At 40.3% G+C, this 72,089-nt stretch overlaps 1 protein-coding gene and 1 long non-coding RNA gene across 4 annotated transcripts; one reads left to right on the top strand and one right to left on the bottom strand.

The window, feature by feature from the left end:
* The first annotated feature begins 17,468 nt into the window (after positions 1–17,468).
* KLHL31 (kelch like family member 31) lies at positions 17,469–64,491 on the top strand. Of its 3 annotated transcripts, none has more exons than XM_009451460.4 (4): positions 17,469–17,636; positions 44,505–44,576; positions 54,876–56,080; positions 57,844–64,491. In XM_009451460.4, exons 3-4 carry the CDS (start codon positions 54,909–54,911, stop codon positions 58,574–58,576), a joined length of 1,905 nt encoding a protein of 634 aa, XP_009449735.1. In that variant the 5' UTR covers positions 17,469–17,636; positions 44,505–44,576; positions 54,876–54,908; the 3' UTR covers positions 58,577–64,491. The 3 variants fall into 3 exon arrangements, with proteins under 3 accessions (XP_009449735.1, XP_009449736.1, XP_009449737.1); XM_009451461.5 differs by lacking the exon at positions 17,469–17,636 and adding an exon at positions 45,797–45,890 and having other exon boundaries at positions 44,317–44,576; XM_009451462.5 differs by lacking the exon at positions 17,469–17,636 and having other exon boundaries at positions 44,317–44,625.
* LOC107975169 (uncharacterized) lies at positions 21,966–43,687 on the bottom strand. The gene is made up of 4 exons (XR_001718474.3): positions 43,497–43,687; positions 42,904–42,998; positions 24,576–24,710; positions 21,966–22,170 (listed from the first exon to the last, which is right to left on the bottom strand). It is a non-coding gene; the product is annotated as an uncharacterized LOC107975169 (long non-coding RNA).
* Positions 64,492–72,089: the final 7,598 nt, after the last annotated feature.

Below are 72,089 nucleotides of genomic sequence, written 5' to 3'. Positions count from 1 at the left end.
ACTATTATTATCCAGTATTTTGGTTTCATATTTTTAGTTGGAAAATTGCTATTTTAAAAGTTGATATGTAAAAATATGTAACACCTCTGTAAGTATGTGTTTGTAGATAATCATTCTGTGTTCTGTGTCTGATAATTTCAATATCTGACATTCTGTGGGGATCTAGAACCGCTTTTTGTGGTTTCTGCTACTATTAATAAGTCTCACTCATGATAACATGTTTCTTAAAGCATTTTGGAATCTTTTCATTATAAGCTCATATTTTGGTAACCTGTGGGACCTTGATTGAAGATAGTTCTCTCCAGGGAGGATACACATGTGTACCACGGGTGCCACTCTCTTGGGGTCATTTCCACTCCAGATGTGGCCGTATCCCTGACTGAGTTGGTGCTGTGAAGTAGAATCCCAGGTCCTTGAAAGAGCATGCCTACAATTATAGATTCTTAGGGAGGAAATTATTATTATTGTTAACATCATTTTTTTTCTATGAATAGTTTTCTCTTTTGGTGCCTTTAGCTGAAGGCAGATTTTCCCCAGCCTTTTTACTGAGACTGTGACCTCTGCAAATAACCTGTTTGTGGGGTAGGGGGTGGAGGGGGTTTCAGGTTTAGCTCCTCCTCCATTTTGTGTAGACCCAAGGCTTACCCTTCCCGTTCCCCTCCCCATGGTCCTTAATCCCCATTGTTCTAATTCTGGGCCAGTGTGTTCACCCAAACTTGAAATACACATATATTCCCCGAAATAAACACCTTATATTCTGTTGTTTTACTCATACATGAAAAAAAAAATGACTTATGGGGGCAGGGGAGGGGAGTTGGGGGAAGAGACAGGCAATTCAATCAACGCAACTCCATACGCTGGGAATTAGTAAAATTCTAATTCTTACAAAAATATTAGCAATTAGAACCACATATTATATGCCCAGCAAATAAATACTACAGTAAATACAGGGCTTTACCTGAAGCAAAGGTGTAAGTAGCTTGATGGAAGAAGATAAGAAGGACTTGTGGATAAGAAAGGCTGAGTCTACAGTGCAAGGAGAGAGGACAGGGACATTCTCAGAGGTTGCCAGTGGAGAGCAGGTGCAGGCTCTGTGTGAAATGCATTGGTACCAGAGTTGGATGCTCTGGTTTTATTTTGCACAAAGATTAAGGAGACTCATGCAGTTAGGATTTTTAGACAGAACAAACAACCAGACTGAGCTCAGAGTGTAAATTTGGGGTTGAACGCATTTCATGTACACTATGATGTTCCTCCATAGCTGTTCCAGTGGAAACTGCTAATGCATGCAGCACAAAGCAGTCACTTTCTGGAGGGGAAACTGTGTATGAGCCAATGAGATTTCTATATTTTACTGACACTTTTCTGTTGATAGACATTGAGATGACTCAAAGGCAGGAAACATGCACTATAGCCCAACAGACCAGCCTTGCATCGGCTCTCAGGACAGCCCTGGCTTCCGTGCTAGCTTCTGATTTGTTTTTTATCCGAAATTTGTTGTCCTTAGGGATTGCCTTAATACCTTGGAAGTTCAGCAATGCATTGAAATATATGTTTGCTGGAATTTATCCTTCATGTGGCTGTTTTTAGCGGAATGGCATTTTCAGGACATCTGGTCCTTTCATCCTGTTTTCTGGCTTCTCCAGCCTGTTCTACACTCAGCCCTCTGTTTTCTGGGAGGTCTCTGGGCCTGGGAGATGTGAGGCTTGGTTAGTTCACTGAAAAGCATTCAGACAGCAGTGGCCTTAAAATAACCACAGAACCAAAGCAATGATGATAAGGAACACTGGGAAACAAAGGAATTTGTTTTGAAGGCAAGAACTCCCCAGCATAAAGGGCCAACATCCCTTCTCTGAGAAAAGGTAAGACTGAAATGACATGTCACATGTTTCAAAGACAATTTCATAGATTGCAGTACAGCATCATATTGCAGCAGGAAGTCATGGAACATGGTATTGGCTATATTATGGATTGCCTCCATATTGAGCAGAAGCTAAGATCAGAACCAAATGGAACACTCACTTGCATTAATTAATTAATGAAAGTAATACCAGGAGGTACAAGGAGGCCTCAGCAAAGCCATGAGACTCCAAGACGGCCACTGGAGTCTGGATTGAGCCTGCCCCACTCAGGTCACATCAGCACTTCACCCTCATTCACTTTACTGTCCTCAAGGAAAAAATAATCATCTCTGCCTCCAGTGACAGGACAGTCAACACACACCTGACCTTTTCTGGTAAAGTAAATTCTTGCCAGTGACTTGCTGTGGCTTTAATGATAGTTTGCTTCCTAAAAACGGTTAACTATTTCCCTGATTCCAGTTTTCAGGTTTACAGAGTAGATAGAAAACCACGAGATGGCAGTTCACATTTATTGTGATCAATATAATATTGACCCTACTCCAAGAGGTGGAAATTGTGGTTTTGTATCATATTACTTAAAGTCCAAACAATTAAATCTTGTTGGACTTTCTGGATCATAAATGAGAGCCTGTGTAGGAGGAATTTATTGTGAAAACAAACATTCCCTGCAACTCCAAATGTCTCTCTCTCTTTTTAAGATTAGTGAACTATAACAACACTATTTCCAGTGAAGATTTCACCAAAAGCAACCAGTTAGATGAGAATCATGTGTTACTCACATGGCATGTCAAGATGATAAACTACATTATATAACTTTAAAAAAAGAATGAATTATAAAGTTGTCTTCCTGATAAGAGCTGCACAGCATTCTGGAGAACACTTTGGCTGTACTTAGAAAAAGTCTGTGGATCCCACGCTCATCAGTATCATTGGCATCAGGGTGGGATGAGCTGCTTTGACAGTGGGCCTGGTCAAGAGATGGTGAGACAGACACCAGAGAGGCGACCGGTGCCTGGCCGTGGCCTCGGGAAGCCGAATAGCCCTAGCTACTCTCTGGGGGTCAGCACGCTGACTAGGGCAGCCACAGGAGGTGTTCTCAGTCGTGGGGCGGCCTGAGGATGGCACAGACTTCTGGAGAGACCATGTACATCCCTTCAAGTGTTCTGCCTGTCTCTCTCTAGGATACATCTGGACTTTTGGTGAAATCTAGGAACATCTGAAGCCCAACCTAAATAACACTTAAGCTGGAACCCAAACTACTGTCTTTCCAATGCACAAATAAAACACACACACACACACACACACACACACACAGTTTTTTATTGTAGAAATATCACAAGGGAAATATAACTCAGGTATCAACTGAGATCTCCCCACTTGCAAACATGGGGAAATTTCCTAGAACCTCCACTTTCAGAGCTTATGGAAGTCCCAATTCTGGTGCTGGTTGCTTTTCATTTGCTTTTCCTTCTCCATCCTTCCCTGCCTTGCTCTGCACCCAGAGGATGACTTTGCAGGTTGCATCAGTTGAGCTCCTTTGCCTTCTGGCTTCTGAGTTGGGTTTGGCTAATGGAAGCACCTGCAGGGTATCAGATGCTGGACAGGGAAATAGGAAGAGATATTTATTTCCTGTACTTCCTCACTGCCTTGCCATGGCTCCAGCAGAAGCACATTCTGCAGTCATGGCTCTTGGCAGGCAGCCTCGCTTCCAAGATTCCAAGCTCTCTATGGACTTGGGTAACACAGTTATTGCCCCTTACCCCTCAAGGGCTAGGATTGTAAAGGCTTCTCTCTATTGCTATTTGCTGGATGCTTCACCTTCCCTCACTGTTTCCCTTAATGCCCCACCCTACCTCCATCTTCTTCATTAAACACTTCTTGGTTAAACACTCTGAGGGTGTCAACTTTTCCTCTTGGTATCCTGATGAATATATACACCTTCCCATAGATTTCTTTGGACTCCTAAAAGTCTTATTGTCATATGTTCATTGTTACCCAGGCATTCCTGCTCCCTCACTTATAGATCTAAAGAATAAGCAGCTTCTCTACTAGTTTCTAAGTGAAGCAAAATTTTAAGAAATCATTCATGAGTTACATTTGCATTCACTGGAAAGCTGAGACAATATGAAGTGGTCACGTTACATACTACACAGTCAACAACTTAAAAATCCACATAGATACATCTAGCCTAGTGTATGGGCCATAGATTCTGGAGTTAACTCCATGGACCAAGCTTTACCACTCCCTTGCCACTATGTGATCTTGTGTCAAATTATATATTTTCCTTGGGCCTCAGTTCTCCTCTCCCTTCTTCCCTCCCTTCCTCCTTCCTTCCTTCATTTTTTTCTTCCTTCTTCTCTCCCACCTTTCCTCACTCCCCTATTTCTCTCTCTTTCTTATGTAAACTGAGGTGGTCATAGCTCTTATCTAGGATTGTGAGGATTAAACAGGTTAGTGATGCACAGTTCTTAAGTGCCTGGCCGTATTAAGGACGCTGTGTAAAGTATCAGCTATCATTTATTGTATTATTATTATTAGACATTCTCCAAAATCCTTCGCAGCTGGATTTCTTGGTTTCCCTTAGGGCCTATATCAACTTGCAACTTTTGTTTCCCAGCTTTCTCATTCCTTTCTCCTTCTTCTCACTTGTTTTCTTTTGAGCGGCCCCTGGGATGGGTGGAAGAGCAGCAAATGTTCTTTGCCATGGTCCTATCTCTGTAAACAATTTGAGTCAATCAAAATCAGTGTGTCAGCCTCATATTGGCTGCTCAATCTCATGCAATTCCACAAAGGATATTTCCTTTGTGCTGGACAGCAAGGATGATCCACTTTCCAAGCCTCCCTCCTGGAACTGGGGCCTGGTCCCAGCGACCCTGGAGACTCTGTAAGCACAGTCCTCTGAGCTCCTCAGAGCATCTAGTCAACCCCACAGGTGTAGAGTGTGGGAGAGACAGTCAGAGAGTGACCCCAAAGAAGAGAAACAGAGACCAGGGCCCAGAGGAAAGAGCCTGGGGCCTCATGCACCTCCTGGTCTGGCCTCAGTGCAGCCCACCGAGAAGTCTCTGCCAACCCATCAATCAGAGACACCAAAGGATGACTTAGAAGATTTTCAAGGAAATCACCAAAGCTTGGGCTCCTATGAGGTGCAGGGCTGGTCTCCTTGCCCACTTCCTTTTTGACTGCCCCAGGGAGTCTTCTCCCTCTAGAAAGGAGAGTAAGCTAATGTTCTAGTTCCCACTCCCAGGCTTCCTGAGAAAATCAGGTTACTCCACAGACAAAGGTGCCTGCCATTTAGAAGGATCTAATCTCTTTATGAGGCACTTGCAATGATAAATTTTGGACAGAGTCAAATGAGAAAAAATAAGAAGATGAAGTTGCCTTTAATTCTACTACCAAGAGCTATCAGCTGGCAACATTCGGGCACGTGGAGTGTTCTGCGGCTTGAGCAAACAGGTAGGTCAAGATGTGCAGATATAAAAACTTGTTTGAAGTACATAAGACAGGACACCCAGTTATATTTGAACTTCAGATAAACAACAAATCATTTTTTATATGAGTATGTCTCACGCAATATTTGGGACATATTTACACTAAAAAACATTAGTTATTTGAAATCCAGATTTAACCAGGTAGCCTGTATTTTTATTTTCTAAATATGACAACCCACATTATTACGTGAAAAAAAAGCAAATTGCCAAATCTTATGCTTATATTGATTCTATTTATGTAAAGAAAAAACTATTCTATACATAAACATGCTTATGCACATGCACGCACACTCCCATTGATAAAAAGCCCTGGAAGAATATACACAAAAGTCATGCTTCTTAAGTGTTGAATATAGAAAGGAAAGAAGCTTTCACTTTTCACTTTACACACTTTTTAAATTTTAAGATACTGGGTCTCACTCTTCATCCAGGCTGAAGTGCAGTGGCATGATCATAGCTCACTACAGCCTCAAACTCCTGGGTTCAAGGGTTGCTCCTGCCTTAGCTTCTGGAGTAGCTGGGATTACAGGCATGTGTCACCATACCCCGCTAATTTTTTTCTATTTTATTAGATACCAAGGTCTCACTATATTTTTCAGGCTGGTCTTGAACTCCTGGGCTTAAGGGATCCTCCTACCTCAGCCTCTTGAGTAGCTGGGATTATAGGCAAGACACTACTCAGCTACTTTACATACTTCTATGTTATTTACATTTTAAAATTAAGCAGATTTTGTGACAAAGCATTTTAAAAGATGTGATGGATGTAATATGGGAGAATATACTTGTAAAATAAGGAAAAAGCAAAAGGTAAAACTATATACAGTATAATTACATCCATAATTATTAAATATCCTATGTAAGAACATACACTAAAAAAAATTAACTGATTCTTGACATGGTGCTAGGGGCTTCCATATATAATGTCAGTCCACTCAAATGGTACGTATTTGATTCTGCTGTTTGACTTACTTACTGCTCGTTTAGGTTATCTCCAATTTACTGAGAGAAGGGAAGATTGAAAGCCCACAGAAAAGATAGGAACTCCTAAGTAAGGCCTTAGGCTGTGAGCTCATGGATCAAGTCCAGGCTGGCATTATGCATTGGGCTAATGCTCAGTTTTTACCATGGTAATACCAAGAGTCCCCAGGAGGTAAATGTCCCCAGAAGAGTTGGAAAAATTGAAGACTCCTGACACTATTTTAAAGGTCTGTGGTTTATTCTGAAAACTTAAAATTGTGTCTCTAAGGTACTGAGGACTTTGCTATATGTGTAATCTAGTGTTGAGAACACGCTATTGGTATTTCTCACCTTTGCTTCTAAGGCTTATTATGACGGGTTTACATTTACCCAATTCATGGCTGGGTGTCACCTTTAGAGATTAAATTAAATGCATACAATTGTCATGGCCTTTTGGTAAACATCACACCCCAAAACTTCTCCAAATTTTATGTTTCTATCCCACTTGATAACATACTTTCATTTTTGAATCCTCCAATCTCCTGCACCTCAAAATAGTCTATCAGGCAAACCATTTGTTCCCTTCAATTCTATTTTTAAAATGGCTTTCCTTTGGACAGGGCCATTAGAGCAGCTGCAAGAGCTGATGTTCGTTCATGCATGACAAAAAGTCCTCACATGTGAGGGACACCAAGGCCCTCCCTGAGCCACTCTGAATGCATCCCTAAGCTGGTGAGCCCTGCTGGTAGAGAGATGGAGGATCCCCTCTCCACCAACTGGTGCCAGATTTAGAAATATTTACAATAAATTTGTGGGTATAAAAAAGGAAGAAGAATAATTTACAGCAGTTAATATTAAAAATTACCTTTTAATGACATATTATATGAGAATATTAAAGACTTAATAGAAGGGAAGAATTTGTTTATGCTTGTGTTAGGTTTTAATTAAAAGGGATTCAAATATGGATCCCACTCTTAGGAAGTTGATAGGCTGAGGCACAGAGCAAGTGATACATGTTATGTGTAATACTTAATATTTTTGCATGCTATGTACTCTCACTCTACTAAGCACATTCATCTACTTTATCACATCCTCTCAACCACCCAATGACATAGGTTGCTGGGAAAACAAACAAGGACAGCAAGAATTGGTTACCAGTAGATTAAGTGACATTAAAAAATGTGAAATGTCATTTCATAATTTCCTAGTCCTAGGCTTTGTGATCTAATTTTAAACACTAGTTAAAAGGAAGCTCAGGGCAAAGGAGGACGTGTACTCCCCTTGCTGGGTGTTTGGTAACCCAACCTGCACTTCTCTCTTGCCAGCAGCAGCCACAGCAGGCCGCCTGTGCCTCTGAAGTCTATCCACAAGATCCACGACTCTTCTGGGCACTTCCCCCAAATGGCCACAACCAGCAGTGCCAGTTTGAGTTTACAAGGTGAAGGACAGAGGTAAAGGCCGATCTGGAGTTAGGAAAGCAGCTAGTCACCAAAGCTTGCCTCAGAAGAGATCCAACGTTTGGCCCCACTCTCAAGCCTATGGTAAGCAATTTTTTAGCCCCAGCTCCATGAAATGAACCATATTTCTTCTTCCCAGAGAGTAACTCAGGCATGGAGGATCTGGCTCACAATATTGTGACCTCAAATTATATTAAAATACATTAGACTCTTGAAGGGCTTTGGAGCAGTGATGCAGCCATCCATATGTCTCCTCGTTTTGATGGTAGTGTTTAGATCTTGCTTCCTACATAAACTTGAGAAATAAATTAGGACCAGAGACCCTGCCTTAAGTCCCTGGTGCCTCCCCAAACACATGGCAGTGCTGGGACACAGTGCAAGTTCAATACAGCTTGGCTGAGTCAACCTTAATTGTTAATTCATCGTGGTGCATTCTAATGTTAAGACAGAATTAGAAGACATCCGTGTAGAGAATGTGTTCTATTTATTCTGCCTGGCAGGCAGAGAGTGAAAATTTCCTTTTACACTTTCCCTTCACACTTTCCCCTCCCCCAGAGCCTGCCATCTGTTCTGGAATATCAACATTCATGCAGGGTTACCCCTAGTGAGCCTTTTTAGACAATGTTTTGTCATGAACTATACGTAGCAATGATCCAGGAGAGAGATTAAAGATGAATTTACTGATTCTCCTCCCTACCCCACCTGAGCAGTACAGTACAGAAATGCAACATTTAGTCATAAAGCTAAGAACCACCCCCCCCAAAGAAGTTCTTGTGAAAAAGTGCAGTGTGTAAATTCATAATGCCAGTTTGCATCATTCTTTCAACTACCTGATGATCTTCACCCACCAACAGAATCCACATACATCATACAGGAAGTGTTTACTGAGCAGCCTCTATGGGCAGGTATGGTGGGGAACCACAGGATGAGTAAAACACTGACATCCTCCACAGACCTTACAAAAGGCATGGAAGATGAAACATATAATTACAATATAAGCAGGAAGTGATAAAGTACAGAAAGAAAGATACACATGCAGTGGTATAGGAATTCTTGCAAGAGACCAATTCCTAAGTTTGGGAGCCAGGGAGGATATTTTCGAGGCATTGGAGCTAGGCCTTGAGCAATGGGTAGAATTTCATTATGTACAGTCAGGACCTGGTAGGGAATAGCAGAAGCAGAAGTATGAAGGTAAGAAATTGCATGAATATTGGCAGGAAATAGTGAATGAGTTATCTGGTTTCCTCAGCATGAGGGTACATCAGGAGGAACAAGAGGAGATAAAGGTGAGACTCCTGTTAGATCAGGAGTCAGATTCTGTTCAATTACAGGCTATACATTTAGACACTATTCCTTGGGCATCTTTGTGCACAGTAGTAACATTAGAGCTTTGTTTGAAGAAGTCTGAAGCAAGCCAGGCATGGTTGTGCATGCGTCAAATCCCAGCTACTTGGGAGATTGAGGTGGGAGGATTGCTTCAGCCCAGGAGTTTGAGGCCAGCCTGGGCAACATAGTGAGTTCCTGCCTCAAAAAAAAAAAAAAAAAAAAATCCGAACCAGTATGTGAGCTGATCTCCAGGTATAACTCCATATGGGAGCCAGATGACAAGGAAGCCTTTTGATGCCTTGAGGAGCACCGAACAGGGTGAAGTATAAAGCAATATCTGGAAGAGCGCATGCAAGATGTTTGGCACAGTAGATAGTAGAGCCCAATTTGATAAATGAGCAAACTGAGGCCGAGAGATACTAAGTTGTCTAAAGCTATGTTACTGTCAAATACCAGAGTTAGGGTTTGAACCCAGGGCCATCTGACTCCAAAGCTGTTACTCTCAACCAATATTAGCTTCAGCATCATTGCAGAAATGTTGATGTCTTGTTTGACAACATAGAAATGCAGTTTAATTCTCATGGCCTCCACTCCATGTCAGCAACCAATGTTTAGGTCATGGTGGTAGAGGATCCAGAGTGTTGGAGGCTGTTTCTATAAAATGACAGATTGGGTTCCAGGATAGGTAAGGAGAAAAAAAATAGGTGCTGACCATCAACAAATATAGTGAGGGCCAGGCACAGTGTCTTACACATGCAATCTCAGCTATTTGGGAGGCTGAGGCGGGAGGCTCAGTTGAGCCCAGGAGTTCAAAGTTGCAGTAAGCTATAATTACTGCACTCCAGCCTGGGTGACAGAGTGAGATTCAGATCTCTAAAAAATGAATGAATGAATAAATAAATAAATAGTGAGGGGTTTCGGTACTGGAGGATAAATAAGAAATAACAGTACTACTAATAATAGCATTTTGGTAATGGTTTATATAGATTGTCTCAATTTTTATAGAAGCTAAGTGAAATATATGTAATAATGACTATCTAGAGATGACTTCTTCCAAGGTAACATGTATCCATTATGTTGAGTCAGAGTTTGCTTCCTTTCATTTGGCCTCCACGAACTCTCCCCCATGGCCTCCCCACCAGGACAATAGTGTTAGCCCCGACCCCTTCCCCATCTTAGACCCCTACAGCTACCTTCTTCCTCTAGTATCTGGAAACCAGCAGTTCTGATTCTATTTTTTGGCTAGCAACAAAAAGATTAGGTTGCTTGAAGCCAGAAGTTTAAGGGCAGACTTAGACATGTCTCTTTTTCCCTCCCAATAACTGCATTTTTCTCCCAGTGGGTTTAAATGCTTGTTTTAATTTGGAAAATTTCCATCTCTCATAGCACCTCTCTATTGTGAATAGGGATCATTGGTGTTGTTTGAGGTTTATGGTGAGCCAGGCATGGCTTTTAGTTCCTGATCTCTGTATAAGCTCATTTAATCCTCTTAAATAACTTCATGGGATGGTATTATTGCCTGCAGTGGAGATTGGGAAACAGGTTCAGAGAAATTAATTTATCACTTATTTCCTAGTTAGGTGAATGTTAGAAGCAGCCAAAACATGTGTTCTTAAATCTTAGGGTTGAGTTAGGGCTCGTTTATGAACCCTGTTGAGTTCCACAATACAGAATATTAATTTCATGGTTGTATCTACTCTAGTGTTTGATAACATTCCAAAATTCATGGAAACACACTTAAGCCACTTTCAAAAGTCAGATTTGCAGAGCTGCAGGCTTATAATCTCTCTGACAGGAGCATCATCTCACATGTGACATATTATATGACCCATATTACTTGCAGGCATAAGCAGCACAGTGTCCAAGCTACGATTTTGCAAAATCATATTACTTAAAACAGTTGCCTCAGCCAGGCAGTGATTTGTGACTGCCAAATAGCATTTTAAATAACAAGGTCCTCTGAGACATTTGGTTTAATTGGATTCATTTAATTTTTAAATATTTTTAAAATATTTCAACATTCTCAAAAAATGGCCTTATCATATTTTGAATCAATTCAGATATTGGTCAAACTAACAATGATTTATGTGTAGTAAGGTGTAAGTTCATCAAACCACAGCTCCCCAAGGAAGCCAAATGACTTAGCATTGCCTTTCTATGTGCATTAAATTATGTGATTCTTTTGATGAAATGAAGGCACTATGATCCGAATGTTTGTGTTCCCAAAAATTCATATTTTGAAACCCAAATCTCCAAGGCAATGGTATTAGAAGGTTGATCCTTTTGGGAGGTAATTAGGTCATGAAGCCTTAGGGCAGTCACAAAATAGGCTCAAGGAAGCTCGTTCACCTCTTGCACCATGTGAGGACACAATGAACCAGGAAGTGGGGCTCAGCACACATTGAATCTTCCAGCACCTTGATCTTGGACTTCCCAGCCTTAAGAACCATGAGAACCATGTTTCTGTTGTGTATAAGCCATCCAGTCTATGGTAGTTTAAAGGGAATGGGCACCACCCCCCCCCCCCCCCACACACACACACACACATACACACACATCTGAGATTATAGTACTTTGTTTTAGACATGGGCCAAAAAAAAAAAAATCTATTCAGGTAAATAAATTTATTTGCATACTAAGAAAGACAAATTAAGAGGAATTCTTTCACTAATGGGGGAAAAAGTAACAACTTCCCTTTTGTGAAATTCTCTTTCACATAAAGTCTAAATGACATTATCCTAGTGCTTTCTTCTGACTTTTTTTACTATAAGTTCCTAGCAGTGGAACTGTTGTGCCAAAGAGTATTATTGGAAGGCTTATAATACACATTCCCAAATTGTCCTCCAGAAAGGTGTGCCTCAGCTTTCTATAGGAGCACTGGTTTCTGATATTCTCACCCTGGCTGGTATTGTCCAAATGCTTTTAATTTTACCAGTGGGAAGTGTGCTTAAATTCTGCTTGATGGTGGAAGGATAAAATTCATGCTGAGGGGTAAAATTCATGCTAATAATGTAGGATTTCATTTTTCTTTACTGAGAAAGGTATAAAATAACATAAAAACACCATGACAAGAAGAGAGAGATCATGGAAGAAAGGATAAGCTTTATCTGAACCTTTCATGGCACTTTTTCCTTTGAGCAATGGGCCCTGCATTCTCATTTTGCTCTGGGCCCCACAGATTATGAAGCCGGTCCTGTCTCTGCCTCTTCCTCTCCATCCTCACTGCTACTTCCATAGTTCAGGCTGAAATCTACCTCCAGGACAGGCTCAATAGCCTCCTTACCATCTCTCTGCCTCCCATCTTAGCACCCTTCCACCACAACACAGTCTCCAGTTTGCAAAAGGAATCTTTAAAAATGCAAAGTCTCCTAATGTCTTCTCTGCCGTGTGTAAACTACATAATACCGTTTTAGTGACCTGCCCTCCAGCCTAGAAAGTCCTTGTAAGATCTAGCTTCTGCCCTGCTCCAGCCCTATTATTTTCCAGTGACTCCTGTGCCCACCCACAGAAGATTTTTCTCACTGCCTGTGCGTTCCACGCTCTCCCGAAGCTGGGTCCCAGCACTGCTCCTTTCTCTGCCTTAAGTGCTCACTCCATGGCACTGGCTCCATATTAGGAGCTCACCCTTCACGTCTCAGCTCAGGTGATCTTACCTGAATTGTCTTCTCAGATGGGCAGCATGCAACGTGCAATTTAAACTGTGCAAATGCCAGTTTTAAATACAATTATGAGCATTCGACTCGTGTGTAGAATCACCAAAATCACACAATTCGTATTTTGTGTCTTATCCTGGTGGGTGCCTGGAGCTGGCCAGAGAGACAACTGTAGGTCAGATTCAGGAAGGCTGGAAGAAAGAGAAGAGGGTCCCAAGGCACAGAGCTGGCTGAGAGAGCACTCCTGGGCACCACAACACTCGTGGGGCCAGTGCAGATTCCCGCAGCTGCCCAGGGGCCTCATCCCACAATGTGTAGCGTGAGTGCGTTTGCTCTGTCAGTTGGCTTCTGTGCTCCTCCTCCCACCAGCCACTGAGTCAATGTGTTACCCCCATCAGGGGTGGGATCTGGAGAAGTCAAACCAGGTGGCTCCCTTCCCACTAGCCTAGAGCCTCAAACCCTGGCAGACAGGTAACTCCCAAGGATCTTCAACCTCTGTGTCAGTATGGGCTGGGTACTGGATGGGGTAGTAGGGGAGCTTGTTCCCACCAAGAGACAACTTCCAGCAGCCCCCCATGGACCTGCTAGCCTAGACCTGCTAGTCTGGGACAGGGACAGCAGCCACAGCTCGTGCCTGACCCATCTGGCCCTGAGCAGGAAGGTGAAGGCTGGGCAGGCAGGGCACTAGGAGGCACAGGAGGGAACAGCCCCAAACTCATCCACTGAAGACAGCGGGAGGTGGGATCATGCATGAATTTAGGCTCTTAGCCCCTGGCACATGCTCCATTGCCCCACTGAACTTGACTTACAAAGCAGAAATGTGAAGTAAACATTATTAAGAATTTCAAGATAACTGCAGAGCATTAAACCCCAAGTATGTAACCTTGCTGAGAGAGAGGCCCTGTCCAAGTGCACAGGTTGGATGCCCATGAAGCTGGCCCTGGACAGAGATAAGAGGTACTTAGGAGGTAAGAATGATAAGATGTCAGGCTTCATTGTGTATTATGTATTTAGTGGGAGGCACGAGGTCTCTGAAGAGAGAGGATCCTATGACAACCAGTAGTTTTCTGTCTTGGGTGACAGACGGATGCTGGTGCCATTACCCAGACAGGGAATACAGGGAGGAAGAAGAGAGTTTCTGTGCTTGGCTCCTTCAGTTCAGGTTCTCTACTTGCCTGTTGTCTGAGTACACTTCCATATTCAATGGACAGTTGACTTTCAAAGAAAAGCAAAAGATTCCTGAATAATATGCAAGAGTTGAGCATGTAAAAAATTCCATGGAAATCTCTTGACCCAGACTGATAACTGAGTAATAGAAAAATTAAATTAAGCTATTCTTTAACTTACCACTAAAATTAAATTTTGGAGAATTTCCCAATGCTTTTATAAGGAAAGGAAAACATCTTGCCTTGTGTACCTCTCCTATTCCCTCAACATACTCAATAGAGACTTATTCAGGTTCAATGTCTGGGTCATAGTAATAAATTGGCTGAAAATAAAATTTCTGCTAAAATATTAAGCATGGAGATATTAATTCACAATGACTTAAGGCAAAAGTTTTCTGAAGCTTCCTGTGTTTTAAAAGTAAGCATATAAAACATGAAAGTAAACATATCATTCATTCATTCATTCATTTATTCACTTAACAAATATTTGTACTGAGAACGTACTGTGTGCTAAGCTGGAGGTACAGAGCAAAACACATAGAGCACAGGCTGTTCTGGTACAAGAGCATTCTCGTGGTGGGAGATCTCAAAAAAAAAACTGAATATATAAAAGTGGTTATTTACACCTATATTTTCCTGAAATACAGCTCTGGATTCCAGAATGGCTCTGGAATCAGCCATTTCTCCAAGGAACCGTGATTCCTTTTAGTAGAATTTAGAGCCTTCTTGCTAAAAGAGTGCCACTGCTACGGGGCTCTCAGTAAACACAGAGCTCTATCTCGTTATCTGCACATGCACACAAAATAAGTTTACACCAATAATGCCAACTCTATTCAAACACCACAAGGTTCATTCTGTTTTTCTCCCTTTCCATATTTATATCCCCCTTCACTGACAATGAGAAACCTGGCACCCATTATTCCTGATCTGCTTACTTACCTAATCAATCCTTCGCTATCACCAAGTTCTTATTGCTGCTGCCACCTTCTCTTACCACACATGCTCCCTTCACGCCACCCATGCTGCCACATCCATGCTAGACCCCACTGGTGAGTGGGAGCCCTCCTCACTCTACCTGTGCCCTGATGGCCTGCACTGAGCCAGCCACTGCATGGGCACCCTCCTCACCCTGCTTTGGCCTCAACACCCTGAGTCAGGCTGCTCTCCCATGGGTACCTCTTCCTTCCTCTTGAGCTCCAATGTGAACCCCATAACAGGCCACTCTTCCAAGTGGACAGCCTCTTCACTGGTCTTTGAGCCTGCAATCTTATCTACCTTGTCAAATAGGTGATACAAGTAAAGAACAAATACCAGAAAGCTAGCATATGCATTATTTAAGGGAGTAGGGCAGGAGAGGAAACTTTGGATGTCAAACAGCTCCTCCTGCCACAAAGCAACCTTTTACTCTTTAACTTTTCTCCTTTGTACTGACCCAGTTTATTAAAGACATTCATCTTCTATTAATCGAATTGAAATTTAACTAACAGCAGTGATCATTGGTAACCAGGGCAATAAGTTAAAGGACATTCTATTGTACTCTAAACATTTTTCCATCAAAAATAAGCCAGGTCTAAGGATCCTGTGTTGCTATTTTTCAGAAAATTCCTCTGGGGTCAGGTTGACCTACAAAGAAAGCTAGTTCTACTTCAGTGGGCCCCTTGTAAAGGTCTTTTGTTTGGCTGCTTTTGTTTTATTTTTATCTGGAAGACTCCGCAGAGCTTGTTACATAAGGAGAATAAGTTAAAACTTACTAAAAGTAGACTGATTGACGGAACCCTGAGACATAAATAATGTACTCACCTTCCAAAGATCCTTTAATGTAAGGCAGGGTTTTCTATTTAATGACATTCTACCCTTTTGATTCCTCTATTTAATGACATTCTACTCTTTTGATTCCTCTCACTATAGCCGTCCTTGACATGAATGCCTGAGAACCCTTGCCCCTGACTTTTTCCCTTGACCTTGCTCTCCAACCTAATCCTGGAATTCCTTCCTAATATAATTATAAATTCTGGGATTCCACCTGAGACCAATGATGACTTCTTCCTAGTGTAATTGACAGTCTTCAGGGCCCGGACATCATCTGTCACAGCCTGGAGCGCATATGGAGAAAAAGAATGGGGTATGTGTGCACAGGTGTGTTTGTGGAGAGCCCACATTGCTTTTCTCTCTCTGTCTCTTTTTTTTTTTTTTTTGAGATAGACTCTTGCTCTGTCACCAACGCTGAAGTGCAGTGGCATGATCTCAGCTCACTGCAACCTCTATCTAATGGGTTCAAGTGATTCTCATGCCTCAGCCTTTCAAGTAGCTGGGATTACAAGCGGTCGCCACCTCACCCAGCTAATTTTTGTATTTTTAGTAGAAACAGCATTTCATTATGTTGGCCAGGCTGGTTCAAATTCCTGACCTCAAGTGATCCTCCCACCTCAGCCTCCCAAAGTGCTGGGATTACACGTGCCCAGCCTGCCAGCCTTCTCTTCTTATCTTTGCTTGAGTCACTTTAAGTCCCTTATTTGCCATATCCTGGGCAAGACTTTGAGAGAAAGAAAAGACGACTTAGAAGCCTCTCCTGCTCAGCACTGGACCACAATTTAAATTCATCATAGATGTGGTATATGTTACCCAAGCATCAACCCCAAATTTGAGGATTTAAGTCAGGATTCTCTCACGGGCTCTATGGGCTGAATCCAACCCCTTAAAAATGTTAGCATGTGTCCAGCAGAGCATTTAGGAAGTGAATGTGAATGTTGCAGATAGGGTGTGCCCTCCCGAGGCTGGTCCAGTGCCTTCCATTTCTGCTGTCCCGCAGCAACCACCACACCCTCTCTACATACATTGTCTGTTGTGGGGTACATGACATAGAACCACACACATAGTTTCCTTTATTTATTACACGATCTTTTCACCCATCCCTGTTGTTTTAAGAGGTCTTATAAATGCTTTTTCCTCTGCTTCTCCTTCCACCTTTTATCATACATTCCTTTTTACTGTTTACTTAGCCACAAAATCCGACTGTCTTAGAGCTGGCTCTGCCCACAGTTTTTGTAAAGAGGGAGCCAGATTCAATCATGACACCTGGCTTTATTCTGGACTCTTCCCTGGTGGGTTGAGTGACATTGAGCAAGTCACGTGGAACTCCAGCATCTGCTTCCCCATCCCAAAGTAAAGGGATGGGAACAGGTGATCTCGATTTCCTACCAAGTGCCACATGGGGCCCTCTCGGACTTTTTTTGGTTACAATCCAAATAAAAGAAAACAATAGAGAAAAGGTAACATCTACTTTATTCACTCAACAACTATTAATTGAGAAAAAAGTAAGTGCTGGGGATAAAGAGATGAATAAGACAGATAAGGTCACTGTATTAGAGGGACACAGTACACGAAGAATGGCAGACTGTGGTAGGTGCTCTGTGGAGAGTAAAGCATGCTAGTCCAATGAAGAGTGATTGAGCATGGACTAAGGAGGCCAGGGAGGGCATCTCGAAAGAGATGATATTTGAGCCATGACCTGGGTGAGAAGTAGCAGCAAGCCATACAAGGAATATTCAAGGCACAGGGAACACCAAATGCAAAGGCCACGGGTCATGTTTGAGGAAAAAAACCAGGCCAGTATGTCTGCAATGCATTAGACAAGACAGGAGAAGGTACAAAAGGAGGTGAGCAAAGGAGGCAGAGATCGGATCATGAAGGGCTATGCGGACCCTGACAATAGGACCACTGGAGGAAGGTAACAGAGAAATGACATAGAACTTTCTATGTGTCTGCTAAGTGCGTGTGAATGGCAGCAGGGAGTCTGGGGCAGTGGAGTTGGAGAAAACAGGAAAATTTGATTATATTTTGGAGGTAGACCTGGCAGGACTTGCTGAAAGATTGTTGGGTTGGGGGAAGAAAGTGAGTCATTCAGAATCACTGTTGGGTATTAGGATTGAGGAACTGAATGAATGCTGTTTTCACATGGGCTGGTATTAGCAGAACCTCAAGTCACAGGCATTAAATCCAATAGCTCTTCCAATCTTCTCATTGTATCTCCCTGCTTATCTCATAAATATCAAAGCTTTATTCTCCCATCGAGCACATGTTTATTGATTGCCTATATGTTTCAGGCACTATTTTAAAGTAACATAGCTATTTGGTTAATTTTAGTGTGGTTGTTTAAAACAGCTTAAATTGGAACCTACTTAATCAGTAATCTAAGCTACTGGTGAAATGAATTCTTTTTTTAGTATTGGCAGGCATTTGCAACAAATGAAGATGCCTTAGCTCAGTGCCAGCTGTGAGCAAATAGTTTCGGTTCTCGATTTGTGCTAATCTAGAAATTCATAGGAAATAGCCAGGATAAGGCTTGGGAATGTCTTGTCCTTGCTAAACTCTGTCCAGCTGTACTGCTCAGCACTCTCAACTGAAAATTTTACTTGCTGGAGAGGAGCGGCACAGATTCTAAGGACTCTTCTGGAGTCTGCTGTGGTGTCTATTAGTAGGGGATATACTCAGTCCAGTCAGCTCCTTAGAAATGATTACCTTGTTGCTGCTTTTGTAGAGTACAGGTCTGAGCATGCTCTATGCAGTGTTTTTAGGTATGCAAATCTAAAACTCAGCTCACCACTTATTACACGTCAAGTCCTATGTAGTTACACTAAGAATTGAGACCCTTTACAATTGAAACAAAAAGTAAAAGCCTATTTAACTGACTTGAAGAAAAAAACAAAACAAAACAAAACAAAAACAACAACAACAACAACAAAAAAAAAACCTCACCCTGACTTATTCAACTGTGTAAATATTTCTGCTCTCTTGGGATTATCATTTTAAGATTCTTCTGATAAACAGGTGCACAGCCATTTATTGAGGTTGGCCCACTTCCAAATGGCAAAAGCCTCATCTTAACTGAACATTTTAGCTGCCATTTGCAGACATTTCAGCTCATTTCCACTTGAGCAAGGCCCAGGCTCACATCCCAAGTTTACTCCTGGTGTTAGTCCCTTGTGTGAGTACAGCTACATTGTAAAATCATCTACTTCTCATGCCTGAATGACTCACAAACACTTCCTCACACCCCAGATTTCACCGTCCCAACTCACAAAGTGATAGGTATTGTACCAGAGTAATAGGATATTAGGCAAATGCTTTCTCCTGTTGTAGAGAATTTTGCTAAGGCTCAAAGAGGTGGAAAAAAGGCACTACTACACCCTACATCTAGCAGCTGAAGCCAGCCACAGATCTGATAGAGTAACACCAATTGAAGAACCAGTTTTTGTTCCCCAACCCACCCACCCCAATCCCAATCATTGTAAGAAGACAATCAGGTAGCACAGGGGAAGGTAGTCTCCTCTCCCCAAACTCTGGGCAGAAAGGGAGTTTTGATTCTCTTTTCTCTGTTTCAATAGATCTATCCAAGCTGACTCAGGGAAAGGAGAATTGAGAGAGATGGCAGGGCTGAGAGGGAGCAGCAGAGGAACACCCTACACATCCACCATTTGGCATGGCAGGATACATAAGTATCCCTTGAATGGTGGGGAACATGGAAGTTTACTAGGACTGACTGTCTTTCTGATAGTTCTCCCAAGAGACAGCCACCCACTGGCAAGAGGTGGCAAGGGGTGAAATAGAGTAAGCATTGGAAAGTACATCATAGGTGTTAATTTTATTGCAATGCAGGTAGTCCTCAGTAACCTCAAAACATATAAATATTAGAATATGGGGCTTCTAGGATGTTTACAAAGTAGGAGGGTAAAAAGTGACTAGGATGAAGAAAGTATTTATTGATATTTCAGTTAGATGGTTCAAATAATTTAAATACTAAAGAAAGTGATACTAAACAATTTATAGATAAGGGCATCTCCATACTCACCCCTAATGGTTTTATATATGGTAATGAGCAAGTGCTATTTACTGCCAAAGAATTTTTCCTTGTGACCAAGAAACTGAAATCTCCTTTACCAGGATAAAATTCTTCTTGAAGCTTTTTATTGTGTTTGAACACATGAAACACCTAAGATTTTCTCTTATGACCTTGTTAAGAACATTCTGGGGTTAAATGTGCACTTCGAAGGTAAGCTTTTCAGGTTCAAACTTTTAGATGACAGTGGCTTCGTGCTACTGCTATTTTAATGTTTGGTGTCAATGAAAAGACCAAACAAGTCCCACTGAAAAATATCTGTTCTGTAAATTGGACCATCTCTCAACCGTATACGTACAATTTGATGTACATGTTGGAGTTTTTTGTATCATGTCACCGCCATCATGTTGACATCTCATTCATCATAGGCTTGTCACATTCATTGCATTATTTCCATGGACAAATTAAAACAGTTTGGATATCACATAAATTGTGAGTTGGAGTCAGGAACGCAAGCCATACTCAGTATGTAAAACTCATGCTCGTGCGTATGTGTATGGAAGATATTTATAGCATATATTTCTACACATATTTGAAGAAACAGATTCTGTATATTTGTACAAATACAGATCTGAAAATAATTCCCACAAAATATTATAATTTTAACTTTTCAAATTGATTTTGTGATGTGGACCAATATGATGTTTACCTTACATAATGCCTGTTCTGCAAGTAAGGCACACTTCTGTCTTTTAAAAAAAAAATCAACATTTTTTTCCCATATATCCTCTGTGTAGACTAAAAAATAATCATCAATGCTTGTATAATAGAGCGGGACTTAGTAGCATGAGAGAGTTAGGAGAAAGCTTGGGTTGAACTATTGTGTGTGCCTACCAAAGTTTCTCAGTAACTGATATTTCTTGGTTTGGCCCTTTTTAATACATATTAATTCAGAACTTAGGTTCTTTGATCTTAGTGTGACAGTCAATCCGCTGTACGGACTAATAATTTTGATTATTTAGACTTTATGAGTAATGCAAGGGAGACCAAAAGAAGAATGGAGTCTATAACTACAAGGACAGTGGAGAAGTAGACAATTACAAGAACATACTATAGTCAACTTAATACCAATAAGTTTATAAATCTATATATTTTTATCAATTATCTAGAAAAACATAAATTATTAAGATTAACTCAAAAAGACAGAATAGTAACTAGAACAATAACCATAGGAGAAAACAAAGAAATAATTACTCATCTACCACTAATAAGGACTTCACAATGAAGCATGAATTTTTTCCCATTAAAGGAGACATCCTAGAAGTCTCACTGTAAATTTCCCAGAACAACTCATTTAGTCACATGGTTAAGAGAGTTTGGAAAAGGTAATCTTATAGTTGGAAAGGAAAAGAAAGGGTGGAATGGAAGAAGAGAATAGTTGTTGGGAGGAGGCTAGAAATATTTGCTACACCAGCAATAATCAACTAGATAAAGTAGTGGAAGAAAGATTCTGTGGTAAAAAATTAAAAGTCAGAAAACCACACCAATAGCAAATGCACATTGTATTATTTTAATTATGAAACTTTGTTGAAGAACAAAAGGAAGACCCAATAAAAGCATTGGCTGCTTCAATATTCAAAATGTCAACATGTCACAAATCAATCAGTGAAGTAAATATAATGCCAATCAGAATTATAAGCAGGTTACTTTAGAGAATTTTTTAAGATGATTGTAAAGTTAACATGGAAGATAAAATTCACAAGACTAGACAAATAAACTTTGACAGAGAAAAAACAGTGAGGTGTCAATTGTCCTCCAGATATCATAACATACTCTAAAGCTGTTATAATTAATATAGTGTGGTAGGCCGGCACAGTGGCTCACGCCTGTAATCTCAGCACTTTGGAGGCCTAGATGGGTGGATCACCTGAGGTCAGAAGTTCGAGACCAGCTAGGCCAACATGGTGAAACCACATCTCTACAAAAGAAATACAAAAAATTAGCCAGGTGTGGTGGTGGGTGCCTGTAATCCCAGCTACTCAGGGGGCTGAGGCAGGAGAATTGCTTGAACCCGGGAGGCAGAGGTTGCAGTGAACTGAGATCGGGCCATTGCACTCCAGCCTGGGCAACAGAGGGAGACTCTGTTCCAAAAGAAAAAAAAAAAAAAAGTGTGGTATTTGGCTCAGTAGTAAAAAAATAAATTAATAGAACAAGAATCAATTTAAGTAAATTCAATTTAATTTATTTTAGTAAAGAAGCATTTCTAACAAATGGGAAAGCTTAGACTTTTGGCAAATGAACTGGGACAATAAGAAAAAAATCACTGGGAGGCTGAGGCAGGAGAATCGACTGAATCCAGGAGGCGGAGGCTACAGTGAGCCGCGATTGCGCCACTGCACTCCAGCCTGGGCGGCAAAGAGAGACTCTGTCTCGAAAAAAGAAAAAAGAAAAAAATCAGGTTAGACCCATCATGCTATCTTGTTTAATTCTCACAACTTCACCAGTTAATGTTATATAGAAATTAGAGCATTTAACTAGGGAACGACAGATGTGAAGAAATAGGTAATATAATGCACAGTTCTGTCTGTTGACATATTTAATTATGTTGTCTGTTGCTATCTCACAAAGAGGAGTAAATTTTCAGACACATAATTTCTGTGTTATCCCCTCTACTAATGCTATATATGTTATTCACAATAGTTCAGAATCCATTCATTCACTTACTTGAAAAGTATTTATTATTTCCTGATCAAAGCACTTCTAAGTGCTACGAGTAAAGTTGTGAACAAAATTAAGTTCTTTCCCTTGTGGAGCTTGCTTTAGTAAGAGATAAATAAATAAATAGTGATAATTACAATGGAAAACTACTTGGTCAAGCAAGGGAAATAGGGTGTGCCAATGGGCAAGACCCTTAGATGCAGGCAAAAGGAGCCCTGGGCCCCGCACATGCCTCCTCCAGCCATGACCCACCTCACAGAGCTGGAATTCTGAGAGCGAAGGACACATGCCCACATGTAGCCCACAGCACTGCCTGACAATTATGCTCCAAGTTGCCCAGGATCGTGGAATTACCTGCACTAAGAGAGGGCCTGATAGGCCTCATCCTTTCAAAAATGAAGCTCACCACAGGTCTGTGTGCCTGTAGGCCCCGTGGGAAGTCAAAGGCAGCTTTTGGAAGAGGCATGTTGAGGGCGCTAGGACGGACTGACTGAGGTGTTAACATGTGCATGCATGAAGCCCTACTGGACCTTAGACATAGGATATGTGGGCCTCCATTTATACCTTTGTCCAGCCCTGAATAAGCCTGAGGTGGGTCTGGCCAGGGGAATTAGAGCTGGGGTTTCTATTTTATATAAGAAGGCAGAGAAATCCTCTGTTAAGGTGAATAAGTAGAAAGTTATGGAAAGAAAGAGTATTTCATATAGGTAACAAAATGAACAAGTGAGGATATAAAATTTTAATCCAGAAGAAAAAGCAAATCAACCCATCCAAACCCAAACTGTGTACACACTTGTGTAAACAAGTCACATGAGAAATGTTCTTAGAAAATTATCTTAAGAAATCTCAATTATGTGGATCGAGATCTATTCAGCGTTCTAAATGGAATTGTAAACCCCTAGCAATCTCCACCTCACCTGTGCTGTAAGAGTGATTCTGGCTGAAGCCTAAAATGGAACGGCTGAGTGTGCAGTGAGGTCAGCAGCTATGTGTGGTGCAAAGAGAGATAGATTGTTACGCTGAACTATAATTGGGTGGTAGAAATGTCACCAAGCCAGGCCTGCAGCAAAAGAAGGGACCAAACTGAACTCAGTAACTCTCAGTAGCAGAACTTACATTAGCATTTCTGCACATTAGTGAGAAGCACACAGCTCCTTATAAAACAAACTCCCAGCAAAAGAGCTTTGCATATTGAAGGCATTTATTATTTTAGAAAGTACACCCAGTTAGTTATACTGTGTGATTACAATTATGTAAAAGAAATTATGCAATATAAAAAGAATGAAAACTGATGCAAGCAAAATGATACTAGTCGTTATCAGTTGTTGGGGTAATTTTTTTCTAGATTTCTAATTTTCTTTATTGTGTGCTTATTAGCTTCATAGTTGAAAGTAGAATTTTTAATAAATGAATTTTGCCAAATAAAAGCTCTATAGCTCCAAAGATAATTCATAAAATGATTAGATCTTATGAGACTCTGGTAAGCTGCTTAATTGGAAGAAAAATACTTTTAAAGTAGTAGCTATCATATATCAGCAATAATCAGTTAGAATGATGATTTGGAAAAGGATATATATATTTACATATATAGTACATACGTAAATATATGTATATATATAAATATGTGTATATGTATTTGTGTATATATGTAAATATATATATGAAGATAAATATAAGCTGGGTGCAGTGGCTCATGCCTGTAATCCCAGCACTTTGGCAGGCCGAAGCTGGCGGATCACCTGAGGTTGACAGTTTGAGACTAGTCTGGCCAACATGGCAAAACCCCGTCTCTACTAAAGATAGAAAAATTAGCCATACATGGTGGCATGTGCCTGTAATCCCAGCTGCTCGGGAGGCTAAGGCAGGAGAATTGCTTGAACCTGGGAGGTGGAAGTTGCAGTGAGCTGAGATCGCGCCACTGGACTCCTGGGCAACAGAGCAAGACTCTGTCTCAAAAAACAAAAAAAAAAAGAAAGAAAGATAAATGTATTTAAAGATTATTTATTCCCTTATATATATTCATCCAGGAATAAACCTAACTCTTGTTATGTGCAAATCTACATTTGTGAAGACCATATAGAATATTTTATCTGAATAAATGAAGTGACATACCTTGTTTCTGCATGGAACATTCAATACTATAAAGATGTCAATTTTCCCCATACTAGTGGATCATTAGAATAAAATTTCAGTAAAAATTCCAATGCAACTTTGCTTTAGAACCGGATATGGGCATTTGAAATTCATCTAAAGAAAAGTAGAAAAAAAATTTGGTTTTAAAAAAGGAAGAAAAACTAAAAAATAATAACAGACTGGTCTTTCCAGAAGTTCTATAAAACTACAGAAATTAAAACAACTTGAGGCAGGCATGGAAGAAAAGGGATGAAAGGAGAAGATGAGACTTGTACATATGACATTTCTATCGTTTAATAAATTTAATGATGAGACTTCTATCGTTTAATAAAGAGGGCATTTCAAATCCAGGATTAATGATGGTCTGTTCAACGAATGGTGCTGAGAATGGTATTTGGGAGTAAAAGACACAAAAAAAACCCTCTAACTTCAAGTCATAATTCTACTTTATATACAGAATATATTTTGCATAAGGATTAGTGATCACATGAATTAATGAGTGACAGATGGAAAAAACAGGGATATGTATTTTATAATTTGAGGATGAGGAAGTCTTTCCTAAATAAGAAGTAAAACAGAAATCATGGAAGAAAATTGACAGACTTGACATAAAGAAATGAAACAATTCTGTAAAATATTGTAAAACAAATTTAAAAATTTGTAGGCCCAGAGCAGTGGCTCACACCTGTAATCCCAGCACTTTGGAGGGCCAAGGTGGGAGGATGGCTTGAGTCCAGGAGTTTGAGGCTAGCCTAGGCAACATGGTGAGACCCTGTGTTTACAAAAGATTAAAAATTAGCTGGGCATGGTGGTATGCACCATCCCAGCTGCTACTTGAGAGGCTGAGGTGGAAGGGTCGCTTGAGCCTGGGAGGTCAAGGCTGCAGTGTGCTGTGATTGTACCACTGCACTCCAGCCTGGGCAACAGAGCAAGACCCTGTCTCAAAAGAAAAAAAAAAAGCGAGTATTAGGCTGGGAGGATGACATTTGCAGCATATATAAGAGACAAATAATATAAAATAGATAAGCAACCAAATAACTAACAGGGCAAAAGGATATAGACATACAAGCCATAAAAGAAGAAATATTAAGTCTAATGCACATATTAAAAGATTTTCATACTCATGCATTCATGACACACAAATTAAGAATCATTGAGAACCACCTTTCATATATTGTATTGCTTAATACACAAAAGATTGATAATACCCAGTATTTCAAGGTGGTGGAGGAAAGGAGGCATTTTTATATATGATGGCACAAGTGTAATTCAGTGAACCTTGTATTTGAGAATAGCTTTTTAAATAAACCAGCAATTTCACATCTAGAAGTTGATTCTACAGAATGACTTATACACATGCCCATGGATATATGCACAAAGCATTATCTGTAAAACTGAAAAAAATTAGAGTCAGCTTAATGCCCACCTATGAAGGAATAGATAAATTATGGTTTCATTGTGCTATGGAATACAATGCATTGTCAATAAGGATGAAGTAAGATGAAGCAGATTATAGTAGTGTATACTTACTACAAAAGAAATTTATGATACATCATGGAGTTAGAAAATTGTTGCATAAGTGTGTGCAGTAAATAGCTTGATTATATTTTATTTTCAAAAACTCTTGTTAAAGGAGGAAGATTTTTACCTTTTATTTTATAAACTTGTATATTGGTTCAAATTCATTACTATTTTTTGTTTGTTTGTTTTGTTTTGTTTTGTTTGATACGGAGTTTCATTCTTGTCACCCAGGCTGGAGTGCAATGGTGTGATCTCAGCTCACTGCAACGTCTGCCTCCTGGGTTTAAGCAATTCTCCTCCCTCAGCCTCCTGAGTAGCTAGAATTACAGGCGCGTGCCACCACACCTGGCTAATTTTTGTATTTTTAGTAGAGATGGGGTTTCGCCATGTTGGCCAGGATGGTCTCTATCTGCCGATCTATGGTGATCTACCTGCCTCAGCTTCCCAAAGTGCTGGGATTATAGGCGGGAGCCACCGCGCCTGGGCACTACTGTATTTTTAAAACACATTTTTTAAAAAATTAAAGTATTTGAAACCAAGTATCACTAAGTCAATCCACTTCCACAACTTTTCTACCTTTCCTGGAGGAATAATTATCTCCACTCTGTTTACGAAAGATTCCTGGAGAGCTTTTAGAAAACAGGGATGCCTGGGCTCCATCTCAGAGCAGTTAAGTTAGGATATCAGGATTTTCAAGATTTGGTCTGCAGACCAGCAGCAGCAACAGTATCTGGGCGCTTCTTAGAAGTGCAAAATCTCAGGCCCGACCCCAGACCTACTATTTCAAAATTTTCATTTAAATAATACCCCCCTGGTGATTTGTTTGCACTTTAGAGTTTGAGAAGCACTGATTATTCATTTATTGCCTACGTGACCTAGAGTAAGTTATTTAATTTCTGTACATTTCAGTTTCCTCAACTGTAAAATGAAGGAAAGTATTATCTGTGAAAGCTAAATGAGGTTTTATTCATTTAAAGTGTGTGTAAAGTGCCCAGTGCCCTGCCTGGCACATGGTAGATACTCAGTCAATGGTAGCTTTTATGATGGTGTTTACATCTCAAATATTGGACCTAAAATAATGGTGCCTCAGTAGATTGTTGTCCATTTACCAGCTCCCTAGATAATCCTGCATGCTCTGTCTCTCAGTAAGATCTGGAGACGGATGATCAGGACACATGGAAAGCTCACCATGAGCAGGCTACTCTCCAGTACAGCCCTGTGCTTCTGCTCCCACAAATTCAAGCGTGCCTTTACCAAGGGTCAGCTGGGCATGTGCTCTGCTGTTTATGCCAATAGTACTTGTTGCTGAATTACATAATTTAATTAAATATTATGTAAACCAATGACATATAAGTATAAAAAGAGTGGTTGTTTCTATGAACTACTAAACTAAATGCTTTCAAAAGGCCTTTTACAGTTGTCTCACCCACACCCATTTTCATTTCAAAAAAAGGGTGTGGGTGAGACAACTGTAGAAGACAAGAGAAAATAAATCGTATACATTTTAAACTATATTTGGGTTGTTTTGCAAATTTCTTAACATTTTCAATCCAATGTGAGGAAGCCAAAATTGGAACTCATAGTTGCTGTTTTGTGGGTGAGTTTAAGAAAGATCAGTTGCCTGTGCTCGCACAAAAGGTCTTGGCTCTACATCAAAAGATTGGGGATAAGTGTACATTTATATATCTCACGTTAAAATAAAATGCTTCAGGCCTGCTTACTGAAGGTTTGGAGCTCAACAGGCTACAAAGAGAGCAATATCGACTCCTCCCCAATCCCTCCTCCTTTATACCTACTGAATGGGCTGATTCTTTCCCTGTTCTTATATGAAGTCTCAAGCAGATCTCCCAGTCACTTAAAGGTTTTAAATATCCTGAGCTCACCTTTGGTCTTAACAGAAGTCTTATTTTAGTAATTAAAATGTTCAATTTAGTGTAATAACCAAATTCCAAATTTTTTACCCTCCCTGAGCTGACACCTGACTTTGGCCTACAAGCCTAGAGTGAGGGTCTTGGGAGTCTGGGGCTGGGGGCTTAGGGCACGGTTGGCATCTTTTCCTCTTCCGATGCTTCCCCTCACAAGCTGTCTTTCTATTCCCTCCAGGACTGGGCCCAGGGCTGGGGTTACGCAAAGGGCACATGGACGGAACCTCTGTGATCTGGTGTTGCTGCTGATTGAGGTTGAGTGCTCAGGGTGGACTCTCATGGGGTTCTTTACCCCATGGGAAATCCCCACTGCACTGTCCATGATGAGGACAGCCACTCCAATGCCTGGCCACTTTCACTGCCAACACTCAGCCCTCTGGCTTTCAGTTGGAGGGGTCCTCTCTAGGTTTTTTTCCCCTAAGGGCCTTCTCAAGAAGGCTTCAGGCTGGTTTCCTTACATGGACCCACGTGGCCAAGCTGAAAAACTCTCACATCCTTGTCTCATTGTTGGTGAAACTCCAACTTGCTCCTAGTGCCCTTGTTTTCCTCTTTGCAATTAACTAACTGCAGCTCCAACCACCATAGCTTACCTCTAGGAGAGTCAGACACCCAGAGTCTCCAAATATAGTTTGCAGATTTCTAAACATTGTTGTCTATGTGAATGGGACCTTCTAGAGTTGTGCATTGTACAACCTGAACAGCCATCCTCAGAGTTCAGACACTAGTCCACTGAATTCCAGAGGACATAGATCAAGTTCCTTATGTGACTCCCCCGAAGTCTTTCTCACTTGGATTAAGAAGAGGGGAAGCACACTTCTTCCCTCACCAAAAGAATGGGAAAATGCCACAATCCTTCAAAAACTTTCACCTTAGGAATCCTCGATTCTCATTCTCTGATCTCTTTAGCCTTTGTCTCAACTCTTGGCTCCATCTTAAATCTTTTCTAAGAGTCACAGAAGCAGTTGTTTTGGCAACCTGATTTGCATACTACACTTCAAAATATGAGTTTAATTCTGTTCTTAGAGCCTAGCCCTCCCACCCCTACAGATGGGACCAAAAGTGTTCCTGTTAAACCTTTAAGTGGCGTTTAAAATTATCTGAGCAACTGTGGATGAAGTTGCTGCTATACATGGAAATACTATATGTAGGAGAATTAGTCAACAGGAAGAATTCAGCCTTGTAGAAATCTTTCCCAGAAATGCTATTTTCCATGAGTACAATTGAGATCACCCTTGAAATATCTATCAGAACAAGTCTAAATAGACAGAGAAGGAAGCTGGGCTGAGGGGTGCTATTGGTATAGAGATTGACTTTGAATGTTCACATTTGCTATTATTTCTGTTAAAACTCAATTTGGAAAACATCAAAAAGTCACAAGAATGGGATAGTCTTAGCTTTTTTTTTACTGCTTTATAATTTAAAATGATTGTGCAAGAAGTGTCAGGCCGAATATTTACCAATTTGCCTCATGCAAGAGCTTTGAACTCTATCAGAACCATGTCCCTAAACCACCAAGGATGCGGCAAGAGCCAATCTTATTAATTCTGTCTGTTCTCTTGTCAAGTAATCTCATTTGCTCATTGGAATCCATGTCTCTCTAATTCTACAAGCCTACCTGTACCCTCCCTACAGAGGAGACTCTGTATCATAATTTTACATTAGATGTAAATTAGATGTAAATTTTGATTAGATGTAAGACAAATGATAGCCTTCTTTGTTCAGAGAATTTTAAAAAGGGTGACATTTTACCTGTCAACTATTATTTTTGCAAATTTCATACCGGAGGAGGTTTTGACTCTTGCTCTGCTGCTCTAGTTTTGGGGATTACCAAGGTAATGCCTTTAGACCTTTTTAGAGTTTTCACACTGATTGCTGATTTAAAATATAAATAGGTGAAATTATTGATGCTGTTGAACTTTTTAAAAATTAGTTTTCTTCTGCCCTTTAAAAGGCATTTAGTGATACAGTCACCTGGAGGTGGCTGTGTGCCCAGCTGAAAACTGGAGAATGCTAATACTAAGGAAAAGAAGGAAAACAGATGTTAAGAGAAGCAACTAGCAACCTCTGCCACAATCCATTTTCTCCCTCTTTAGCCCTCTCCTCATCCAGACCTCCAAATTTGCCAAATCAAAAGGATTTTCTCACTCAAAAAAGCATCACTTTCACAACCCAGTAGAGAAAACCAAAAATTCCAGTCTCCATGACAATCACTGCTGTGGTGGCAGCCATATGATACTGCAGTCGAACACATCCTGCGTTCAACCACTGCTTACTGACACCCTTGCTTGAGCTATGAGATGGTTCCCCTTCCACAAGCTCAGCCACGTATCCCGAAGCAGAGCGCCATGGCTGTGTTCTGATGGGCTTTACCCCTCATTCCTGGGCTGCTCCAGAACCGGCTTCCCCGTGGTGCAAGCTCAACCCAGTGGCCAGACCACCTCTTCTCTCCTGCTGAATTCCTCGTTAGGCCCTTGTCCTTTTTGGTGGGCTTTACATGTTGGGGATTTCAAGGTCAACACTGCAGGAAGCAAATTTCCTTGAAGCCCTTCAAACTGCAGTAAAACTACACGGCCACTGGGTGGAAAACAACACCTTGTTAATGACCCTGAAACCCAAAGAGTAGGAGCTGCAAACATGTGACCTGTGTTTTTGTTTTGTTACCATGGACAATGTTGAAAAAAAATTAGTTGCCAACATTTAAAAATTAGAACATTTCACACGAAACGCTGAATTTCCAACTTGTATTATAATCTAGAAATTAGAATCTCTCTCCACATTCTGGGCCTGAATTCCTGCGTGGCAAAAGATAGTTAAAGTGTTTCTTGGTATCCTGTGATAATAAATGCATTTGAAAATGTGGACCCTGAAATTGTACAGCAGTGTCCAGTGATAAGGTGAATGAATAAACTTAAAAGTAACTTTAAAAAGATTATCCTGAAAGTAAAAGTCAAACTTAAAATTCTCATTGATGACTTGAAGACTCCCAATAATGCATTGCAGATTCCCTTCCCAGGATGAAATATACTCTGTCAGAGTCCCCATCATTCACCTGGCAAATTCCTCCAACTCCTTCTGGACCCAGCCAGAAGCACTGTCCCCTGTACTGAAACCGCCCCAGTTTCCCCAGGCCAATTCTCTGTGTTTGCATTATACCGAAATACTACTTACCTTTTTTCTGATTCAGAAGTCATCATTCATTTGTCTCCACGACTGACTTGTGAGCAATTTGAGGGGAAAAGATGGTAATTTATATAGTGTGTTCCTAGCAGCTGAGCCATAATAGCTGGTTAATGTTTGTTTGTTTATTTATTTATTTGTTTATTTATTTGAGATGGAATCTCGCTCTGTCGCCCAGGCTGGAGTGCAGTGGCGCGATCTTAGCTCACTGCAACCTCTGCCTCCTGGGTTCAAGTGATTCTCCCACTTCAGCCTCCTAAGTAGCTGGGATTACAGGCACATGCCACCATGCCCAGCTAATTTTTGTATTTTTAGTAGAGACGGGGTTTCACCATATTGGTCAGGCTGGTCTCAAACTCCTGACCTTGTGATCCGCCCACCTTGGCCTCCCAAAGTGCTGGGATTACAGGCATGAGCCACTGTGCCTGGCCGATTAATGTTTATTTAATAGCATATCATCCTTTAGTCTGTGATTAAATACCATTTCTAAAAAGAAACTTTCCTGGCTCAATCAACTTCCCAGAATCCCTGTTATGCCTCTCAGAATAGAATAGACTTCTCCTTCCTAATGTTACATGATGGATAATTGTCTTAGGGAAATTATTTATCATTGCTTTCCCTACCAGATCCGTGAGGCCAGGGTCTGTATTTTCCTGTTCCCCTATATTCCCCCCTTTGCCTAGTACAGTGCCAGGCAGCTACTCTCATGTGGTCAGATGGCACATTCACAACAGTCCTGGGTCATGAGCCTCCTGCATGATGATCCTGCAGCTGCCACTTGCTCCTGTATGCCTATTCACCACCACCTACCTGTGTTTGCAAGTTCCATGAGGAAGGGCCCATGCCTCCTCCTGCTTACCACAGTGTGTCCAAATCAGTGCCTGGTTCAGGGCCTGTGTGTATGGGACATCTCCTAGGCACCACTTCACACCCTCTCAGCCCTACCTTCCACTCCAGCCGCCACCTCAGCAACCAGTTCTGTGCAAACTTACACCCACTTTGTGTAGGTGCAATCTGTTAGTGCCTCACCTGGGTCTAGGCCATGTACCTCTCTGTTCCTGTCCTTGAGTTTCTCCAGCCAGAGGAGTGGGACCCTGTGAGAACACCCTGGCCACACAAGCATGCATAAGCCAGTCTGCACAGTGTTAATATTTGTGGGGCCATCCTTGGCCAATGTGGACAGTTACGAGACCCACTTTAGAAAGCTTCTCAGGAGGTCCGGGGGTTGGAGCATGGTCGCCTACAATACTGGCCAACTTCATAATACATCCTTGTACTGTCTTTCCCTCCTTCCTTCTGTCCCTGGCCTCTCACTCTTGCTCCCTGGAATCACTTCTCAAATAAACTACCTGTCTCTGGCTCTGCTTTTAGGGATATTCAGGTCAAGACATGATGCAACAAGTTTTTGTTGAATGAACAAGTGAATGAATAAAACTATAACCATGTTGGATACATAAGCATAGTTGAGTCACCAAAAATATCGTAAATGATTATTGGCATTTGTGTAGCTCCTGAGAACAGAATTATCTCCAATAGAAACATGTGAGAGACATTTCTATCCCAAAGAATCCATTTAAAAGAACTCACTTATTTAAAAAAAAAAAGAAAAAAGAAAACAGTGGGTGCCAGGGGCTGGGGCGAGGGGAGAATGAGGAGGGTTTTTTCATGAGTACAGTTTCAGTTTGGGAAGATGAAAAATTCCATCTTCCTGGGGATGGATGGTGAGGATGGTTGCACAGTGGGTATGTACTTAATGCCATTGAACTGTATACTAAAAATGGTTAAAATGATAAATTTGTGATATGGATATTTTACCACTATAAAATTATAAGTATAATACATTCATAACCATTAAAAAACACAATGGTCATAAAGAAACATTGGCAGGAAATAAATACAAATGTTGATAATTCCTGTGATATGGAGGTAGAATTTCATCAAATATATTTTTTAGCTTCCAAACTTTCTCCACCATGGTTGTATTGTATTCCTAACCTGATAGCAGCAATTATTAGTAACTACAGTAATAATTATTAAGAATTATGGTATTAATAATTCCATTTTTCTTGACATGGCCTCAAAACATACATACATACATACATATATATAGGCTAACACTAAACTTTTTAAATTTTTTTTCGTATACTTTAAGTTCTGTGCAGAACATGCAGGTTTGTTACATAGGTATACACATGCCGTGGTGGTTTGCTGCACCCATCAACCCATCCCCTACATTGGGCATTTCTCCTAATACTGTCCCTCCACTAGCCCCTCAACCCGACAGGCCCCGGTGTGTGATGTTCCTCTCCCTGTGTCCATGTGTTTTCATTGTTCAACTCCTACTTATGAGTGAGAACATGCAGTGTTAGGTTTTCTGTTCTTGTGAGAGTTTGCTGAGAATGATGGCTTCCAGCTTCATCCATGTCCCTGCAAAGGACATGAACTCATCCTTTTTTATGACTTCACAGTATTCCATGGTGTATATGTGCCACATTTTCTTTATCCAGTCTATCACTGATGGACATTTGGGTTCCAAGTTTTTACTACTGTGAATAGTGCCACAATAAACATACATGTGCATGTGTCTTTATATTAGAATGATTTATAATCCTTTGGGTATATACCCAGTAATGGGATTGCTAGGTCAAATGGTATTTCTAGTTCTAGATCCTTGAGGAATTGCCACACTGTCTTCCACAATGGTTGAACTAATTTACACTCCCACCAACAGTGTAAAAGCATTCCTATTTTTCTACATCTTCTCCTGCATCTGTTGTTTCCTGACTTTTTAATGATTGCCATTCTAACTGGCGTGAGATGTTATCTCATTGTGGTTTTGATTTGCATTTCTCTAATGACCAGTGATGATGAGCTTTTTTTCATATGTTTGTTGGTTGCATAAATGTCTTCTTTTGAGAAGTGTCTGTTCATATTCTTTGCCCGGTTTTTGATGGAGTTGTTTGTTGTTTTCTAGTAAATTTTTTTAAGTTCTTTGTGGATTCTGGATATTAGCCCTTTGTCAGATGGATAGATTGTAAAAATTTTCTCCCATTCTGTAGGTTGTCTGTTCACTATGATGATAGTTTCTTTTGCTGTGCAGGTCTTTAGTTTAATTAGATCCCATTTGTCAGTTTTGGCTTTTGTTGCCATTGCTTTTGGGATTAACACTAAACTTTGAATACAAAAGAATACATCATTAACTAGACTGCTGATTTTTAATAATGATAATTTAATGATGATATTGTAAAATTTTGTTTTGTTCTGTTCAATATCTCATTAATTGGGACTTAATTTTCAAGGAGCTGGAAATTAGACCACAATCATCGTACGGCTTGTTTTTATAAAGAATACGCTGATAACATACTATACTTTATGTAAAATGTGAACATTAAGGGAAGTAATGTGAAAGGCTCTTTATGAAAATAAGGCTAAACCCCAATAATTACTCCCTTAATCTCTTTATGGTCTCCCATTTTTTATGATTACTATGTATTTTTATTATCATTGATTCTATCTTAACATTGGTATTCTTCTTTTAAGGATACCAATGCTTTCTTGCTCCACAATTTTGGATTTAACCAAGTGTATTTATCCCTGGATATTTCTCTAAATTTAGTGATCAGTGCATTATACTCTATGAAACACTCCACTGAATCCTGCTAGGAGACAGTATTCTGGAATTCCAACCCCATTTCATAACAGCCACAATTCCTGTATTCTTGGGCAAATTGCTTTACTTTGCTTATGACTGACTTTTATGAATAATTAAGACAAAACTAAGAATTCCTATATGCATTTTCCAAGATTATTCTGTAGAATACTTGGGCCGCATGACAGTCCCATAAAATTAAGTTTTAGGATCAAATATATATGAAAAAAGACTGAGAATTTATCCTTGGCTTAGAGATCAACAATGCAGAATAGCACCTAAAGGCTCTGGGAAGTCTTTCACTAAAAAAGTAGTAATTTATCTGTTCTGATAAATATAAATATATATACACACATATATACATACATATATATATATCTGACTGCTGGATTCTTTAAAAAATTTATTATCAATTTTAACATACCTTAGAACAAAGCGTTCCAAGAACATACTTTAGGAGACACTGATTTTACATAAATACAAGTTATTAATTCTAGAAAGAAAAAAAAAGGCAAGAAGATCTTCTTGGTGGAGCAGAGAACTCCCTGTCATTGCAAAACCAGAAGTGGTTGGGTGGCTGCTTGCTGAGGATATTCTAGTCCAGTCTCCTACCCAAGGAAGTCACTCTTATAAAGGTGCTTCTAATTTCAAAATAGTATGACAATTAGAAAATGTGCGCTGATGGGAAGCCCTTCATGGCAAACGCAGTTGCCTTCATGACCAGGCAAGAAGAAGTAAAATCACTCAGGGCCTTGGTGCAGTACAAACCGTGGGTGGGTGATGGAAACTGTGAAGAGAGAGAACAACTGCCCTATCTAAAGGGAGCAGTCACCACTCAGCTTCAGCTGCCGTTCCCATGTAGATGAACAAGCCTAGCATTACTAGATAGTTTGATGATTCATGAAAAGCCTAAAATTTATATGTCAATGGAAAACTCCCTTAATTTTGAATATTAGCTCAATAAAATAGAAAATGAAAACACTGTAAAAGACAAACAAAATACTCATTGTAGGCCAAGTTTGACCCATAGGGCAATAGTTAGGAGTCCTCCTGTGTTTAGAAATGGGTAGCCCTACCCTAAATAATCTGAGACGGACAAAATGTCAGAATTCCTCTGCTTAGTTTTCACTAGCTTTCCTCCATTCTGGTTACCTGGTCACCTCTTGTTGTGCCTGTCTCCTTGCTTGCTTAGGAACCAGCTCGATTGGAACATGTTAAAAAAAAAAAAAAAAGAGTGAAAAGGCATTGAGTGAGGACATGAAGGGACATCTATGCAGAGAAAGCATGGATTTCAGAATAATAGATATTATTATAATTTATAGTATCTATTTTAGCAGCTCAGAGGCATTTTTTTTTAGTATTGTGCTCTTCCCAGCTGTTTTCCAGGTAGTAACGATTCACTATGTTGCCTGAAAGTACTCACAGACTGCCATCAAGCTTTAAGAATGTAATTTTAATATAGTCTTCTGTTCAGAAATAACTCTTGCAATTTAAAACTATCTTAAGACAACATGTAATTGATCTCAACATGCATAAACACAAGCCAATATGGTTTCAAGATTTTATGAATTTGGGTCTTAAATAAAAAGAACAGGAATAAAAAATGATTACTAAGGTTTCACTTAAAAGGGATTGCATATCTCTTCTCAGCTTCTATAAATCTTCCATAATCATGTAGCTCTTGATCAGAGTGAAGCAAGCAGAAATACTTTAATAGAGTCAAAGTTCAGACTGTAGCTAAGTGGGTGAAATGGGACAGAGTGGCAGGCAAGCATTGGATGGGGCCATCTCTTCATTAGGGCAGTGAGTGAAAAGGATTTTTTAGTCGTTTAATCACCTTTTTAAGAAAATTTGACAGTGCAACTAAAGAGTGGATGATCTTTGGGGTCTTGTTTAATGTTATTTCAATATTGTTGAATTCCAGAGTTAGAAGGTCATTAATGCAAGCAAATGACTCATCACTAGAGTGACAGACTTTCTGGAGCATTGCCCAAGTATTCCGGCACCATGCTGGGGATAGAGATGTTAAAAAAATGAAGACGAGGAAGGAGACAAACACATAGTTAAAATGTAGTAAGTGCCAGGATAGACAGGTATACATCATTACAGAAGCACAGAAGAAGGCACTTCACAGCCTGGGAGATGGGCAGGGGTGGGGGAGAGCCAGGCAGGTCAGGGAAGGAGACACAAGAAGAAGGCAATTGGTAGGGGAGGTACACCATTCAAAACTTGTTAAAAAGGAAAAGTTAAATCATTTTAACTCAATGTGGCCACATGAGCCAGTCTCTAACTTTTATTAAGACAAGTGCTCTGCCAGGAAAGCAGGTTCTCTGAATAATAGGCTTCTACATGCTAAAAGGATTGACTTTTCTTTTCTTTTCTTTCCTTTTTTTTTTTTTTTTTTTTTGAGATGGAGTCTCGCTCTGTCACCCAGGCTGGAGTGCAGTGGTGCAATCTCGGCTTACTGCAACCTCCGCCTCCTGGGTTCAAGTGATTCTCCTGCCTCAGCCTCCCAAGTAGCTGGGACTACAGGTGTGCGCCACCACGCCCAGCTAATTTTTTGTATTTTTAGTAGAGACAGGGTTTCACCATGTTAGGCAGGATGGTCTCAATCTCCTGACCTCATGATCTGCCCGCCTCAGCCTCCCAAAGTGCTGGGATTACAGGCATGAGCCACCGTGCCCGGCCTAAGGGTTGACTTTTCAATGGTGCTACAGCAAATGAGAGTTTGGCATTCATATGCAGATTTTTTTAGACATGTTTTCTATGTTTTGAAAACTATGCCATACTGTGTAAGTGCTTGCAATAAATATGTTTTCTCCTTTGCAAGTGTGTCTTTACACTAGAATGGTGCTGCTGCCTCCAAAATGTCACAACAGAGCATGTGGTTTGCAAGTGCCCACTTACGTCAAGAACCTCTTAACTATATTGAGCACAGAACAAGTACAACTAGCACTTCTAGATACTATTGGGATAGGCTGTATGAATTCACCAAATTAGCTGCAGTTTCCATCAAAGTTTTTATTTCATTGATTGGACCCATTGTTATTTTTCCAAAGTAAAAATTCGATCAGACTTTTGAACACATTGTCTTGTTGCTGGAGTTATCTTAGCCAATGCTTCTCACTTAAAACTCATGTGTTTGAAATAATAAAACATATTTCTCTGTTTCTCCTTAAAAAGGCAATGTTTTGGCCAGGTGCAGTGGCTCACGCCTGTAAACCCAGCACTTTGGGAGGCCAAGGTGGGTGATCACCTGAGGTCAGGAGTTTGAGACCAGCCTTGCCAACACGGTGAAACGCTGTCTCTACTAAAAATACAAAAAATTAGCTGGGCATGGTGGTGGGCACCTGTAATCCTAGCTACTTGGGAGGCTGAGGAAGGAGAATCGCTTGAACCCAGGAGGCAGAGATTGCAGTGAGCTGAAATCACGCCACTGCACTCAGCCTGGGCAACAAGAGCAAAACTCCATCTCAAAAAAAAAAAAAAAAGGCAATGTTTCATTTCTATTATCAGAAAATTCTTGGAATACAGACTTTCCTCCCACTTGTTTGGGGAGTCACTAACAGTTCCTTTTTCAGACAAAGATTACTTATTCCACATAAAAGATGAGAAATGGCACTTGTCCCGTGTGACCGATCCCTGAGCCAGCCATTCTTAGTGAAGACGGATAAATTAATACTGGTGTAACCCAGATGTCAGCTGAGGTCTCCCATAAAATTGGCTTGACCTTTCTAAGTCACAGCCATGGGGGACCTCTGTGTCCTTGCCAGGATTTCAGAGAATTTCCCAGGTCGTAGGCTCATGTCTGTCACCACTAACTCCAAGTTACTGCTCTGCTGAACTCCCCCTCGGGCCACAGCTCTCCCCTCATGTCTGCTCTGTGCCAACTGGGGTGACTTTTCTTTGATTCCACTCAACACACCGCCCAGGCATTTATGTATAGCAGACTTTACTGAAACTTTTGTGCTATGGAGAGCACTTGTTGAAACAGAATGCAAACAGTGGAAAATGAATCATTAGGCATCTTTGTGGTGGCAGGCCCTTCAACCACCCAGCCATCAGTAATTCCTTGTTTTCCCACACACAACATCTTCCTGTGATGTAGCTCAGCCCCTGTCTTCCGCAAGACTCCTACCATCTCCATGCTTCCCTGTTTTCCAGGCTGTCTCCTCTCAGCTTCTCTCCCTCAATTCCCCTGCAATTTATTATGCAGAGCAGCTGAGCTCTGGAGCTAGCCAACTGAACAACCAAGGAGGAAAGAATCCTTCGAAAGGGTGCCGGGCAGCTCATAGAACCTCTGCTGTATGATCAGAGAACCAGGCCAGAAAAAGGGAGGGAGCAAAAGAAAGAGAAAGCTCTGAAGCCAGGGTCAAGACCAACAGCTCCAAACACCACAGCTGCCTCCATGTCACAGCTTCATGTCCTAAAGCCTCCTGCTCTGGACCCAGGGATGCCACCACTGCCCCACTGCCAGTGCTGTTCATGCATACCAGTGCTGCCGATACTGCTCAGCCCGTGCAATCCCCACTGCCAAAACAGCGTCCTCTCTGCCTGCTTCTTTGCATCACTAGCTCCTCATTTCTAGTCTGGATGCAGGCATCTGATCAGCCAAGCCTATGTCTTGTGCCCACTCTTGCCATAGCTGCACAGCAGCCTGACAAATGAAGCATCTGGTTTTTGGCTTCTATGGTGAAAGACAGACTTTGCTTTCTGCCTGACCTCACACAGTGGGAAAATCCACAACCATAGGAAAGGGGTTGAGATGTGGGGCAGCTGGAAGTAAAATCCATCTCCTTCACCTTTCCACTGCCTATTTGGCTCCTGGCCTTTCTGGCTCCTTAATGACTTTGTACAACCAAAGACCTAATATAGTCATTGCTAAAAGGTCATCTTCTCAAGTCTCACCTTCTAAGAACCCAAATCTGGGGCAATTTTGTTCTCTTAACCTTTCCTTTCTTTTGCCTGAAATGAAATTGCCCATTTCATTAACCCCAATTTTAAAAACATGAAGGTCCATGCCCAAAATTAATGAAACCTTTCTCAGGTGTCCAAGGTGATGAGTCATTTATGTTCTAGCAACTGTCTAAGAGCAACTTTCAGACAACTTCTGTCCCTAAAATTGCTTTCATTTTGAGCTATTTCTGAGGTATCCTGGGATTATAACAGACAGAGCGGTCACAAGGGGAATGGATATTCTATAGATTCCCAAAGGTTGAATCTTCCATCCAAGCTTTACTCCTGCACCATTCACACACCTGCACTATTCACACGCCTGCCCTGCACTATTCATACACCTGCACCATTCACACACATACACTGTCCATACACCTGCACTATTCACACACATGCACTGTCCATTCACCTGCACTGTTCATACACCTGCACCATTCATACACTGACACTGTCCATGTACCTGTACTGTTCACACACCTACAATGTCCATACACCTGCACCATTCACACAAATGCACTGTCTATACACCTGCACCATTCACACACATGCACTGTTCATACAACTGCACCATTCACACACATGCACTGTCCATACATCTGCAACATTCGCACACATGCACTGTTCGGACAACTACACCATTCACACACATGCACTGTCCATACACCTGCAACATTTGCACACATGCACTGTTCATGCAACTGCACCATTCACATACATGCACTGTCCATACACCTGCAACATTCACACACGTACTGTCTATACAACTGCACCATTCTCATACATGCACTGTCCATACACCTGGGCCAATCAAAACATGCACTGCCTGCACCGTTCACACACATGCACTGTTTATACACCTGCACCTTTCACACACTTGCACCATCCACACACCTGCACTCTCCAATATTAGCCAGGTATGGCTATTGAGTGCTTGTAATAGGGAATATCCAAGTTTCATCACTTGAAATATACTAAAAAATGTAGAAGCCAGACCAAATTTTGAAGCTGTAGTACTTATTCTGAATGTAAAATATCTAATTACTAATTTTTATATTAATTATGTATTAAAATAGTAATAGAGATATATTGACTTCAATAAAATGTTTTATTAAAATAAATGTCACCTGTTTCTTTTTACTTCTTTTTTTTTTTCTTTTTTTGAGATGGAATCTCGCTCTGTTGCCCAGGCTGGAGTGCAGTGGTGCAATCTTGGCTCACTGCAACCTCCACCTCCCAAGTTCAAGCAATTCTCCTGCCTCAGCCTCCTGAGTAGCTGGGATTACAGGCACGCACCACCACACCTGGCTAATTTTTGTATTTGTAGTAGAGATGGGGTTTCACCATGTTGCTCAGGCTGGTCTCAAATTCCTGACCTCGTGATCTGCCTGCCTTGGACTCCCAAAGTGCTGGGATTACAGGCATGAGCCACCACGCCCGGCCTCTTTTTACTTCTTAAAAGTAACCCCTAGGTCATTTAAAATTACATATGTGGCTTGCGTCATGTTTATATTACACTACTCTACACACTGAAATGCACCTGTAAATTTCAGTCAATTAGTACATAGCCCTGAAGAATCCATACCACAAAACAGGAAGCCTCTGAGACCAAACAGTCACAGTTATACTTTTTGAAAACACTTATAAAATTATCTTGTGTGAACAAAATAAATCTATTCATCATTCATCTAGCAGTGTTCTAGATTAAGTAATTAATTAATTAACCATTATTGAGAATCTACTATGTGCCATACACTATGTTGGAGAATGGGACAACTGTGAACAAATCAGACCCAGCCACTGCCTTCGTGTAAAGTCAAGTAGTTAAGAGAGCACACCTGGGATCCTGACAACTTGGGTCCAAATTCTGACCCCATCCCTTACCAGCCATATGATCTGGAACAAGTTAAAACAGCCTTAGTTTTCTTATATATAAAACAGGAATTTTATCTGGCAAAGATGCTGCAAGAATTAAATTAGTAAAAGGCAAATAGAAGCATACTATGTTAGTCACCTAGTGCTATATAACTTAGCAGCTTAAAACAACATGCATTTATTATCTCACTGATTCTTTGGATCAGGGATGGAGGCAGAGCTTCCCTAGGTCCTCTGCTTTAGGCTCTCTCACAAGGCTTCAATCAAGATGTTAGACAGGGCTGGGGCCTCATCTGAAGGCTTAACTGGGGAAGGATTGACTTCCAGGTTCACTAAATGATGATTGTCAGGATTCCTGTCTTTTGGGATATTGAACTGAAGGCTTTAGTTTCTAACTGGATGTTCCTTGCTTGGGCATCTCCAACCTGGCACTAGGCTTCATCAAAGCCAAGAGAGAAAGTCTGCAGTTAGGACAGATAAAAATCCCTGCCTTCATGGAGCTTACATTTGAACTGGCTGTATGGCAGAGGGTATCAGGAGGTTGGTGGAAGAGAGACAGGCACTAGCAATAGAAACAAATCTAAATTCCATTAAGGTTACATCCCCAAATTATGGAATGTTCATTCTAAAATGCCAATCTCATCATGACCCTCTTTTTTATTAAATATGCTCCAATTGGTAGACTCATTGCTTTAAAGACAAAGACAAAATTTCTTAATATTCACTACAACCTACTGTTCCATGCTGTGTTTCCAGTGTATCTACCATAGCAGTAGTTGAATGGTTACATAGACTAGCTACTCTGAAAATGATTTTTAAAGTGTCTTAGATTTTCCATTTTTTGCCTTTTATTCTTCCACTTGTGTTCATATCTTAACATTATATTATATTGAAAGGAGCATCTCAGTGATGTTCCAGTAAAACTGGAATTAATAGTCTTGAACCCTTGAAGAAGATAATATTGGTACCAACATCTTCTTGAAGGCCCTTTCCATCATTATATCATCATTATCATAAATACTGATATAAGGCTGACTTTTATTACAATTAAAACGGGATTGAAGGCCAAGGCAGAAAGATCACTTGAGACCAGGAATTTGAGACCAGGAATTTGAGACCAGGAATTTGAGACCAGCTTGGACAACATAGTGAGATCCTGTCTCTACAAAAAACAAACAAACAAAGATGGAAGGTTCTGACCCTTTACCTGAGTCAAGGAGGTGGGACCAAGTAGAATTGCTTAGAAGCAAACCATAATAGAAGCTTCTTTGATTTGCTCCTGGTGCTTTCTGTGCTGGAGATCTATGGGTAGAAGCAAAGAATTAAAAAAAAAAAATCCAAATAGTTTTTCCTACTAAAAAATTGGTGGGAATTCCAGCAGAAGTAGTCAATAGACAGATGCTATCCAGTGAATTGAGAGTCTCAGGTGAACTGGAGACCGGTACATATAGAATCAGAGCCTTAGAGTTGGAAAGATATCAGAGATGATACAGTGCAAGCCCCCAGCCATAGACAGAGTCCCTTCAATGTCACACCAGTCCTGCAACTTCTTTTACTTCCACCCTTCTAATTATAGAGAACTGGCTCTTTTACAAGGCTGCCATTTTCATCATTAGAGCCCAGCTGTTATCTGCACTCTTCTTCTTTATTTTAAGGTATTTCGCCGGAATTACTGCACATTAAAATTTTTGACATTTTAGGCTACAGAAATTTTGACTGAATCCTCTTGCTGTACAACAGCCCCCACAACACTTGCTCTCAGGTGTCTCACTTATCTTAAAAGTCCTCTCTTTGTCATACTTCTCTTCAGATGTTTCCAACATGCACCGCCTCTGAAGTTTTTTTGTTCCAGCCATCTCTGTAGGATGAAGAGTAAGTTCTCAGAGTGCCAAGATGGCAAAGCGATGCTTAACATATCATCTGACTAATGAAGAATAATTAGAACATTTATTTTCCATGATCTATTTTTCTATTATTATAGCTTAATATCATGTTAACTTTTTAAGCAACCATTTCACACTCTTGGTGCCCATTAAAATTTGTAGTCAATTATAATCATTGAATATTTTTTCTCACGAAGTGTTGCCAAAGTAGATATTTCCCAACCTGCATGTGTGCTAGAGTGTGTGTTAATCTCAGACCTCTCTGTGATCACTGGAAAATCGCTGGCCATAAACCTCACTTTATTAAACTATAAAATGAGCCTAATAATGTTAGAACCACATGTGAGGTGCTGAGAAAGTACCATATCTGGTAGATACGTGCTCCTCTTATAAAGAACAGGCTATTTATAACCACTGTCTTCTCAAAAGACCGTAGGTGACCAGGCTAATTACCTTTCCAAAAACTAATTTTTAATCCACAGCCTTCCCTTCTCCTTACTCTACTAGAATCCCTGCTTCCAACAATTAAACATCCATCGAGTTAATTTTCTTTCCTCTCACACAGGTTGATTGAGCTCTTGACTTACTTTCTTTCTTTCTTTCTTTCTTTCTTTCTTTCTTTCTTTCTTTCTTTCTTTCTTTCTTTCTTTTTTTTTCATTTTGAACAGCTGGTCAGGTCAAGAAACCCAACCCCTCTCCACCAACCGGAGCCCCGCCCCCTGCCCCCGGCTGGCCGGAGAGTTGAAGGCCAAAGACGGAGAGGAGGGCGCTCGCTGCTCTGCTCCCGGCCAAAGCACAGGCTCGGCCTGCCTTATCCAGTGGGACGGCAAAGGGTCACTCTAAAAATTGCTGCAGCCGGGTCTTGTCAGGTGGCTGCTGGTGGCTCCCCACCGGATTTTCCTTCTCCCTCTCTCTGTCTCCACAGATCCCTTCCCAAGAGGAGTCTCCTGCTAAAACTTCATCATCTCAAGTTGACCTGCCACTTCACCCAAGGAGGGTAAGGAGCTGGGACCAGAGTCGCCAATTCCTGCCTTCTAGATCCTGGGGTGTGTGTGGATGTGTGGGTGGGAGAGGGTGGGCTGAGTGTTTGTGGTTGTAGAGCTATTTTACTGAAGGGAGTCTACAGCTGGGTCAGGTGGTTCATGTCCCTAATCTGAAGTTGGGAGACAGAAAACATTTTTTTGAAATCTGAGAAATGTAACGTGTTAGGAGAACTTCACGGTAACAAAATGCATGACAGTGATGCCCTACAAATGTAAAACCACCTGTAATTTCTAACAAAAATTCTAAATCTCTAAAGCTTAAGATATATTTTTCTTTCACTACTTTATAGAGAAGGAGAAGGAGAGAAAATTCTTAGGCTTTGTTCAAAGTTTAGAATTCTACCTTTATTTTTATCAAGAATCATTTTAACATTTGTTACTGATCAGTTTGGATGAAATGTTACCAGTTTTAACTAAATCTGTAGCACAAAACTCAGACAACTCTGAATTCCCAGAAATATAACCTATTGATGAAATGGAAATATCCTTCCTAAAAAAAAAAAAAAATTGTTATTTGGCTAAGAAATAGGTTTTTGTCTTAAATGTGCACATATCATTATGCTGACATATATTTTATATTAAAAATCATGTTGGAAGTGTAATGGTGAAGTGGAAACCACCCCCCTACACCCCACCCCGAGGTTGGACTTAAAATGGCAAGCGACAGAAGCCAGGAGGGTTTCTATTCCTGGAGGTAGGGCTGATGAGCCCCAACAGATGCAGCGATAGGAATGTGGCCAGGACAGGGAGCAGGCGCAGCTGATTCGCCCCTTTGGCAAAAAGACATTCTGGGATCCCAGTTCATACTGGCATGAGAGTGACAGTGACACTTTAGCACACATGGCTTTCCAGTTTACCCTGTTGTGGACTCCTAGGAAGCATGGGTGCAGGGCAGTGGGAAGGAAAATATTCTCAAATATGAAGTAACAACTCTTTTCTATAACCAGTTCTGGGGGCCTTCATCTGGGATCAGCTGGGGCCAGGAAGAATTTAAGTGCAATACTTTCACATGGACTTGCCCACTTACAGACAAGGGTCCAATTTTGTACCATTGCTTGGCAGCATTATTCTCAGTCCAGTCATTTTGGATCTATTTCGGGTTATGGATCTCATGAAAACGCTGAGCCCAGTGTGTGGAAAGTACACATAAACATATGCACACAGTATGTTTCAGACTATTCCGCAGGACTCATGGACTCACCTGATACCCAACCCTGATCAGGAATGCCAGATACAAGTCAGGTCATCCAGCTACATTTGAATTTCAGGTAAGCTACAAATCAACTTTTAGCATAAGTATGTCCTCAACACTGCCTGGGACATACTTATACTAAAATATGATTCATAGTTTATCTGAAATGCAAATGCAACTTGACATCTTGTATTTTTATTTGCTAAATCTAGCTGTTCAGACCCAGACATATAGATCCCATGTAAAGAAACCTTGTCTCAGTTGGTTCATCCCTATCTGATAATGAGTAGATTCTAAAGATATGGAAGGCCATATTACGGGGAGATTTAATGTAGGAACAGATTTTGACAATTCTGACAGCAAAAGTCAGCTGTGTATTCATAACTCTCTGCAAAATTATAGAAGCAAAAGCAATGCATCTCCTAGTTTGACAGTTGATTATACTGAAATCCTGATAGGTTGGACGTTCTGCTATAGGTCTATCAAGTGGTTAGAGCAGAATGAACACCAAAACCCAATTTTCAGTTCTATGATAATCAAAAAGGCATCAGTCTTAAAACTCAATTTCTAACCTCCTCTCCCTCCAACACACAAAATACTAGGAAAGAAAAAGAGCCAGTTTACTAAAGTTTTCAACAAAACCCAAACAAAAACTTTTGTACTGTGTCCTTGTGTCCTTTATAGAGCCTTAGAGAATAGAATTGTAGTTAACTTTGTGCATAGAGTCTGTATACTTTATAGATAAAAGTTAGGCACAGCCTCTAGCTAAGTTGAACCATATGAAATTGAAAGTATTTGCTTTTAAACAAAAAATGATAACTTCATATTCAATCTAATACTTCTAAAGGAAGTGCTTGATTATCTGATAAACAGATTCATGCAAGCCCTCCTTGTCCCTATTTATTTGGCTTACCTAACCTATTGGATTTTCACATTCTTACTACCCTTAATAGGATAAAGAAATCCACAGGATCGATGTGTCCCCAAACAAATTTATTTTACATTCAAAAAGGTAACTCTTTTATTCTAGTATTTGGAACCAGAACCAACCATTTCATGTTCTCCATATCAAAATTTTAAATTTATAAACACCAGCTATACCTTGCACTGTCTCTATCTTCCCATGTTAGAAAAAGCTAACTTTTAACCTGCTACAGTTTTTACCCTACCCTGGATTTAAAGAAGACAGTGTAGGGGCCCAGGGTTTCCATGGGTTTGAATTTTTGCCCCAGCACACACTGCACACTTACTTATGTGATATTGGACAAGTTTTTTTTACTCTTTCTGATTCTTAATTTCTTCATTTGTAAAATGAATATAATATAACCTACCTTCTAGGATATCTGTAATATTTAAATTTAAAAACTAAAATGATGTAAAGTGCTTAACCCAGGGCCCAGCACGTAGTACACCCTCGATTAATAAATGCTAGCTATATAGCTGTTTTTTAGGTGAAAATGGAGCTCTCCATTTACATTAAACACATAAAACAGATTCCTGCTTGGTGATGTATATTTAAGAATTAGTATACTTAAATTTGGCAAATACAAAAGATGAGGAAAAATGTAATGATTTACGTAATTCTGCCCAGCTGCTTATCAGGTGTTGAATACATGGCACTAGAAATGGCCCAAGAGCCAGGATCTGCAGTGGGCATGGGGAGGGGAGTGTGCAATTGCGTCTCTGTTACCCTTCTGCCCAGTTTCTAATGGGCAGCTCTTCCAGGGTAGTCAAGAGGTTGCTCTACGTGATAGCAGATACAGCAGAGGGAGAGGAGGCTGTGGAGTCCATAGCCAGGGAAGGTGAATTATCTGGGCTTCTTCCACAGAAAGAAAGGATAGCTCCAGTAGCATAGGGACCCTTCTACAACCCTCTGCATCCTGTGCAAAGTCTTTTCTTTGACCCAAAAAGGGAAGGGACTGGCAGTGCCTCCAAATAGCTGTTCATCCCATTACACAACCTCAGCTGCTGTGGCTAAACCTGCTCCTCCTTCCAGAATTCCTACTGGTAGGAACAGTGTGAAAAGTGCAAGCCACCAACAGTCCTGGCGGAAGCTTGTAAAGTTCTTCCTTCCTTTGATCCCAAAAGGCAACATATTAGAGCCCCCCTTAGGCAGCCAGGGAGAACCAAGCCTGCTGTGGTTTAGGAAAAATGGAGAAACGGCCTTCACACTCTCCTAGCCACTGGCAGCTTAACAAAGATGCATGCCTTGCCATGCAGATCATAACCCGAGTCAAAGCCCTCCCTAGGGTATACTAATCATATCCTGGCTGATGGCCCTGGCTACTGAGCTTGGGCCCTGGCTACCAAGCTTGGGGATGCCCTGAGCAGCTGACAATAAGACCTTCACTCCGTTAAAAAGAAAAAAGAGAGAGAGAGCTTTAAAAAAAAAGAGAGAGTAAGTAAAACCCTCATCCAACTTTGCAAAGTTAAAATATTAATTGAATCAAAAAGAATGGAATGTTTTCAAAATGTATTGCTCAGCATGTAGGTTATACTCTATATATGAACACATACATGTAACTCATTTTCGTAACACCTCTTCCTCACAGCCACATTTTGACTGTCACTGTGACTATCATTGATGATGACCTAGGAGTGCACAGTGAACATTTGTATCACTGTAGAAAAAAACAGTGAGAGTTCCTGTACAAATTGCTCTGACTACATGTTAATATGTGACCTGGTTACTGGATAATATGTTTTTAAAAATACTCAGATTTTCCAGTCATCTTCTATTAGCCATACCATCAGCCTCGAAGCCCAGCACTATGACCAAATTAGTAAATTGAAGTGAATTAAATTGTTCCACTTTCCTTTCCTGTACATATATATTACTTTGCTGGCCTTTTATGACTTCTTTCCTTAAAGATTGCCCTTGCTCTTAACTTAAACATGATTGTGGAAAACTCCTGGTTGGTCAAGTGGCATGCTGTGTGTCTGGGTGGGTGTGTGTTTGTCTGCACCCAGTGTGATGTACCTTGTGTCTGTACCCAGAAAGGCTCCAATGTGAGAGGCCTGGAGAGTTTGTTGAAGCCTTTCCTGTATGCCCCATGACAACGTAGCCTCTGGGTTCTGATCCCCCATAAAGAGGGAGCTAGTCTTTTCTGTAACAGGGCCTGGAGCATAAGATGTGGCTTATTGATTCTTACTAGACTACAGTTCTCCTTAAGTTGAGAAAAGCAGTGGCTTTCGGTGATGCAGGAGCAGTGCCACAGGCAGAGCATTTATTAGGACACAGGAACAAATGAACAACTCTGCAGCCCTGAAGTCAACATCAGAGCTTTGTTCAGCTTCAAAGCAATGATCCTGATCCCCAGGTTCCTCTGAAGGATCTGCAGCAGTGTCCTTATTGGAGGAACATGGCACAGACTGAGAACACTTGGGTGGGTAGATGGACAGCCTTACCTATGAGTTGCAGACCCGGCAATAAGATATCATGGTAGCTCTAAAGAAAGAGTGAATTTATGAGTATACATAGGAAAATTTGGCCACAAGAAAGTTGTTTGCAGGCTTTGGTTTCAACGGTTTCTTTTCTTTTCTTGAGACAGAGTCTCGCTTTGTTGACCAGGCTGGAGGGCAGTGGTGCAATATCAGCTCACTGCAACCTCTGTTGTCTCCCGGGTTCAAGCGATTCTCCTGCCTCAGCCTCCCGAGTAGCTGGGATTACAGGTGCATGCCACCACATCCAGCTAATTTTTGTATTTTTGGTAGAGACAGGGTTTCGCCATGTTGGCCAGGCTGGTCTTGAACTCCTGGCCTCAGGTGATCCACCTGCCTCGGCCTCCCAAAGTGCTGGGATTACAGGATTGAGCCATGGCACTCAGCCTGACTTCAAGTTTCTTAAATGGTCTCCTGCCTGTTCCTCTCCTTCTCCCCATTTTGGAGAGAGCTAAATAAGCCAGTTACCTCTAAAGAGTGATTTCACAGGCTTTAGAAGCCTTCTTTTAATTAAAAAAATATATAAATACATAAGTGTTTGCACATGTGTATCTATCTATAAGTTTTCAGTAATGTCAGAGATTACCTGAACAACATTATCAATTGCCCTGATTTAATTGATATTTATAGAACATTACACCCAACAACTGCAGAATACAAATTCTTCTGAAATGCACATGGTATATTCAGCAAGTCAGTATATATATACATATATATAAATATATGTATTCTACAAAGGCTACTCTGATAGAAATTTGTATGTGAGTTATAGAAGGACACTTATTTACAAAACAGAAACCATGCATATCTGGGAAAAAGAGTAGATCTGCCCATTAACTGGTTAGCTCGGATTCATTTGTCAGACTAGCTAATGTATCACCCAGAGGGGTCTTACAGAAATAGGACAAGCGCAAGAGACTATAAAGAAAAAGAAGGGCATGGAAGTTCCCATGAGTGGAACAGGCCAGGGCTGAGTCAACAGTGGGAACACCAGGAGCAGCATGAAGGTCAGGCAATGGAGGAAAGAGAAGCCATCAATAGGAAGTAAGAGAAAGAAAATGGAGAGAGAGAGCTTTTACTGATTTCACTATTTCATCTAGCCTCAAGTTGCACTCTCTCTTCCTGGAGATTTCTTAGTCCTTCTAGACTGCATATGAATTTATCAGGTTCAAGCCTTCCTGGCATCCAACCTCCTGTATGTATTGACCGAATATTACCTGCCCAACTGTCTCCCTCGTGACCTCAGCCATCTCTGAATGCATGTGACAGGCTGAGTCACGCCTCCCTGCTTCAACTTGAAACATTTCCTCTACTTCTAATAACCTTCTCCCTCCTATACATGCTGCTATTTAAGACCCTTCAGTTACCAAGACCCAACAAGATTCATGTTATCTGCAAAACCTCCCATTCTAACACCACCCCACCACAATAGTCCTTTTTATTTGAATCCTTAAATCCAGACACACAATCTGTTCCATGTACTCTGTTGTTTTGCTCACCTAACCTACAACCAAATGCCCCAAGTTTTCTGAACTTTCGGGGTTAGCCCTACCTATCAAAATAAAAATAATCTGTTTCTCAGGCTGTGTATTTGCATGTATTTCTTTTCTCTCCCTGGTGTTTTTAAAAAATCTCATAGAAATATTTACACATTCCAGAAATCTTCCCTTGGTTGCTGTTTGCCACTTCTTTTCTGAGTCACTATGTGACTGTCCCATATTGCCTCCTGCACCTCATGACTGTTTGTCCATGATGTGGTGGCTTTCTCTGATTCACTTCATTCTAGAGCTTAAACAGGCTCTTTTCTCTATTCCCAAAGACAACTAACAAAGGCTATTGCTTGTCATGAAAATGGTTCAAATTTTTTTGAATATTCACTTTTTGTCAGGTGCTCTGCAAAATGCTGTTACAGGCATTTCCTCATTAGGCTTCACTGACAAACCTAGAGGCAGGCACTATTATTATCTTCTCTTAAGAAATAAGTTGATGGAGACTGTAAGAGGCTAGGTAATCTACCAAAAGTCACACGGTAGATAAGTAGTAAAATTGGTATTTATGTTATATTTTCATTGTCATCCTATTTGAAATATTATAAAAAATTCTCCTGTGATTTCTTTTTTGACTCATGGATAATTGAAAAGGAAACTGTTTAATTTTCAAGTATTGAAAATTAAATGGTTTTCCTAGATAGCTTATTGTTATTAATTTCTAATTTAATTCTATTTGGATCAGAAAGTATGCTGAAATACTAAGATCCCTCTCTAAATATTATATGTATATCAAACAAATTGAAATAATCAAATAGCTACTGCCCTGAACTTCTCTGAGTCCCTCCCACCCTTCCACCCTCTCCTCGGTCTATTATCTAGTAACTGAAGAATTACACAGTGTACTTTAGGGGGACTGCTGGGACCCAGGTCCAGCACTGTGGCCTGAATCCATTCTGGTTAGTAGATATCCTGTTTTATCAGAAATTAATATTTTAAATATCACCCTTACATGCTACTTATGAAACAACATCTTAATGATGGATAACAGAATATTTAGAATTTCAGTCTGAGGCACTCAGATTACTCCCCAGGCTCAGGATTTCCTCTAAAACAATAAGCATTTACAAGCCCTGTATCTATATGAATACAAAAAAAATGGCCACAGGAGTTCTTCCAGGAACACAGACAGGACTTTCCCCCCAAAATTTACTCTGCTGTGCTAACCTAGCTCCTTATTGATATTTTGCATTTGCCATGTCTTGTGTCTCTAATATAAATTACATCTTGTACTGCTCCATCATTCCCAGCACTGGGCTGCCCACACCAAGATGGATATCTGATAACTGCTTGCTGACAAATATTCGAAAGTTTCTCCCAGAAAATCCAACAAAGAGACACTCAACACATAAGCTAATGCATTTGAGCATTAAAATGATAGAGGGTTCATAATCTATTTTCACAAGGTAAGGATGCATTTTGCATTGTTTGCAAAAAAAGAATGAGAAGAAGGATGTAGGTGCTACAGCCTTGTAAAAAATATAAATGTGAATATGATAATTGGAGCTTAAAGAGGAAAACAAAAGCACTGGAAAAGAATTAGACCATCTCTATTTTCTGCCTACCTGCTACTCTTCTTCTGCATGGATAGGAACAGGAGCAAATACAATAGAAGGGCTACAAAATTACTTTAACACATACACCACCCATCAAATTGAAAACCCTTCAAGGAGAGCCAAAGCTGAGTTTTACCCCTCAGGATGAAATTACAATGGGATTTAAAACACACACACACACACACACACACACACACACACACTCACGCACAAAACAAAAACAAAAAATTGTAAACCACCTAAATACATAAATGCTTATCAACAGGATAATAGTTGAACAATGTATGATATACCCTTACTATGCATTACTATGCACCGATTATAAGGAATGAGGTGGATTTATACATGTACTGCTATAGAAAGGTGTACATGAATTACTACTAGTGAAAAGAGAAAATTGTTGAATAATTAGCATAAACCTGTTTGATATAAGTTTTCTATAGTGTTATGTTGGAGCTGGCTTGCACTGGCTCACAAGAGCTGATTGTTGAATTTTCAGAAATTTGGTAAACTGATTGTTAAGCAGTTGATAGCTTGAAATCAGTCATGATGAGAGTATTTGCACCAAAGAAATCATCAGATTAGGCTGGGCAAGGTGGCTCATGCCTGTAATCCTAGCACTTTGGGAGGCCAAGACAGGTGGATTGCTTGAGCCGAGGAGTTTGAGACCAGCCTGGGCAACATGGTGAAACCCATTCTTTTCAAAAAATACAAAAAAAGTAGACAGGCATAGTGTCATGCACCTGTAGCCCCAGCTATTCAGGAGGCTGAGGTGGGAGGACTGCTTGAGTCCTGGAAGTCAAGGCTGCAGTGAACCAAAATCACACCACTACACTCTAGCCTGGGTGATAGAATGAGACCCGATCTCAAAAAAAAAAAAAAAAAAAGTTAAAAATACTTGTTTTCCCAGTCTGTTGCTTGCCTTTTAAGGAGTCAGTTTTGTTTCATGGCTTTTATATTTCTATATTCTGATATTTCAGTCTTTTCTTTTATAGCTTCTGGATTTTGTGTCAGCTGAGAAGGGCCTTCCATAACCTAACTTATAAAAACAAAAACAAAAACAAGATCCCTAGCTTGTTCTGGTCTTATATAAGTTTCTGTATGTGTGTATGTTACTTAGATATTTAATTCATCTGGAAGTTATTTTAGTGAATATATAGAGTAGCAAATCAGTTGACCTAATGCTGTCATTGCAAGTTCTTTCTCATTGATTTTTAAGTGCCACATTTATCTTAATATATATACTTACACACACATACACTATATAAATATATAAACATGCACACACATATATACTGTATATATCTTCACACACATACACACATATACATATATGGGTTTCTACCCTTTATTTTGTTCTTCTGAATTTATAGGTTTCTACCTCTTATCTTATTCCACTGAATTTCTTTTTATTCCTGATCCAAAATTTTTAGTTCCTCTAATTTTTTGCATCTGGTAAGAATTCCTTTATTTTTAAACAAAATTCCTAGATGTTCTTTTATACTCACTCCCTCAGTTAAACTCTGAAATCATTTTATTAAGTTCCAAAAAGAAAAAATATCTTATAGAGGTAGCAACTAAAATTTCACTGAAATGACATCCATCTCTTCATATAGGAATGTAGAGTCCCTGTCTGTTAAATCCTCTGGCAAAATCCTATAGTACTTATATGTGTCTCACTAAATTAGAGTCAAGTATGTATATCTCTTAAAATATAACAGGTTTCATTGCTACTGCAAATAAAATAATCTTTCCATAATATTTTCTACATTTCACATGCATTCCTGAATTTTAGTATTTTACTGAGGAAAATCTTCAGAGTGTTTATAATTCACTTTTTCATGACAGTAAACTAAGCCCTTTAAATGATACTTAACTACTATTCTACTGTATAGCTTAATCAGAAAATGTTGGCTGGGTATAGTGGCTCACATCTGTAATCCCAACACTTTGGGAGGCTGAGGCGGGCAGATCACTTGAGGCCAGGAGTTCGAGACCAGTCTGGCCAACATGGTAAAAACCCATCTCTACTAAAAATACAAAAATTACCTGGGCATGGTGGTGCACACCTGTAGTCCCAGCTACTTGGGAGGCTGAGGCAGAAGAATAGCTTGAACCCGGGAGGCAGAGGTTGCAGTGAGCTGAGATCATGCCACTGCACTCCAGCCTGAGCGACAGATCGAGGCTCTGTCTCAAAAAAAAAAAGAAAAGAAAAAAGAAAAGAAAAAGAAAGAAAGAAAATGTGGTCACTTTTTCTGTATAATTACTTGGCAATACAGTTATGGAGAGATTTCATTTGATAACATAAATCTTCCTAGAATTGTCTTCAATGCTTCATGCTGAAGTAAACTGTCTGTAAAATGTACATCTAGTTTAATATGTCTTTAAATCTATTTTAAAAATTAATCTATTTTATGCCATGAAAACTATTATCTTTTGAAAAAGTTTCTCAATGTAGTATTTCAAAGTCTAAAGCACAATTAAAACAAAACCATGCTTTTTTTTTTCTCTTTTTAGCAAGCTCTTGCCTGTGGCAGTGTATTTGCCAACATGGCACCCAAAAAGAAGATTGTCAAAAAGAACAAAGGAGATATCAATGAGATGACTATAATCGTAGAAGATAGCCCCCTAAACAAACTGAATGCTTTGAATGGGCTCCTAGAGGGAGGCAATGGCCTTAGCTGCATTTCTTCTGAACTAACAGATGCTTCTTATGGCCCCAACCTCTTGGAAGGTTTAAGTAAAATGCGGCAGGAGAACTTCCTATGTGACTTAGTCATTGGTACCAAAACCAAATCCTTTGATGTTCATAAGTCAGTCATGGCTTCATGCAGTGAGTATTTTTACAACATCCTAAAAAGAGACCCATCAACTCAGAGGGTGGATCTCAATGATATCTCACCACTAGGCCTGGCCACTGTCATTGCATATGCCTACACTGGAAAGCTCACTCTCTCCTTGTATACAATAGGAAGCATTATTTCTGCCGCTGTTTATCTTCAGATCCATACTCTTGTAAAGATGTGCAGTGATTTTCTGATACGGGAGATGAGTGTTGAGAATTGCATGTATGTTGTTAATATTGCTGAAACATACTCCCTAAAAAATGCAAAAGCAGCAGCCCAAAAATTTATTCGGGATAACTTCCTTGAATTTGCAGAATCGGATCAGTTTATGAAACTTACATTTGAACAAATTAATGAACTTCTTATAGATGATGACTTACAGTTGCCTTCTGAGATAGTAGCATTCCAGATTGCAATGAAATGGTTAGAATTTGACGAAAAGAGAGTAAAATACGCTGCAGATCTTTTGAGCAATATTCGCTTTGGTACCATCTCTGCACAAGACCTGGTCAATTATGTTCAATCCGTACCAAGAATGATGCAAGATGCTGATTGTCACAGACTTCTCGTAGATGCTATGAACTACCACTTGCTTCCATATCATCAAAACACATTGCAATCTAGGCGAACAAGAATCCGAGGTGGCTGCCGAGTCCTTGTCACTGTTGGGGGACGCCCAGGCCTTACTGAGAAGTCCCTTAGCAGAGATATCTTGTATAGAGACCCTGAAAATGGATGGAGCAAGCTTACGGAAATGCCAGCCAAAAGTTTTAATCAGTGTGTGGCTGTGATGGATGGATTTCTTTATGTAGCCGGTGGTGAAGACCAGAATGATGCAAGAAATCAAGCCAAGCATGCAGTCAGCAATTTCTGCAGGTATTTGATCTTTTATTAGGAACTGAAATGGCTCAATATTATAGGGAAATAGCCCTAACATAGAAGTAAATTAATCTTGCTTATTAACTTAGTCCATTGGCTTAGTAAATCAAAAATAATAATAATGCCACCTTACGTATGTTCAGCACTTTATATTATATAAAGTACATTCATTTATATTTTGCACTATAGATTTCTGAAACAAGCCTGTGAGGTGGGCGGGGAAGATATAATTATTCTGATTTTACATATGAGAAACCTGATACCCAGAGAAGTTATAACACCAGTAAGCGGCAATTCACATTTACTCATTTCTAGTTGGATACTCTTCACAATACACTGACTTTTGATAGAAATTAGGTACAAATTCAGTTTTTAACACTAAGTAGTAAGAAAGAATATAATAATACAAAATGTATTTTAAGTGACTGCTACTGACAACTGTCAAATTCATAATTGGCAAATAGAATGAGATCATTAAAAATGTGGCAGCTAATTAATTTGAAATACTTATTTGAAAACCGAATAACAGAAAATGTGTCAGTATTTTTGATACATACAGAAAAGAGTAAAAGAGTAAAACACATCCTTCAGAAAAATGGAAGTCAAATGCCATATTATTTTATATATTTATGATTAAAAATTAAACTTCCATTCATATGAAATGTTCAGAAAATCATGCTTATATCATGGTAGTAGTATAAAGTCAGACATAACTAATGAGCAAGATCTGAAAATTTGTGTAGTATTTCATGAAAAATATTCTTTATTATTCCATTATGTGTGTATGCATTTAAAAGAACACAATTAACTGATTTTTAGTGTTTAATTTGTAACTATAATTGAGTTTAATTTGGGAGTTAAATGGGACAAAGATGAACATCAGACTGAAGGAGTGAGTTCTGTATTTACAATACTTCTGAACTATGTCAACAGGAAAGCATCAGTTCACTATGCTTATTTTCCTCCTGCTGTAAAGACACCTTTTAGTACTCGAGTCGCTTTGTGAGGTATTGATTTCAGTGCTTATACATGGATAGTTCCGAGCACTGAAAAAATATATATATTTATCCCTAAACTAAAAAGTCTTCTCTACTGAAAAGTGCTGGAAGATAGAAGAGTATCCAAAGTTAAGCCTTTGTTGATGCTTTTAAACAGTTCCATTGGTCTCAGTCTAACAGACAAGAGAAGACTTTGCTGAGTGGCTTGGCTTTACTGTCGCAATGGCCAAGAGAGGTGTAGGAATAAGGGGTTTGTGAGAAATGGAGAAATCCAGTCAGTCAATTCGTATCTTAAACAGTGAGAGGGAGCTAGGAATGGTTGGCATCTGAAGATATGCAGAATTGACTTTAATATGGCGATGCCCTCCTCTTATCGCCACTCCTCTGATCGTCACAAATGCCCAGCCTCCCCCATGTGCACATCTCATAAATCCCACTGGATGATAGATATTTGAATATGGAGGAAAGGGGGACTGAAAGCTCAGTCTCTGTGGGCTCTTCTCCAAGTGGCCCCATAAAGGGAGTGCTTATAAACGGAGGAGAGGCGGGGGCGAGGGGTAGTCAATGCCTGCTTTGTCTTTTCCAAGTGTCACACATTTTTACTGGCTGAGAGAGAAACTCCAGCCTCCAGGTGAGGAGCTGGGCCAGGTCCCTCGCCTCCTTGCAGGGGAAGTGTCAGGCTTCCCACTCATGATTTGCAAAGTAACATGGGGTCCCCAGCTGCCGCCGACAAAGCTGTTACACCTTCTCTATCATTTCCAGATACGATCCCCGCTTCAACACCTGGATACACCTGGCCAGCATGAACCAGAAGCGCACGCACTTCAGCCTGAGCGTGTTCAACGGGCTCCTGTACGCCGCGGGCGGCCGCAACGCAGAAGGAAGCCTGGCCTCGCTGGAGTGCTACGTGCCCTCCACCAATCAGTGGCAGCCGAAGACGCCCCTGGAGGTGGCGCGCTGCTGCCACGCTAGCGCGGTCGCCGACGGCCGCGTGCTGGTGACAGGAGGCTACATCGCCAACGCCTACTCGCGCTCTGTGTGCGCCTACAACCCGGCCAGCGACTCGTGGCAGGAGCTGCCGAACCTCAGCACACCCCGGGGCTGGCACTGCGCGGTCACGCTGAGCGACAGAGTGTACGTGATGGGCGGCAGCCAGCTGGGGCCGCGCGGGGAGCGCGTGGACGTGCTCACCGTGGAGTGCTACAGCCCCGCGACCGGCCAGTGGAGCTACGCGGCGCCGCTGCAGGTGGGAGTGAGCACGGCGGGCGTCTCGGCGCTGCATGGCCGCGCCTACCTGGTGGGGGGCTGGAACGAGGGCGAGAAGAAGTACAAGAAGTGCATCCAGTGCTTCAGCCCCGAGCTCAACGAGTGGGCGGAGGACGACGAGCTACCCGAGGCCACTGTCGGCGTGTCCTGCTGCACCCTCTCGATGCCCAACAACGTGACTCGGGAATCCCGGGCCAGTTCGGTATCTTCTGTGCCAGTCAGTATCTGAGCCCAGGTAGATGCAGGGACGCAGGAAGAACACGTTATTTATTCATAGAGCCACGTGGTTAACCTCTGAGTTCGCGAAAAGGAAAATATTTAACATTTACTACACTGATTGTATTGTAAAATATGTCGAGGCACATGTCCTGATGGCTTTAAATTCCTGGTATGGCATAATCTACCTCTTTTTTTCTTTTTTTTTAATAGCAAAATACAGGGCAATGGCCAACAAAAGAAACAATTTATTTCAGCGGCCACTGGGTGGCAGACGGAGTTCGTTATAGGCACTCTCCCAAGGCGGCATGTTTCCTAAATGTATAGCGGTTACACCCACATTTGAGATTTTTTCCTCTACACGTTAGTACACTTGAGGTTTATGTAAGTGATTTCATGTTCAAAAGTTTATTTTCCTCTCTCTCTTTTTTCTTTAGGAAGTTGAAGATATTCATATAGATTTTATTTGTTTAAAAATGGAAATTGTCGATCTCCATAAAGACTTAAGATTTAATTCTGTATTTCAACGCAATTTCCCCCCATATGTGATTGAGTAAAGGATTTTGAAAGATATCCCATGACAACGTAATAAAGCTTAAAATAAGATCTGACCGAAAAGGAATAGGGATTCCACCCAGGGACCCTAAAGTTGATAACTTTTGTGTTAGCGGACATTCCTCTTCCTCCATGCCTCAGGCCCCAGTTTATTTTCTACCATAAAATCATGCTCTCAATGAAGTAATTGATATGAATCATTTAATTTATAGCATAAATTTAAGTCATTTGGTTGTTTCAACTAGAAGGATTTGCATTTTATCCCTTGTCCTCTATTAAAGAAGAATTTCACGTACCCTGGGAGCCTTACCCTCACCCTAAAAACTACACCAACGTGGTTAAAGGCAACCTTGGCCCTAATGTATGCCCTGCGAAGATCACCAAATAAAACTATGTCCCTAAGGACCATTAGCCTTAAGCTTAGAGAGCTTGAAGTTTACACACCCAATAACAATAATTTTATTTGCCCCAATCTTTTATATGATAAGAATGATAGAAACATTTGGAATTTGTAGGTTTGGTAGTAACTGGATGAATGGGTTCTCCTGTTGATAAATGCCATTGTTTCCCATTTAATATGGATCCTCCTGATTTCTTAAGTAAAAATCAAACACTCATCTCACGTATATAAAAATATATACTCATTCTGTCCTATTTTTATTAATCTCATCTGCTCCAAATGAGCTTTGGATTTATAATCAAAGTGTACCCACTTGATAGCATTTTTCTTATATGTTTGCCAAGTTTTGGGGAAAGGGAATGGCTGTAGTAAATGATACATATTTTCCTTTTTTATAATTTATCACTTTATTCTTTGACAGTTTATTTGTTTTGGAGAGGAAGTGGCCTATCAATTATGGGTTATGTGCAATTGGATTTTGAAAAATAAAACAAGCTATTTAGGAATTGAACATGAGATATATGGAAATATAATTTGGTTTTTGTTAATCTCATCCTCTCCACCTTGTGTAGATAGGTTATTGCTAGTTATGATATTTATTTCTAAAATATGTTATTTGAACTGTGAAAAGTGGTTCATATAGTACACTTTGTGGAACAATTTTATATCATTACCCCGATGAAAAGTTCAATCTCTGGGTATTTAATGATAACACTCAGGTAAGGGCTACAAACGCTGTAAATTAAGAACAAGATATTATTAATGTAAAAGCACTGGGCTGTTTCCTTATCCCACACAAAGAATCTTTTACCTTGGTATATGTGGATATGGTATATTACCTTGGTGTATGTATATGTGTGTATACGCACACACTCATACAACTGAGAAGCCTATAGTATATGGTTAATTTTTGGAGAAAAGGGTGTTTTATTGTGGGTTACAGATCATAAGTGAGTGAATAGATGTAATTCCTTGATGCACACCAATAGATGTGTTCCCATTGACATCTTAGAAGTATTGTATGAAGAGGAGGACCTAGGGCTTGAAATGAAATGAGAATCAATCAATTGCAACATTACATGATGGAATAATGAGAAGAGATACTGAAACTAGAGGATTTTTCATCTATCAAAGCTTGATAAATTAGGTTGTGCAAAAACTTGGCAGTGGCTTTCTAGAGATGAAACTGGAGACATGTTAGAGCTGGATAAATCATTTAAAATTACCATTTAATTTATTTTCTACATTGTTTATCTGAAGACTCAGAAAATCCACATATTTGAGCTTACCAGACTCTTGGGTGCATTGCTGTTCTATCTTCTGCTTCAACAGTTAGGAAAATAAAGACCAATATGAATTTGGAATGTCAGAATTTCTGACATAACACATTGGCGAGGAGTATGGAATGTAAGGGTCGGTGAAAGTTTCATATCCTGAACATCTTGCATTGCCAACTGAAAGACATAAAAGTATGCAGAATCAAAATAATATGTGTCCACTTTCATGTGTAAGCGAAACATATTCTTTACACCAACTATTGAAGCAGTTGCTCCTAGAAACCTAGTTTCTCCAGATTTCCCAAGTGGAAAATATTTAGTATGTTTTAAGCTTACATTCAATTACTCCAGAGTCTTAGGACCCAACCATATACTTCCTTTTATTTTTTATTAAAGAAAATGACTTGTTATTTTTGTAACGGCTGAGTCCTGTGATCAAATAAAAGCATCAGTTCAATATATCAGGGAAATTGCATGTTACCCAGCAACTGAAATAATAAAATTCAAGCTCTCTTTTTCTAAATGGGCCAGAGACCTGATGAGAAAGTCTCCAGGAAGCCAAACTTTAACATACTTTGTCCATTTTTAGTTAGGTTCTTGGTGCCAAGTTGTCATCCCTGATGCATTAGTTACTTTCAGTGCATTGAATGAATTTTATTTTTACTTCCTATGTTGTAAGAATGGTTTTGAATAGAAGGTCAGTGATGGTACAGATTCGTATAATTTTAAAACATGATTAGATGGTAGTGAAGTGTTATGAGTGAGGAGGTATAATTGATGTCATGAGGAAGTGAGTACTGAATGGTTCTATGATTTAAGGTAGAGCAGCAGTTGTAGTAAGTGTATTTTACAAATACACATGTAAATAGAGGTTTACCTGGAAATATGTACGTTCTAAAAGGTCAATTTTTTAATTTTATTTTTTTGCTGGTTATCCTGGCCAAGTGTCTTCAGAACTCATCCAAGTTACGAGACGAAATAAACTAAAATCACCTCATTAATTTTTTTCCCTTAGTTACAACCAAATGAATTTATGTAATCTCTGAATGAACTACATCCCTATTCCAGCCACTGATGAATATGTTCTCCAGCACAAGGCAGCATTAAAAGGAAATACTTTTCAGTATTTCTTTTCATGCCAAAAAACCTACAGAATAATTTTCCAAACAGTCCTTTATTCGTAATTATAAGAATTAAACAATCTAAAATATTAAAGATTTACCCTCCAGCACATTCACTGGGTAAAGACCATTTAATTTGCCCTCTCAGGGAATTTGAAATAAATTATTTGTCCTGGATATTCTTTAAAAACTTTTTATTTATTCAGCAAATTTTGGCAAAAAAATTTCTTTCTTTGCTTAAAACATTCTGGTACTATATAAGGAACAACAAACTAAAATGTATGCAGTGTTATTTTGTAATCTCATCACTATCAATAAAGCTGCATTCAATAAGACCTTAGTCAATGACTAAATATGGACAGTTTTGAAATATCCTTTCTCTGATGATTGGGGTGTTTGTTTTTTTCTCTACTTAGTTTTCGTGATGATTCACCTAGACAAAACAACAGCAAATGACAAGTAATTGAAAAAATGTTTCAACAGCTTGAAGACTAGTGAAAGAAAAAGGTATAAAACATCAGTAGAGACTTGCTTTGTAACTCAAAGAAAAGCCCAACTCTGGTCTAGCTCAGCCCCGACTATTTAGAAGTCGTAGGTTAAGTGTGGTTTCTCTTCCTGTTTCCACCCTGACCACAGCCAGCTTGTCACAGGTTCATCATCATTTGCAACAAAACGTTTTAGGAAATAAAATCGCATTGTTGTGTAGACAATCCCTTATAGCCTTTCTCTTCTACCTTACCCCTCCAAATGAGCAAGTAAAATGTAACCAACATAAGATGCTCAACCTTTGATCTAATGTAGTACTTAAATAATAACATTCAGTTGAGGCCATCAAATCTAGGAAATTCTAAATGGCAGCAATGCTTTTCTTAAACTTCTCCAAGTCCTGTAATCATATAAATAGACTAGATAGCCTCAAACACAAAACAACTGGTGCCACGGTCCAAATTTTGAGCAGACCAGCCAGATGCCTCAGAGTTTCTTTGCATTTTCTTTAAACTCCCACATACTCCAAGCTTCCCTACAGATTTGTACGGCCTCCCACAACAATCTTGGGGATGTCTCCACTCTCAATTACAGTGGGAAACTAGGCAGGATCTTTTTTCGCTAAGCCAGGTATAGACATGATGTATGCCCTCTCCAGGCTTCAGCACTGTGCTGAATTCTGTCTACATCTCTTTGTCCAGAACAGCCATCTGGCCTACTTAGATGAAAGGGAGCTAAGAAAAAGGTCTTCATGTCCAGGAGGAAAAGTAAAGTTTTCATATAGCATTGTCTCTGCACAATGAATGGCTAGTCATCTTCATACCTGGTTACCAAAGGAGCAGAGAGCTTCCCAGTCAAACTGCCTCCCCTCAGCCACACTGCTCTGGCCCTGATCACACCATAACAATGCTCTTCTCTCCCTTTCCTGGGTCACGAGACATGTACTCAGCTCCCCTATTATACCTTGCCTTTTTTCTTCTGAAGAACAAGCCCAGACAACTCTTGCAGCCTTTTCTCAATTCAGTGCCCTTACAGGTCAAGAGCATGTATTAAATGTATTCTGCCAGCCTTGAGTGTTTGCACAAATCTGGTTCCCAACAGCCATCAAATAAACCCATTTAATGTTAAGAATTGCCCTCCTCACCCCTCCCTCCCTGGTTCTCCTTGTTCTTCTCTTTCTGGAATCGTCTTAATTCTTCTTGATCTAACCTCTTCTAAAAGAATGTTGAGTGAAAATGATACATCTGTGACTTAATTCCTGCCACTCTAGCCATACTAGCAGGTTCCCAATACATGACGATTTGGGGAGAAGAGAACACATGTAGAGTCTAAAAGAGGACATACACGCATCTGTTCTTAATCCCCATTAGCAGAAGAGGATTCCTGAAAGGAAGAGGGGGAAGGAAGCTAAATGGTGGTAATCTGTCTCTCAAGTTTTATTCTGCAATATTAATGAAACGTTTCCATTTTTTGCAGAGTTCCAAACTGAAAAATGCTTTATTTCATTACAATTCTGCATATAAGTAGCAAAGAAAATTCTGTATGCCAAAAGAATCCTTTGTTGTTTAACAAATGTTCATTAGACATAATTATTTCCCAGCCTCATGCCCCTGATCATATTCTGTCTTTCTCTGCCCTGCTCTGTGCTCCGTCCCCTAGGGACTACATCATCCAGACTCAGGCTCTTTGGCTGAACATTTTACTCATCCAACAGGAGGTATCAGAAGGAGGTCAGAGGGCAGAAGCAAGTGGTTGGGATATTTTTTTCTGCCCTCTTCAGGCTTCAGCACTGTGCTTCTGGCCTAGGCTGTAACTTTCAACAACTCCAGCCCAGTGGCCTTTCCTCCCTTGTTCAAATCTCACCATGCTTACGTGCCATCATAGCTTACCATCTCTGGATATTTTCCTGTTGATTTATGTTCTGCCATCTCTTTTAGAATATCATCCTTAAAGGTGAAAATTTTGTCTCGTTCACAGATGTACCTCCGGTGTCTAGAGTCATGCCTGGTGTATAGCAGGAGATCAATTTTTTGTGTGTGAAGTAAATAAGTGAATGAGTGAATGAAACAATAAAACCATCATGACCTACTGCTTGCTGATCTCTATTCCAATATTACTCATTTATTTAATCAGCAAATACTTATTAAGCATCTACTGCATGCAAAACACTTTCCCTTACCCCAGTAATCACTAGAGGGAAGCACATTAAAGTACACAACCATGATAACTAGGACTTTTCCAAACTAGCTGCAAGCCAAAAATTAAATTGTTAAGACACATTACAGGTGGAAGGAGTTATGCAACCAACACTTTCCATTTCTCGAAAAAAAAAAAAAAACTCAAAAGATTGATATCTCTATAGCTATGCCCCCATTAAAATTTTTTAAATTGCATGCATCTTCTCTATAATTGCCAATTCTTCAAAAACAGGTTAGGACTAGCTTCATCATTTAGCTAGTAAGCATTTATTCAGTGCTTACTAAGTATACACACACACACATCATTTAAGTGTGAGTGTGTGCATATATACATATATTCTGCGTGTGTGTGTGTAAAATATATGGTCTTGTGCTTGCATTCTGAAATTAAGAGCCATTATGATTACATCACCTTGTCTGAGAGCTAAATAAGTTAATAGGTAAAGTTCATTTCTTTAAATACTTCTCATGGGCAGCCATGTTTTCAGAGACACGGGGAAACCTGAGAAGGTAGAGCCTACACACAGATACCCAGGGGCCTTTTTCTGACTCAAAAATGAGAGATAAACAGGGACTCCTGGAAGCAGGACCCTTGCAGCCCAATCCCTGGTGCCCTTCGGAACCCCAGACCAGTCTCCATTGAAGGTGTTTCATTTCCCTCATGGGTAAAAATACTGAGGACAAGTCACTCAATGCAGAGTCCTTGGAGATGGACAGTGAATCTCTGGGCCTGAGTCTTCCAGAGACACTTGGAGCACAGTAGTCCATTCTCATGCTGCTAATAAAGACATAACTGGGACTGAGTAGTTTATAAAGGAAAGAGGTTTAATTGACTCACACAGTTCAGCATGGCTGGGGAGGCCTCAGGAAACTTACAACCATGGCTGAAGGGGAAGCAAGTACATCCCTCTTCACATGGCGGCAGCAACAAGAAGTGCTGAGCGAAAGGGGGAAAAGCCCCTTATAAAACCATCAGATCTCGTGAGAACTCACTCACTATCACCAGAACTGCCCCCATCATTCAACTACCTCCCACCGGATCCTTCCCCCGGGGATTATGGGAACTACAATTCAAGATGAGATTTGGGTGGGGACATAACCAAGCCATATCAAGGAGAGTGAGATATTGCATAAAGAAATAAGGGGTGGCAAATTCAGCTGAAAGAAGGACCAGCTCCTGCTTTGGAGGCACTCCACAGAGCCACATTTCTGAAGATGGTGAGGTGTAATGGAGACTGATCCTGGGACAGCTTTGGGAGCCTGCTGGAGATGGCAGGGCCACAAATGGACAAACGGAAAGAGTTACTATTGGAGGGGAGCCTCCCCATGCGGGACTGCTTGTTTTGAACAGGGACAAACTAGCTCCACCGAAAATCCATGAAATGTTAAGGCATTGCCAATTTCCATCATTCCCCCTGAATTCTTAAATTAAAATCCAACTTGATAAATTAGTGCCTTTGATGAAGCCATCCAGTCCTCTGCCCCTGCCTGCCGGCACTGACTAAATACAAAAGAAAGAGGGAGTCTTGGGGGGAAGGAGAGCCCTGTGGCCTCTGCAGGAAGATCAGGGTTCCAGGCTGCAGAAGAAAACTTTAAATCAAGGGAAGAATGACCTTGCCCAGGGCTTTAGGCACATGGGTCCTCCGCTGCAGCATGTGCCACTGTCACTCCCTGACATGTGCTATGCAGAGAGCAGGTATTACACAGCAGTGCTTTGATGTCTCCCAGGTTTGATGTAGGGCCAAGTAGGGCCTAGAGTGGCCAGAGCTCACAGGCTGGTTCCTCTGGCTGTGGCCGGCCTTTTCCATTTTTCCCTAATGCATTGTACAAACATTATCTCTTTCCATTTGTGCAGTGGGTGGAGCAAAGTTACAGAGCACTACTTTATAAAGCCTGGCCTCCCCCCCTCCCAGCCCCACTGATGCCTTTTGCCTAGTCACATGTTTGGGTCAAAGACAGAACACTCAGCAAGGTTCAGTGTGGTTGGCTGTGGCTCACAGAATACAGGCAACCAGAGACAGAGCTGCAGTACCCATTAAAACCGTGGAGAGCTTGCTGACTGCCTCAAAAATCAGCAGTCCTGAGTATCTGTGCAGTGCTCTGCTAGTGTCTGAATGCTAGAGAGAGGACTCAACTCTTTTTAGACTTCCCAGAGATTCTAGTATCTGCTGCTATGACTGTTTTTTGTTTGTTTTGTTTGTTTGTTTGTGACAGGGTCTCACTCTGTCACCCAGGCTCAAGTGCAGTAGTGCTATCCTCTGCTGACTGTGTCCTCAACCTCCGGGCTCAACTGAACCTCCCAAGTAGTTGGGACTATAGGCACATGCCACCATGCCCGGACTGTGACTGTTTTTATAATAAAGACCCAACATACTTTAAGGAGGGGAAAAGAGCTGGCCAAACGATTTTCTGCCTGGGTCACAGAATATGGTAAAGTCAGGGAGAACATAGACTTGATTTCACCAGACTAAGAAGCCTTCAAGTCATTCCCAGTGAACGCCAATCCTCTGATGTTACAAGCGCTGTGTTGGGCAGCACTTGATGAGAATCCGAGTAAGTCCATCTCTTCACTTGAGGGGACAGCAGACCTTCATGACATAGAAAACCGAGACTAATAAGCTTTTATTTCATAAATGAGGATGGTGCACCTTAAAGGAAAGACACAGTCACTGAAAGATACAGCAAAATCACTCCAATCCCAAGTGACTGACACCACAAATACCTTAAAGGCGTCTCAGAAGAATGTAGAACTTTAGACAGCAATAATGGGTGATTTGGATGAAAATGCTCACCTTCGCAGAAGCCTAAAATGACATTCCCAAGAAGCTCTGAGATGAAAAGAAAGAGTTCAGGAATCAAAGAACAAGAATAAAATGCTAAAAAACTTAAAACACATGAATGAAACTGGTTGTAAATAATAAAGACAGCCAGTTAAAATCTCTGCCGGAAACTGTGCTGAAAACAATAAATTTGCCTGCTCTATTTAGGAGAGTACATGGATGACAGCAACTTGGAATGAGACAAAGACAGTGAATCAGAAAATGGAAACCACATAGACTATCAACCAGGACTCAGTGTGAAGAGACTCACTGATGCTGCTAACATAAATGTTTCCTCTAACAGGCTTGAAGGAGAAAAACAAGGTTATTTTTAAATTATGTGAAGAAAATAAAATGAAGAGCTTACAGATCTAATAAAAAGTCACCAAACTGAACATGTAGTCTGAAAATTCAGAGCTTAAAGGTGAGATTCAAATGCCTCAGGTGGGCTGGGCTCAGTGGCTCACACCTGTAATCCCAGCACTTCGGGAGGTCAAGGTGGGCGGATCACTTGAGGTCAAGAGTTCAAGACCAGCCTGGCCAACACGGTGAAACTCTGTCTCACCTAAAAATACAAAAATTAGCCAGGTGTGGTGGTGTATGCCTGTAATCCCAGCTACTCAGAAGGCTGAGGCAAGAGAATCACTTGAACCCAGGAGGTGGAGGTTGCGGTGAGCGGAGATGGCACCATGGCACTCCAGCCTGAGTGACAGAACAAGATTCTGTCACACACACACACACACACACACACACAGAATATGTCATGAAACTTGGCAGAAAATCAATTTAGGAGATAGTTTACCTCTTAGAAATAGAGAATAAACTTTTTGAAACATAGGAATACATCACCAATATAAACGGAAAACACAACTCCTACAGGAAGATGAATAAAGACTTGAAGAAAGAATTGCAAGGAACAACTTCTTTTTATCAGCTCTCTTGACTAAGAAGAAAGAAGCTCAAGGAGCTAAGAAAATAGAAAGACTAAAATTGGCTAAAGCAGAGTTTAAATCCAGGTTTCCCAAGTAGCCTCGTAGTAGGCCAATTAATGCCACCCCTTCCCCACAGGTCCAATACCCTAATCTCTGGGTCCTGTGCATATGTTATTCTACATGGCAAGAGGGACTTTTTGTAATTAAGGTTGTGGATCTCAAGGTGCAGAGATTATCCTGGATTAACCAGATGGGGCCAGTCTAATCACTTGAGCCCTTAAAAGCAGAGAAGTTTTTCCAGCTAAAGTCAGACGTGCAGCAGAAGAGGAAATCTAAGAGCTTTCAAGTGTGAGATGGATTTGATGTGCAATCACTGGCCCTGAGATACAGTTGCCCAGATACAAAGCTAAAAAGAGGCCTCTCAAAGCTAATAGAAGTTCCCAGGTGACAGCCAGCAAGGAAATGGATACCTCAGTCCTACAACTACAAGAAACTGGATTGTGCCCACAATTTGAGTGAATCTCCCTATAACCCATGCTGTCAACACAGATTATAGCCTGGTGAAACCTGAAGCAGAGAAACCAGTCAAGCCAACCCAGACTTCTGACCTACAGAGCTATGAGATAATAAACATGTGTTGCTATAATACACTAAACTGTGGTGATTTGTCTAGCAGCAGTAGAACACGCATGTCCCTGCTCTTCAACCGTACTCAGGAATTTAGGGTCACATGCAGTTTGATTCCATTTTCAAAGCAATGAACTTTTGCATATCCACCACCACAGATTTGCCTGTGTTCTCTCTCCTTAAAAGTTGTTTTATCTCTTTTTAGTTGGACTGCTATCATTTAATTGATGCTATATTTCCTCTTATTGAGGTTTGATAAAGTTATAATTTTTAAGATAGTATTTTTAAAATATAATGCTTTAAATACTATTTTTATAAATACATTACTTCTACTTCAGTGGACCCTACAGAATTAGATCACATAAATATTGTATTTTTAGCCAGGCATAGTGGCCCATGCCTATAAACCCAGCACTCTGGGAGGCTGAGTTGGAGGATCACTTGAGTCCAGGAGTTCAAGACTAGCCTGAGCAACATAGCAAAACCCTGTCTCTACAAAAAATTAGCCAGGCATGGTGGTGCATGCCTGTAGTCCCAGCTACTTGGGAGGCTGAGGTGGGTGAATCACCTGAACCTACGAAATCAAGACTACAGTGAGTCCTGATTGCACAATTACACTCCAGCCTGGGCAACCCGTGAGACCTTGTCTCAAAAAAAAATAAAATAAAATAAAATTGTATCTTTAGTGAAATAGAAGGTCCATCATTATTTAAATGATCATTGAACTTTGACATGACCAGGTGGAGACATTTGAAAGAATCAAGACCATTTCTATATTCTATGAGCTGTTATTAGAAATCAATACGATAAATTAATATTTTCTTCAATACATTTTTATTGTTTTTAAAAACAATGCACATATATACATTTTTTAAAATCTTAAACAATAACAACACTGTCAACTAAACTTTGTAATATTTTTAGTAGGCTAGATTTAAACGCATATATTAATTTAGGGGAGTTGACATTTTGCAATCATTTGTTTTTTATTTTGTAATTTATTTTTAACCTTTGTTATTTCATTTAGTATATTCTTTGCTGTTTAAGTGGTTTTGTTTTATGCAGTGAAATAAAATATTTTCCATATATATCATATATATGGAAAACTATTCTATAATTGTATTACCTAGATTTTAAAAACACTACCTTAGAAATTATAATACTATCAAGCCTCAACAACAACAAATGTAGCATCAATTAAATAACAGGAGTTCAACTTAAAAGAAACATAATGACTTTTAAGTAGAGATAATGCAGGCAAACTTCTGTGGCTGTGGATGTACAGGAGTCTAGATAGATAGATAGATAGATAGATAGATAGATAGATAGATAGATAAATTTCTTGAACTTTTGTTATGTCTAGCAACCTGTGAGGTGCTGGAGTTCCAAAGATGAATAAACCTTTTCTCACTGTCTCTGGGAGTAGGGGGAAATGAAGAAGGAGAGGCTGGGGAAACAGACATGTAAACAAATTATTGCTCTATGATGTAATACCTGTAATTACAGGGATATGCACAGAGCCTCATGGGATTGCTGCAGAAAGATTCTCTCTGGAGGAGTTAAAGCAAGGGAAAAATTCTGAGTTGATTTTTTTTTTAAAGATTTAGAAATTCGGGATTATTGCGGATTGTGTACTGTGTTCAGAAAGCAGTATAATAAAGTCTACACCCTTGCCTCTCGAATTTTGCCGAGAAATTTAGCAAGTGCTATGACCTAATTGCCTCTTCTGTGGCCTTTGGAAAGCAGTTTAAACTGGGAATTGGAAGACTGGAATTTTGTACCTAGATCCAACATTTGCTAAACAAATGGTTTGGGCCTCAGTTTCCACATTTGTAAACATAACAATGAATCATAACCACCCTGCTTATTTCATAGGAAAGTTGTAAAGATTAAACTAGATAATGTAGGTGAAAACACTCTGAAAACACCAGGGTATTCTACACATTCATCTAGGTCATGACATTTCTATCTTGAGTTGTCTGTGGCCAATATTAATTACTACTATGCATTAAAATAGGAAATTAATCAGAGTAATAAAACTATGTGATTCCTTAGAGTCCCATGGCACATTTCTTCTGAAGCTCTGCACATTTGTCCCCTCTTTGGTTTCCTGATTTCTTTGAAGAATAAGCTGGGGCATGCATTACTACTCCAGGATTGCAGGAGACTGAAGTAAGAAGCCCAAGGTAGCATGGCTGAATGAGGATTTGAGCTCCAGTGCTTGTCTTCAGACTTCCTTTACACACATAGTACCCAGAGCACCAGGTAGAAATGACAGTGGTGCTTTCTAACAAATTATTTTGAAAGCTGCCCAGAACAGATAAGGATGTATTTATTCCAATCACAGATGCTCAACAGTAAAGCTCATCCTTTTCAGTATTCAACTGGGAGAAACAATCATGCCTCCAAAATTGAAAAGAAGAGAGCACTTCCTGACTGAGCACCTCTCCTCCTTGTGCCCAGGGCTTCCAACTTTCTTTCAATGGTCTGAACACCGTGGGAGCCTTCTGTTCTTCTGCTCTAGCCATTCTGGGCACACAATGAGATTCCACATCTCTACCTGTAGAAATTCCTCCCATCCCTAAGCTCAGTTCAAAATGCCATTCACCACTGATCCCAGCCACCAGAAATGTCTCCCTCACTTGAAAGTCACTCAGTTTAGACTGATGGGTAAGAGCCCAGGCCCCCAAGGCAGTCTGTGTGCATCCAAATCTCAGCCCTGCTACTATTAACAACCTCTCCACTTCTGATCCATTGTCTGTAAGTGGGATGCTGTGGTGATCATGCTAATAATACTTGGTCATTACAAGGTTATTAAAAAGATTAATAACAGGCAGCAAAAGCAAAAATAGACAAACACGATTATGTCAAACTAAAAAGCTTCTGCACAGCAAAGGAAACAATCAACAGAGTAAAGAGACAACATGCAGAATGGGAGAAAATATTTGCAAGCCATACATCTGATAAGGGGTTAATATCCAAAATATATAAGGAACTCAAACAGCTCAAAAGCAAGAATACAAATAACCCATTTTAAAAATGGGCAAAGGACCTGAATAGACATTTCTCAAAAGAAGACATACATGTGGCCAACAGACACATTAAAAAATG

This window comes from Pan troglodytes, chromosome 5 (genome assembly GCF_028858775.2).
Source record: "Pan troglodytes isolate AG18354 chromosome 5, NHGRI_mPanTro3-v2.0_pri, whole genome shotgun sequence".
Lineage (NCBI taxonomy): Eukaryota > Metazoa > Chordata > Mammalia > Primates > Hominidae > Pan > Pan troglodytes.
This window is presented reverse-complemented; position numbering and strand designations above follow the sequence as displayed.

What these genes read in the sequence shown, in the direction of transcription:
- KLHL31 (XM_009451460.4), top strand. Translation starts at nt 54,909, where the DNA reads ATGGCACCCAAAAAGAAGATTGTCAAAAAGAACAAAGGAGATATCAAT. An exon ending in GCAGTCAGCAATTTCTGCAG is followed by an intron (nt 56,081 to 57,843) that starts GTATTTGATCTT and finishes TATCATTTCCAG; the next exon opens with ATACGATCCCCGCTTCAACA.